A 72,089-nucleotide genomic window follows, 5' to 3' on the forward strand; every position below is an offset into this window, starting at 1 on the left:
GTACATGTAAAAAAACATGCGCAAAAGTGCATTTGCAACAACGTTCTTAAAGACACGAAATACAACACTAGGACTTTAATACGCATAACCAAACAACATCAAGAACACTAGATACAAAAGATACAGTGGAGTGTAGAAATAACACTCAACGTTTACGTTTACGTGGATTTTTTTATGGATTAATTTATATTTCTGTTTTAATTGGTAGATTTAGCATTCTATAGGTACAAATTGATAATGAGGTGTCCATGAAGCAAAAATGATCAAAGAGTAAGAAAAGAGTTGCAATTAGGAAAATAAAATCAAATTAGAAGAGAGGATCCCTCAACATCTTCGGTACAGTCCACGAAGTCGAGCATAACTTTCTCATCCGTACTCCAAATCAGCTAGTTCCGGCGGCATTAGAAAGCTATTTCAACTGGCTACAATTCCTGTCTAATGTCAAATTTCCAAATTCGGACTCGAACATGGCAAAATTGGATTCCAAAAGCGATCATGAAAATACCCGCGACAGTTTGAGGACACGAATGCGCATCAAGAAACGTGCACAAAAACACTCGCTACAAAAGACACGCACGTAAGTAAAAGTACAAAATCATGCACAAAAGTACTCACGCAAAAGTGCATTCGCAAAAATGTTCATGAAAACACAAACGACAATCCTAGGACATTAATACAAATCAACAAACATGCACAAACACACTCGCTCAAATGGACATGCACAAACGTACATGTAAAAAAACATGCGCAAAAGTGCATTCGCAACAACGTTCTTAAAAACACGAAATACAACACTAGGACTTTAATACGTATAACCAAACAACAGCAAGAACACTAGATACAAAAGATACAGTGGAGTGTGGAAATAACACTCAACGTTTACGTTTACGTGGATTTTTTTATGGATTAATTTATATTTCTGTTTTAATTGGTGGATTTAGTATTCTATAGGTACAAATTGATAATGAGGTGTCCATAAAGCAAAAATGATCAAAGAGTAAGAAAAGTGATACGATCCGCACAAGCTCCAAGACAAAGAATTGGAAGAAGAGAAAACGAGTGATATTAATGGAGCCGTTCGTGTTGGGATTGAAGAATAAAGGCTTTAATCAGGCCTTTGAAGAGTCCGTGGTTTGGAATTGGAAGAAAAGAAAGAGAAGAAGTCGTTGGATAAGTCAAATTCCATGCATCCGAGATTCTCGCCTATTCTGGCAGAGTTTACCATTCGATCTATAACTCTCACATCTGAAGTCCATTTAATCCGATTCAAAATGATTCGGAAAGCTAACTGAAAGATCTACAACTTTCAATTGATACGATCCGCACAAGCTCCAAGACAAAGAATTGGAAGAAGAGAAAACGAGTGATATTAATGGAGCCGTTCGTGTTGGGATTGAAGAATAAAGGCTTTAATCAGGCCTTTGAAGAGTCCGTGGTTTGGAATTGGAAGAAAAGAAAGAGAAGAAGTCGTTGGATAAGTCGAATTCCATGCATCCGAGATTCTCGCCTATTCTGGCAGAGTTTACCATTCGATCTATAACTCTCACATCTGAAGTCCATTTAATCCGATTCAAAATGATTCGGAAAGCTAACTGAAAGATCTACAACTTTCAATTGATACGATCCGCACAAGCTCCAAGACAAAGAATTGGAAGAAGAGAAAACGAGTGATATTAATGGAGCCGTTCGTGTTGGGATTGAAGAATAAAGGCTTTAATCAGGCCTTTGAAGAGTCCGTGGTTTGGAATTGGAAGAAAAGAAAGAGAAGAAGTCGTTGGATAAGTCGAATTCCATGCATCCGAGATTCTCGCCTATTCTGGCAGAGTTTACCATTCGATCTATAACTCTCACATCTGAAGTCCATTTAATCCGATTCAAAATGATTCGGAAAGCTAACTGAAAGATCTACAACTTTCAATTGATACGATCCGCACAAGCTCCAAGACAAAGAATTGGAAGAAGAGAAAACGAGTGATATTAATGGAGCCGTTCGTGTTGGGATTGAAGAATAAAGGCTTTAATCAGGCCTTTGAAGAGTCTGTGGTTTGGAATTGGAAGAAAAGAAAGAGAAGAAGTCGTTGGATAAGTCGAATTCCATGCATCCGAGATTCTCGCCTATTCTGGCAGAGTTTACCATTCGATCTATAACTCTCACATCTGAAGTCCATTTAATCCGATTCGAAATGATTCGGAAAGCTAACTGAAATATCTACAACTTTCATGTTTTGAGCGAAGAGAGATTCGAAGTGGAACAGTGTCGAAATTGAGCTTTAATTGCATGCACGTGCACAGCCCAATGTCGCGAGTTAAGAAGGGTGATCGAGAAGTCGACTTGAAGATCAAGTTATCTTAGTTAATTATGCACGTTTTTAATTTAGTATTTATTATGTTTTTATTAGTTTAGAGTCTTTTATGGTTAGGATTTGCTTATTTACAAGTTTCCTTATTATAGTTTAGGTAGGAGTCCTTTTCCTTGTGAAAGAGGAGTCTTTTTAGACCTTATAAATAGGTTGCCAATTTGGCTAATTTTATAAGACGAATTTTAATGCATATTTGAGTATTTTGAGAGTTAATTCTCCTTCGCTGTTCTACAGCAAATTTCGAGATTTTACAAGTGGATTCTTGTAACTTTCTTAGCGACATAATATTGGTTTCTGGTTCTTTATAACCACGGGGTCAATATTATATTTCACCTTGATAATAATGGTTTCTAGCTCTTTATAGCTATGGGGTCATTGTTCCTTGCTTCCGCCAAACTTGAATCTTTATTTTTTGGATGTTTTCGATCTTGCTTCCGCGTAAGGTATTAGGGTCTCGTAACAAGTTCTACGGGGTTCGTATCAAAAAGAGTTGCCATAAGGAAAATAAAATCAAATTAGAAGAGAGCATCCCTCAACATCTTCGGTAGTGTCCACGAAGTCGGGCATAACTTTCTCATCCGGACTCCAAATGAACTGGTTCCGGCGGCATTAGAAAGCTATTTCAGCTGGCTACAATTCCTGTCTCATGTCAAATTTCCAAATTCGGACTCAAACAAGGTCAAAATTGGATTCCAAAAGCGATCAGGAAAATACCCGCTACAGTTCGAGGACACGAATGCGCATCAAGAAACGTGCACAAAAACACTCGCTACAAAAGATACGCACATAAGTAAAAGTACAAAATCATGCACAAAAGTACTCACGCAAAAGTGCATTCGCAAAAAGGTTCATGAAAACACAAACTACAATCCTAGGACATTAATACAAATCAACAAACATGCACAAACACACTCGCTCTAATGGACATGCACAAACGTACATGTAAAAAAACATGCGCAAAAGTGCATTCGCAACAACGTTCTTAAAAACATGAAATACAACAATAGGACTTTAATACGCATAACCAAACAACAGCAAGAACACTAGATACAAAAGATACAGTGGAGTGTGGAAATAACACTCAACGTTTACGTTTACGTGGACTTTTTTATGGATTAATTTATATTTCTGTTTTAATTGGTGGATTTAGTATTCTATATGTACAAATTGATAATGAGGTGTCCATGAAGCAAAAATGATCAAAGAGTAAGAAAAGAGTTGCAATAAGGAAAATAAAATCAAATTAGAAGAGAGGATCCCTCAACATCTTCGGTAGTGTCCACGAAGTCGAGCATAACTTTCTCAACCGGACTCCAAATCAACTGGTTCCGGCGGCATTAGAAAGCTATTTCATTTGGCTACAATTCCTGTCTAATGTCATATTTCCAAATTCGGACTCGAACATGGTCAAAATTGGATTCCAAAAGCGATCATGAAAATACCCGCGACAGTTCGAGGACACGAATGCGAATCAAGAAACGTGCACAAAAACACTCGCTACAAAAGACACGCACATAAGTAAAAGTACAAAATCATGCACAAAAGTACTCACGCAAATGTGCATTCGCAAAATTGTTCATGAAAACACAAACTACAATCCTAGGACATTAATATAAATCAACAAACATGCACAAACACACTTGCTCAAATGGACATGCACAAACGTACATGTACAAAAACATGCGCAAAAGTGCATTCGCAACAACGTTCTTAAAAACACGAAATACAACACTAGGACTTTAATACGAATAACCAAACAACAGCAAGAACACTAGATAGAAAAGATACAGTGGAGTGTGGAAATAACACTCAACGTTTACGTTTACGTGGATTTTTTAATGGATTAATTTATATTTCTGTTTTAATTGGTGGATTTAGTATTCTATAGGTACAAATTGATAATGAGGTGTCCTTGAAGCAAAAATGATCAAAGAGTAAGAAAAGAGTTGCAATAAGGAAAATCAAATCAAAATAGAAGAGAGGATCCCTCAACATCTTCGGTAGTGTCCACGAAGTCGAGCATAACTTTCTCATCCGGACTCCAAATGAACTGGTTCCGGCGGCATTAGAAAGCTATTTCAGTTGGCTACAATTCCTGTCTCATGTCAAATTTCCAAATTCGGACTCGAACATGGTCAAAATTGGATTCCAAAAGCGATCATGAAAATACCCGCTACAGTTCGAGGACACGAATGGGCATCCAGAAACGTGCACAAAAACACTCGCTACAAAAGACACGCACATAAGTAAAAGTACAAAATCATGCACAAAAGTACTCACGCAAAAGTGCATTCGCAAAAAGGTTCATGAAAACACAAACTACAATCCTAGGACATTAATACAAATCAACAAACATGCACAAACACACTCACTCAAATGGACATGCACAAACGTACATGTAAAAAAACATGCGCAAAAGTGCATTCGCAACAACGTTCTTAAAAACACGAAATACAACACTAGGACTTTAATACGCATAACCAGTCAACAGCAAGAACACTAGATACAAAAGATACAGCGGAGTGTAGAAATAACACTCAACGTTTACGTTTACGTGGATTTTTTTTTTGATTAAATTTATATTTCTGTTTTAATTGGTGGATTTAGTATTCTATAGGTACAAATTGATAATGAGGTGTCCATGAAGCAAAAATGATCAAAGAGTAAGAAAAGAGTTGCAATTAGGAAAATAAAATCAAATTAGAAGAGAGGATCCCTCAACATCTTCGGTAGTGTCCACGAAGTCGAGCATAACTTTCTCATCCGGACTGCAAATCAACTGGTTCCGCCGGCATTAGAAACCTATTTCAGCTGGCTACAATTCCTGTCTAATGTCAAATTTCCAAATTCGGACTCGAACATGGTCAAAATTGGATTCCAAAAGCGATCATGAAAATACCCGCTACAGTTCGAGGACACGAATGCGCATCAAGAAACGTGCACAAAAACACTCGCTACAAAAGACACGCACATAAGTAAAAGTACAAAATCATGCACAAAAGTACTCACGCAAAAGTGCATTCGCAAAAATGTTCAAGAAAACACAAACTACAATCCTAGGACATTAATACAAATAAACAAACGTGCACAAACACACTCGCTCTAATGGACATGCACAAACGTACATGTAAAAAAACATGCGCAAAAGTGCATTCACAAAACCGTTCTTAAAAACACGAAATACAACAATAGGACTTTAATACGCATAACCAAACAACAGCAAGAACACTAGATACAAAAGATACAGTGGAGTGTGGAAATAACACTCAACGTTTACGTTTACGTGGACTTTTTGATGGATTAATTTATATTTCTGTTTTAATTGGTGGATTTAGTATTCTATAGGTACAAATTGATAATGAGGTGTCCATGAAGCAAAAATGATCAAAGAGTAAGAACAGAGTTGCAATAAGGAAAATAAAATCAAAATAGAAGAGAGGATCCCTCAACATCTTCGGTAGTGTCCACGAAGTCGAGCATAACCTTCTCATCCGGACTCCAAATCAACTGGTTCCGGCGGCATTAGAAAGCTATTTCAGCTGGCTACAATTCCTGTCTCATGTCAAATTTCCAAATTCGGACTCGAACATGGTCAAAATTGGATTCCAAAAGCGATCATGAAAATACCCGCGACAGTTCGAGGACACGAATGCGCATCAAGAAACGTGCACAAAAACACTCGCTACAAAAGACACGCACATAAGTAAAAGTACAAAATCATGCACAAAAGTACTCACGCAAAAGTGCATTCGCAAAAATGTTCATGAAAACACAAACTACAATCCTAGGACATTAATACAAATCAACAAACATGCACAAACACACTCGCTCAAATGGACATGCACAAACATACATGTAAAAAAACATGCGCAAAAGTGCATTCGCAACAACGTTCTTAAAAACACGAAATACAACAATAGGACTTTAATACGCATAACCAAACAACAGCAAGAACACTAGATACAAAAGATACAGTGGAGTGTGGAAATAACACTCAACGTTTACGTTTACGTGGACTTTTTTATGGATTAATTTATATTTCTGTTTTAATTGGTGGATTTAGTACTCTATAGATACAAATTGATAATGAGGTGTCCATGAAGCAAAAATGATCAAAGAGTAAGAAAAGAGTTGCAATAAGGAAAATAAAATCAAATTAGAAGAGAGGATCCCTCAACATCTTCGGTAGTGTCCACGAAGTCGAGCATAACTTTCTCAGCCGGACTCCAAATCAACTGGTTCCGGCGGCATTAGAAAGCTATTTCAGGTGGCTACAATTCCTTTCTAACGTCATATTTCCAAATTCGGACTCGAACATGGTCAAAATTGGATTCCAAAAGCGATCATGAAAATACCCGCGACAGTTCGAGGACACGAATGCGCATCAAGAAACGTGCACAAAAACACTCGCTACAAAAGACACGCACATAAGTAAAAGTACAAAATCATGCACAAAAGTACTCACGCAAAAGTGCATTCGCAAAAATGTTCATGAAAACACAAACTACAATCCTAGGACATTAATACAAATCAACAAACATGCACAAACACACTCGCTCTAATGGACATGCACAAACGTATATGTAAAAATACATGCGCAAAAGTGCATTCGCAACAACGTTCTTAAAAACACGAAATACAACAATAGGACTTTAATACGCATAACCAAACAACAGCAAGAACACTAGATACAAAAGATACAGTGGAGTGTGGAAATAACACTCAACGTTTACGTTTACGTGGACTTTTTGATGGATTAATTTATATTTCTTTTTTAATTGGTGGATTTAGTATTTTATAGGTACAAATTGATAATGAGGTGTCCATGAAGCAAAAATGATCAAAGAGTAAGAACAGAGTTGCAATAAGGAAAATAAAATCAAATTAGAAGAGAGGATCCCTCAACATCTTCGGTAGTGTCACGAAGTCGAGCATAACTTTCTCATCCGGACTCCAAATGAACTGGTTCCGGCGGCATTAGAAAGCTATTTCAGTTGGCTACAATTCGTGTCTCATGTCAAATTTCCAAATTCGGACTCGAACATGGTCAAAATTGGATTCCAAAAGCGATCATGAAAATACCCGCGACAGTTCGAGGACACGAATGCGCATCAAGAAACGTGCACAAAAACACTCGCTACAAAAGACACGCACATAAGTAAAAGTACAAAATCATGCACAAAAGTACTCACGCAAAAGTGCATTCGCAAAAATGTTCATGAAAACACAAACTACAATCCTAGGACATTAATACAAATCAACATACATGCACAAACACACTCGCTCTAATGGACATGCACAAACGTATATGTAAAAATACATGCGCAAAAGTGCATTCGCAACAACGTTCTTAAAAACACGAAATACAACAATAGGACTTTAATACGCATAACCAAACAACAGCAAGAACACTAGATACAAAAGATACAGTGGAGTGTGGAAATAACACTCAACGTTTACGTTTACGTGGACTTTTTTATGGCTTAATTTATATTTCTGTTTTAATTGGTGGATTTAGTATTCTATAGGTACAAATTGATAATGAGGTGTCCATGAAGCAAAAATTATCAAAGAGTAAGAAAAGAGTTGCAATAAGGAAAATAAAATCAAATTAGAAGAGAGGATCCCTCAACATCTTCGGTAGTGTCCACGAAGTCGAGCATAACTTTCTCATCCGGACTCCAAATGAACTGGTTCCGGCGGCATTAGAAAGCTATTTCAGCTGGCTACAATTCCTGTCTCATGTCAAATTTCCAAATTCGGACTCGAACATGGTCAAAATTGGATTCCAAAAGCGATCATGAAAATACCCGCTACAGTTCGAGGACACGAATGCGCATCAAGAAACGTGCACAAAAACACTCGCTACAAAAGATACGCACATAAGTAAAAGTACAAAATCATGCACAAAAGTACTCACGCAAAAGTGCATTCGCAAAAAGGTTCATGAAAACACAAACTACAATCCTAGGACATTAATACAAATCAACAAACATGCACAAACACACTCGCTCTAATGGACATGCACAAACGTACATGTAAAAAAACACGCGCAAAAGTGCATTCGCAACAACGTTCTTAAAAACACGACATACAACAATAGGACTTTAATACGCATAACCAAACAACAGAAAGAACACTAGATACAAAAGATACAGTGGAGTGTGGAAATAACACTCAACGTTTACGTTTACGTGGATTTTTTTATGGATTAATTTATATTTCTGTTTTAATTGGTGGATTTATTATTCTATAGGTACAAATTGATAATGAGGTGTCCATGAAGCAAAAATGATCAAAGAGTAAGAAAAGAGTTGCAATAAGGAAAATAAAATCAAAATAGAAGACAGGATCCCTCAACATCTTCGGTAGTGTCCACGAAGTCGAGCATAACCTTCTCATCCGGACTCCAAATCAACTGGTTCCGGCGGAATTAGAAAGCTATTTCAGCTGGCTACAATTCCTGTCTAATGTCAAATTTCCAAATTCGGACTCGAACATGGTCAAAATTGGATTCCAAAAGCGATCATGAAAATACCCGCGACAGTTCGAGGACACGAATGCGCATCAAGAAACGTGCACAAAAACAATCGCTACAAAAGACACGCACATAAGTAAAAGTATAAAATCATGCACAAAAGTACTCACGCAAAAGTGCATTCGCAAAAATGTTCATGAAAACACAAACTACAATCCTAGGACATTAATACAAATCAACAAACATGCACAAACACACTCGCTCAAATGGACATGCACAAACGTACATGTAAAAAAACACGCGCAAAAGTGCATTCACAACAACGTTCTTAAAAACACAAAATAAAACACTAGGACTTTAATACGCATAACCAAACAACAGCAAGAACACTAGATACAAAAGATACAGTGGAGTGTGGAAATAACACTCAACGTTTACGTTTACGTGGATTTTTTTTATGGATTAATTTATATTTATGTTTTAATTGGTGGATTCAGTATTCTATAGGTACAAATTGATAATGAGGTCTCCATGAAGCAAAAATTATCAAAGAGTAAGAAAAGAGTTGCAATAAGGAAAATAAAATCAAAATAGAAGAGAGGATCCCTCAACATCTTCGGTAGTGTCCACGAAGTCGAGCATAACCTTCTCATCCGGACTCCAAATCAACTGGTTCCGGCGGAATTAGAAAGCTATTTCAGCTGGCTACAATTCCTGCCTAATGTCAAATTTCCAAATTCGGACTCGAACATGGTCAAAATTGGATTCCAAAAGCGATCATTAAAATACCCGCGACAGTTCAAGGACACGAATGCGCATCAAGAAACGTGCACAAAAACACTCGCTACAAAAGATACGCACATAAGTAAGAGTACAAAATCATGCACAAAAGTACTCACGCAAATGTGCATTCGCAAAAAGGTTCATGAAAACACAAACTACAATCCTAGGACATTAATACAAATCAACAAACATGCACAAACACACTCGCTCTAATGGACATGCACAAACGTACATGTAAAAAAAATGCGCAAAAGTGCATTCGCAACAACGTTCTTAAAAACACGAAATACAACACTAGGACTTTAATACGCATAACCAAACAACAGCAAGAACACTAGATACAAAAGATACAGTGGAGTGTAGAAATAACACTCAACGTTTACGTTTACGTGGATTTTTTTATGGATTAATTTATATTTCTGTTTTAATTGGTGGATTTAGTATTCTATAGGTACAAATAGATAATGAGGTGTCCATGAAGCAAAAATGATCAAAGAGTAATAAAAGAGTTGGAATTAGGAATATAAAATCAAATTAGAAGAGAGGATCCCTCAACATCTTCGGTAGTGTCCACGAAGTCGAGCATAACTTTCTCATCCGGACTCCAAATCAACTGGTTCCGGCGGCATTAAAAAGCTATTTCGACTGGCTACAATTCCAGTCTAATGTCAAATTTCCAAATTCGGACTCGAACATGGTCAAAATTGGATTCCAAAAGCGATCATGAAAATACCCGCTACAGTTAGGACACGAATGCGCATCAAGAAACGTGCACAAAAACACTCGCTACAAAAGATACGCACATAAGTAAGAGTACAAAATCAAGCACAAAAGTACTCACGCAAAAGTGCATTCGCAAAAAGGTTCATGAAAACACAAACTACAATCCTAGGACATTAATACAAATCAACAAACATGCACAAACACACTCGCTCTAATGGACATGCACAAACGTACATGTAAAAAAACATGCGCAGAAGTGCATTCTCAACAACGTTCTTAAAAACACGAAATACAACACTAGGACTTTAATACGCATAACCAAACAACAGCAAGAACACTAGATACAAAAGTATCAGTGGAGTGTAGAAATAACACTCAACGTTTACGTTTACGTGGATTTTTTTATGGATTAATTTATATTTCTGTATTAATTGGTGGATTTAGTATTCTATAGGTACAAATTGATAATGAGGTGTCCATGAAGCAAAAATGATCAAAGAGTAAGAAAAGAGTTGCAATTAGGAAAATAAAATCAAATTAGAAGAGAGGATCCCTCAACATCTTCGGTAGTGTCCACGAAGTCGAGCATAACTTTCTCATCCGGACTCCAAATCAACTGGTTCCGGCGGCATTAGAAAGCTATTTCACCTGGCTACAATTCCAGTCTAATGTCAAATTTCCAAATTCGGACTCGAACATGGTCAAAATTGGATTCCAATAGCGATCATGAAAATACCCGCTACAGTTCGAGGACACGAATGCGCATCAAGAAACGTGATATGATCCTAACTAAATCCAACACGAAGAATTGGAAGACAAGGAAGAGAGAAATTCGTTGGACAAGTCGAATTCCATGCATCCAAGACTCTCGCCTATCTCTGGCAGTTTTACCGTTCGAGTTGTAACTCTCTCATCGGAAGTCCAATTAAGGTGATTCGAATTGCTACGGAAAGCCAACTTAAAGATCTAAAACTTTGCTGTTTTGATCCCAGAGAGATTCAGAGTGGACGAGGTTAGAAATCGAGCTTGAAGTGAAGACACGTGCACAGCCAAATGTCTACTCGAGTTATGAAGAATGTTCGTGTCGTCGACTTGATATTTGGAGTTTAGATTTTATTAAATTACGTTTTTATATTAGGTTTAATATATTTATATTATTTTAGAGTTAGCTATGGCTAGGATTTTCTTATTTATTAGTTTCCTTATTATAGATTAGGTAAGAGTCTTTTTCCTTGTGAAAAAGGAGTCTTTTTAGATCTTATAAATATGTAGCCAATTTGGCTGATTTTGATGGACGAATTTTGATGATTTAATGGAGTTTATTCTCTTTGGTTCTTTAAGAACTGTTCGAACATTTCGGTGGATTCCGTTTGTTCACCCCGACTTATCAATCGATCTTTCGCAATCGATTGTGGCGTCTTCACATACCAAGGTTCTTGCCTCTTTATAGGCAACGGGTCGCGGTTCCACCTTTGATTCCTTCTTTAGGACGGTCCGGGATTTGATATCCGAAGTATTGATATCGGGTCTCGTCACATGGTTGGCGTGGTTCATATCAGATTGGTGGAATACTTATGGAGATGGTGTTCCCGAACTTCAAAAGTTCGCTATAAAGATAGTTAGTCTGACTTGTAGTTTTTCGGGATGTGAGCGTAATTGGAGTGCATTCGAGATGGTATTTTTTTTTAATGTTATTATAATTTATAATATTTTTATTAAACATCCTTAATTTGTATATTTACTTTATGACTTATTTATAGGTCCATACGAAGAAAAGAAACAAATTGCTTCAAAAGAAAATGAATGATTTAGTGTACATCATGTACAATTCAAAGTTGAAAGATAAAAAGTTCCGAAATATTGAGATTGATGTCGAAGAAGTACATTCAGATGATGAATGGATTACGGAAAGAGGCGGAGGTGTTGATCCTGATGGAGATGATGTTGTTGAGATGGATGGAGATGTGGGAAGGGAAGATGAGACTCATGGCTTTTTTGATGATGGTGATCCTCTTGATGAGAGTGATGCTAGTGAGCAAGATGTAGATGAAGATGAAAATGAAGAAAGGGAAAGAAGTATGGAGATGGTTGAGGAAGATGAAAGTGATGTTAGTGAGAGTGAGAGTGACGATGGACCTAATGTCAACCTTGAAGATTTAAGCTAGTTCATTAGATTTAATTATGTTCAATTTATGTTAGACTATGTTTAATTTATGTTAAAACATATTTTGTTAATGTTTGGATGTTTTATATTTGTTTGGACTTATTTTATTTGTGTTATGAGATAAGTATTAAGTACTAACAGTTTATATATATATATATATATATATATATATATATATATATATATATATATATATATATATATATATATATATATATATATATATATATATATATGTGGTTGCAATTAATTTTACAAGCCGCGTAAAACGTAAAATCTTACGATTTTACGATCGGATTTTACGTTTCCGATTTTACTACCCCTCTCCGATTTCAATTAAAATCCCGATTTTAACTACCTTGATACAACATGCAGCCATTTTTTCATCTATTTAACTAATTTTGGATTGCTATTCAATTTATATATGCAGATGTTTTTCAAGATAAAAGACCATTAGATTGGTCGAAGAGACTGAAGGTAACTTGCGGTCACAGGCTTCAGTTTTTACACGACAGGGCAAATTCACCAATCATAAACCAAGTCCAGAATTCACCAAATACTTTTGTGGGTGAAAACAAAGTTCCAAATAGGGGCTAGTGAGGCTGCCACAGAGTGTTTATATAAATTTGCGTATGTGAGGAGGAATTCAAATATACTCTGTCTAAATATTTATCTCATTACCTTAATTCTTCAATCTGTTTTCACTGGTGCTTAGCCCCTTAGAAAACTTAACTGACCAGCTCATATTTCCTGTTATATAGTTCTTGTTATTGTAATTGAACGTCAGTGTTTTATGTGCGACGCTTCCTACCTAATTTTTTTTTCCTATTCGATGTTATTATTATAATATTTCTTGACTATTTTTTAACCAATTTCTTGTACTGTTTTTTTTCCTATTCGAAGTTATTATTATAATATTTTTTAACCAATTTCTTGTGCACCGTAATGGAAGAGTCTTCTAGCTTGAGGTTCTTCCCGACTTCATTCAGTAAAAGGTACGTATGGTTTTTGTACTTTGATTCTATTTTTCTTTAATATTCATATTTCAGTGAAAACTCACTTTATTTGAAAACTCTCTCGCATCATCTTTGATAAAATTGTAGATGGGCGGATGGAGATCTTCTTGAATCAATTTGAAGCGCAGGTGCACTACTTATAGTTGTATGGATTGGCTTTCATATATACCTTTCTTTCATTTGCATCTTAAAATCTTGCTCGGAAATTTATTTCATCCTGACAATTTCCAAATGGATATTTATAATAAATCCTCCATTAGTGTATTAGTATCCCCAATTGTGTTAGTTAATATTTATTTCATTTAATTAAAGATGGAAATTGTGTTAGTTTTTCGGTATGGGGATTGCTTGCAATTAATTAAAGACTATATTGTGTTATTAGGGAATTGTGTATGGGAATTGTATGAATATGTATAAATTCATTTTATATATGGGGTTTCGACGAATCCCAATTCCCGAAGGAAAATGGTTTGTAAAATATACTAACAGTCTTTAATATTTATTGATTTGGTATGTTTAGGATGAGGAGTTGATTCAGTTGAAGCGCGAAGTAAGATTAAATGGTGGCTTTAATGTTAGACCGGAGGCTAAGCTTTTGTTCATAGTCCGCAATCCTGGTAACAAATTTATCGATAAATAAGTATATTCTCAAATTTACAGTTTATTGTGTCGATTTATCGATTCGATGTATACTTTTTAAGTATCAATGCTATGCATCCCAGTACCAGAAAATCTTGTAGCTTTTGCGGTTGCGTCAGGTACTGAAATATCTTTTAATGTTTAATATTTTTTTTCGGGTTTGTGTATGTATCTCGTGTATATGCTTTGTTGGTTTTTGTTGAACATGATTTAGTTCTCCATAAAATATTCAGGAAAACTTTGAAATAATTCAATCTTGATTTATGTATCTGGTTAGCTTCCTGATTTAAATCTTATATTCTATTTGATTGCTTCGTTTGACATTTTTGTAGATCTTTACCAGTGTCTTTCTGAAAGTAAACAAAGCCAGCATGAACATGCCGCACAACTTATGTTACTTACGGGTACGCTTGAGGCTTAGAGCAACATTCATTACATTGTTATTGTTCATAAATCAATGCGATCTAACTGGTGCAGACATAGAAGTATCGGATGCATGTATGGTACTGATAAGACTATTTTTCCTTCAACATCATGGGACCCACAGGGTCGGATTCTTGTCTGCATCAGTGCCATTGGCATATACAATATTTTCCACTGGAACCCTCGTGTATATCAAGCTCTTTGTCCTTATTACATGTACAAATTCCTCAAAAAAACCCAATGTGGCGGTTGGATGTCCTTGAGCGGTATCCTTCTCTGCAACACAGGTAGTTATAACCCTCCTAATACATCTGTATATATGTGTACGTAGGAGTTTATTAAACTTACTGGTTAGTTCAATATTTCCAGGTTCGTAAGCAATGTTTGCTGATCTTGGACATTTTTCCCAGCTTTCGCTTTCGATACAGGTATAGGAACTGGTTATAAATAAATAAATAATTAACGTTCTTTTTTTTTTTTTTGGCGATGGACTTTATTAATTTATATTTGGTGGCATGAAAATTGCTGATAGCATTCACATAAGTCGTATTTCCGTTTGTAATATACTTATATCTTCGCTCCATAACAGCTTTTTGCTCGGTGTTATAATAATTCAGAACAGTTAAAAGCTCTTTCATAGGTTTATTAGTTTAAAATGCACAAAAATGCTGCAAATATTGGACATGAGACATTAGATTGCGCCGCAGCCAACCAGGTTATCAAGCCCTGGAATGTTTCCGTTGCTATGTATTGTGTTAGTTCTCTAAAATTGTTAGTTCTCTAAAATTTCCTGCATTCTTGACATTTCTTAGCTCCCCAATTTCATGCCTCTATTTCTTTGCTGTAATTTTTCGTTTCTAATTTGGTGGAACAGTTGGAGCTGCTGTAAATTTCAGTGCAAAAAGATGGAGGCTTGAGGACTCATGTTGCAGTCGATGGCGACCGCCGAACGGTGAAGATAATCGGTGCGTATTTCAGTTTACAGACTTACAAATTGGGTATTACTTTCCCAGCCATTTCGTACCCATCGACTTCACATGGTTGTTTCTATGATTTTATTTGTTACTTCTCCCCCCTTAAATATCAATAGTCTAATTTCTCTCTAGATTAATTAATATGGTTCTTTGAAAATTTCACGTTGTACAGACGCCGCCACCTTGCTTAATCTTCATTTTAGAAGATATAGAGGAGGGTGTTCAACATACCCTTCTAATCCATTTATGATTGTGTTATTGCGTAAACTTCAATTTTTCTTTTGTGATAATGATTAACTTCGGCTAATTAATTTTGTAGTTTGTATTATATGGAAGTGAGAGGAGCTCCACCACAGGAGTTTAATCTACAAATTTTGTTTGGGAGCGGCATCTTGGCTGCCAGGTGACATATTTCGATAAAAAAAAATTTGCCTCTCTATTTTCCGTTTAAATGAAACTATGCATTTGTGAATTATTATTGCTATGTATGTTCACGCTCAAATATCTCTGGAAAAGGCGCACAAAAATTTTGCTGATAGATATAGTGTTAAGTGTAACAGACAATAGTTTGGGATGCTATCTTTTTCGAAGTGTATAAATGGACTGACGAACCAAAATTATCAATTATGTGATGTTGGTGTGGCGGTGATTTTTTTTTACGTATTCCAACACTTACTGGTTAGAGTTTGTCAATTTATATACACGGAACATTGTAAGTATCGCCATCACATTAGTGAGGATGTCATCTTGATATTTCTGTGCAAACTGAAACATAACCTGCATTTTGCACTTGATCGATCATAATTAAGACCAAAGGTGAGTTACTTCCATCACATCAGCTATTGGCATAAACTGGGCGTCGACCTGGATTCGAGGTTCCGAACAGGTACAACAAATATAGCTCATTCTCTTTAATCTATATTATATTTGTTGCATGCTTCGTATATATTAAGGACGTTATACTTATATATATGGGGATAGGGATATATATATATATTTTGTCGGCTAGGGACAACCTCCCTTATCATTCAGTCCATGCTTTGATGTGTGTTTCCTCTACCATTTGTTCTTTTTTTATGGAAATGATACCAAAGGCCATGTCTTTAATAACACTTTCCTTGCAGGTATGTGCTTTCATATTCAGAACTTCAATTCATTCATACCTATGTCGATTGAAATGTTAAAATAAATCTTAAATATCAACTAATCGATCAAATTTTACGATTTTTGGTCCCTAAATTATTATACTTTTTTTTAATTTTGTTCCTTCAACAAAAAATGCACCCCATTGGGGGTCAATTTGTAATTTCTGGAAATCCACCTCGTTGACTGAAATAGTTTTGAAAATTGTAGAATCACCCATATACTTACTCCATCTTCCCAGCCGCTCCACCCAAATTGCAAATTTAACCCCAAAGTGGATCTCTCTTGCAATATCCGAAATATCAGCCACCAACGCAGTATGTTTTGACTCCTCCTCATCTATAATCGCGTGTGACTCATTTACGAAGATTCCCAATCCCCAGTTTAAAATCTTATGATTTTCGATTCAATTCTTACGAGTCAATTCGTTCATACCTAAGTCGATAATTACATTTTTTGTCCTTATATTATATACAATTTTTTATTTTGGTCCTTAAAACAGAAAATGCCCCCCAAGTGGCGGTCAATTTGTAATTTCTAAAAATCCACCTCCCTGGCTGAAATAACTCTGAAAATTGCAGAATGACCCCTATACTTACTCCATCTTCCTTGCCGCTCCACCCAAATTGCAAATTTGACCCCAAAGTGGATCTCTCTTTCAATATCCAAAATTTCCGCCACATTTATGAAAATTCGCAATTCCGAGGATAAAATTTTATGATTTACGATTCAAATCTTACGATTCAATTCATTCATATCTATGTCGATTCAAATGTTAAAATAAATCTTAAATATCAACAAATCGATCAATTTTACGAATTTTGGTCCCTATATAATATACTTTTTTTTTTTGGTCCTTAAACCAGAATTTTACCACAAGTGGAGGTCAATTTGCAATTTCTGAAATCCACTTCCCTGGCTGAAACAGTTTTGAAAATTGCAGAATCACCCCTATACTTACTCCATCTTCCCAGCCGCTCCACCCAAATTGCAGATTTAACCCCAAAGTGGATCTCTCTTGCAATATTCGAAATATCCGCCACCAACGCAGTATGCTTCTACTCCTCCTCAACTATAATCGCGTGTGACTCATTTACGAAAATTCGCAATACCGAGTTAAAATCTTATGATTTACGATTCAAATCTTACAATTCAATTCGTTCATACCTAAGTCGATTTAAAAGTAAAAATAAATCTCAAATATCAACAAAACGATTAAATTTTACGATTTAAGATTTAAGAAAACTTTAATTTATTATATTATTTTTAATAAACTTATGATAATTACAAATTTGGTCCCTGTATTATATACCATTTTTAATATCGGTTCTTAAACCGGAAATGCCCCCAAGTGGAGGTCAATTTGTACCGAGCACAAAATCTCTCCCAGTATGCTTCTACTCCTCCTCAGCTATAATCGCATGTGACTCATTTACGAAAATTCGCAATACCGAGTTTAAAATCTTATGATGTACGATTCGAATCTTACGATTCAATTCGTTCACCCGACCCGACCCGAATGCCCATCCCTATACGCAACTTAGTATGGCCAAGTTGGATAAAGTCGCGTTGCTACTCCATGTTCTTTTTCAGCTATGGAAAATCGCGTTAAATTTGATTTCTGATTTTGCTACCAGATTTCTGGAAGTATGCAGGTTTCCCAAAGTACAAATATGTGCGTCTTTTATTAGCAAATTAGTAGACAACAACATCTTCTTTCCCATCTTCTATATTATAGTTGATTTTTATAAGAAAGTTATTTCATCTTGCACATTAGAACTACGAGTGTAAAAGAAATATTATTGCCATTTTTTTTGTATATTATCCTGCTTATCTTGGTTTTGAATATCTCTGTCTCCGTCTATTGTAAATGATATGTCCTCCGCTCATATAAGGCTGGAAGGTAACCAGTTTGCATTTATTTTTATGCTATATGTTACCATATACATATTTTTCTCCCCTCATAATGAGGATATATTTTAATATATTGGTGTTCAATATCCTTATTCATATACTTATAATTGTAAGTGCAGTTGGTTGAATTTGATACAGTTATGAATGTGGACGGGAAAACTTTAACAGCGTTAAGAAACAACTTCGAATTTTTGCTCTAATTTGTTCTTCGTCGTCTTTTTTTCCTCAAGAACCTTTTGAATCTCTATTTTTCTTCAGTCCTTTTCTTTCAGGCGGTGCCATTGGACATGGAGGCAACGTCTTTCTATGTTCTCATCACCGGAAAAAAAGCTCTTCCACTTGGAATTCGAACAAAGACCATGTCTCTTATTACACGAATGGAAATTTTTGCCCTTGTACAATTGCTATTGTGGTACGTTATCAGATCGAAGCCAATACTAATTCCACTTTCATCCTTTATAGAACTATTGTGGGTCTCGTGTTGGAACCATTCAAATTTTACTCATTCAATCAAAGTTATTCTCTAACAATATCCTATACTTTTCGGTGTATGGATGCCAAATGATTAACTGGACCATTAAGTCTTGATTCTGCAGTAAAATATTACGGCCCGGAGTAGTTGGAATGACAATTTTCAATCTTAAATATCGGTTGCATGCTCTTCTCATATTGTCCTAATTACTTATCACTTCGTGATTCTCGAAGTTAACAAATACTCATTTATCTTTCGATTTTCCATGTTCTTTGGTTTTTAATTTTTTTTTTTTGTATTTTTTCTTATGACATTAAAGGTTCGAGGTTTGCAGGGGTTTTGCATGATCAAGTTGTTGATTTTTGATTTCTTACAAGATCGGATGTTACCTGTTGAATTACATTAGACCTTTTTTTTTATCGACGTACCTTTGTGTTCATCGTTTTTGCAAATGCCTCTGTGCACGTAAAGGTACATCATAGATTGAAGAATTGTAGGTATGTTGTTGAGCAAGTCCACATCACACCAGAATGTGTAATTTTTGTTCATCAAACTTGTAAATGATATTATACCCTGTATAGGCATCTTAGGTTAGTATATGCACTCCCATATACATGAGAAACTTCCCTTATCTTTTGTTTAAATAACTATTTATTTCAGAAGAAAATTTATGTCGGTCTTCTTTAATTTCTGCAAATTTTGTTTAGAGCGCATTGAGAATTGTCCACATTATTCCTTCTGCCAAACAATCTTTAACTATCGGACATAAAACGATCTTTTAATCGAACACAAATAGTCGGGAATCGGCATGGGGCTGGGCACCGCGCATTGCGCGGTACTCATTACTAGTAATATATATATATATATATATATATATATATATATATATATATATATATATATATATATATATATATATATATATATATATATATATATATATATATATATATATATATATATATATATATATTCATTAGTTATAAACTAAGTTTTGATAACTACGTGTCACCACCTACTTGTAGCCTATCTTTGGAACCACCTACTTGTAGCCTATCTTTGGAAGCATGACACATCTTGTTATTACATATTAGTTTGTATATATAGCAGTGTTCTAAAAATCGACCAAGGCGGCCGATTAATCGGTCTCCGAGGCGGAGGCGGTCCAAAACCTTTACGATTTTAGTGTAAAGGTTTGAAAAATCGGTTTTTTGCCTGTGAGGTGGTTTTAGGCGGTCTGAGGCGGTCAAACCTTTTGGCAAAAATCGGTTAAAAATCAGTTAAAATCGGTTTTTTTTTTTTTTTTTTTTTTTTTATAATTCAAAATAAAAGTTGGATTTTAATAAAAGAAAATATGAGTTTATGCCTTATTTTGTTTATGTTAATTTTTATTGTTAAAGAACTAATGATGTATGCCAGGAATGTTCAAGAATAAATGTAAATTCAAAAAAAATGTTTTATTTATTTATATTTTATAAGGATATTTATGTATTATGATCTTATGATTATTAAACTTTTATTATCTTATTAGGATATATACATGATGGAGATATAACTATGTTTAAATATCTTTTTATATATGTTTGGAGTGTTTATAAATAATATTTAGAAATATATTATATTAAATTTTAAAAACCGATTTATTTCCGATTTATCAACGATTAATCACCGCCGCACCGATTAATCGTGAGTCGGTGCCTGACCGACTCGGACCCGATTACCGCTTTTTACAACCTTGATATATAGTGATGCTGGGCAATAGAAAAAAACACACGAATTCCTCCAGCAAATTATCTTCCTTCCATTTTTGTCTGGTTTCATAATTATCTCAAGTGCAATTCTCATGCACTTGACTTTCTCGAGATTTATTTTCGTACCAGCAAAGTTCATATATTTAATTATATATGTTAATATGTATATATATATTCAAAACTCACAAGTGTGGCACGAGGCTATGCAGTATTTGCATGCATCAGTACTAATTATATTACGCTTCACTGCCCATCATATGCATTATCCAATGCAATTAGTCTTGGGTTTTGAGCATCAGAGGACTAAAATGGGTCCCCAACGCCGACTGGGGATATACCGCTTAATTCACCGTCAAGACTGTACTTTGCTGAGACATTATTTATACTGATTGGTAAGGATATTAAAAATATCCTGATAATAATAATAAAAATAAACTCAATGGAGAATCTTACATGGTGTGAGAAACATTTAACCCATCTAGACTACCTATCTCTGAATGTGAAAATGAGATCTAAAGAATCATTCATTTACAAAATATTGCCAAATGCCAATAGACTTCCTGATGCATTTAATGATGCAAGTAAAGTCACGAAGTCTTATATTCTAGTTGTGAATGTTTCAGTTAGGATCGTTTTTCCTGAAGAACATGAGAAAATGAATAATGAGCACCCTCAACAAAAACAGGGTAGACCTATCGTAACATTTTGATATTCAGGGGGTATTTTATACGTTGGTTATCGTTCAAGTAGATATTTTGAACTTTACCCTATTTTTTTTGATCAATTACCACTAGGGCAATATACGATCAATAGTTAAGAGAAACATATATATTGCATAGATACAGAAAGCTATATATAATATTGAGGGTATATAAGCAGAAACTTGATTTGGGTGCATGCCATGGAAATTTCTAAACGGTACTCTAATTAATACGAAATAGCTTTACAGAAACCCCAGGAGAAAATTCCCATGGGAAACTAATTGAGACATTGTAGAATACAGCGAAAAAGAATAAAAAAATAAATAAAAAAGACTGATTTGCTACATTCATTATCATAGTGGTATATCCTTAACACACTTCACTGGACCAGACATAATAAGCTTTTGGCTGACCGGCAGCAACCCTTTTCCGGACCATCGTTTAACAAGGGCCACTTCAAACATCCTCACCTGCAAATATCTTTTTTTTCATCAAAATACGCCCAGAAAAAAAAAAGGAAAAGGTTCTGTAGAGGAATTACGGTTGTAATATAATAGTATTCAGATGAACAAGATACAGTAGATGCCCATTTTTTCTTTTTCTTCAATTTCACATTTTCTTTCCATCAATTGAGACAGCCGAAAGTAGAGAACAATTTGCACGTTTCACTTGAAATTGGAAAATGTACCAAGAGAATAATACAAGATCTAAACTTATGACATAAAATTATATTTTTGCAACATTATCTGCCCTCAGAAATTGCATTTGACTTGAGCAAGAGAATAATAGTTTAGGCAGAGAGCAGCTTTTGAATGTGTAGAACGATAACGGCAGAATAACTTTCATGTGTTTTCATATTCTTTAAATGATTCATAACAAATACATGGGCAATGTCTGGTTACGTTTTCATCTCACTTTAATTATTTCCCCGGAAAGAATTCGTGTTTGTTAAGGTTTCCGGAAAAAAATTCCCAAAACAACTTTTATATGAATTTTATTCTTGCTCAAATAAGAACATATGAGATGATGAGAACAGAAAACAAAAGTTTTCAATGTGTCTTCTTTTCCAATTAGTTGTGCCAAAAAAGCCGTAGACAACACAAACAAAAAGAGGCCATCAGGAGTTGGCTGGCGGCAGGTTTTTACAAAATGATATAAATTTTTCGATATTAGTTGTGTCACCTATAATGTTTCACAAATGATGTTAGTTCTTTAAGCAATTGCAATAGTAACCAATAATTATATTCGTAATAATAGAAAGTTGAATGAAGAGCAACTTAGGAAGAGATGTGTACACTAACCTGCCTCACAATCAAAGGCTCCTCTGCAAGACTCAATGCTTCAGTCAGTATAGTGAAAAAACCATTCCTGTTTCCGTAAACAATATCTGTGAAGGGCCGGTCACCCACCTACCATTTGCATAGCCATTATAGTATGTGACAAAACAATACAATTCACAGTACAAAAATAAAATAGTTACCAAGAAAACGTAACAAAACATATCACTTGACAGAATCTTACCATGATAAGTTTAGATGATTCACAACCAAAGTGCTTCTCGATTTCTTCAGCTGTTCCACCTGGCTTCTTCACCTCTATATTTATTTTTAATAAATAAATAAAATCAGACAACACTCGAGAGAACCATTTCATGATATAAACATTACCTAAATACCAAATTCACAGTTCCAATTGAACACATAACACTAAAAGCTAATTCGCATCCTCATTATGTACATAAAAATTGTAAGAAAACGTTTAAAGTATAGAAATAAAGCTTACTGTGCCGTATCACTTTGATTCCAATTGCATCCTCAACAGCTGCAGCTTTTTTCCCGTCGGGATCATACTCAAACAACCCTGATAATATGGAGAAAAAAAAAATTATATTCAGGAAATCAGGCACATTTAATTTAGCTTAAGAAGACGCCTAAACCCTGATCCCAAATGGATATCACAAATTACCAGCAGAATTACTGAAAATGGCAATGTTATCGCCAAACAAAGATTTGCAGTGTTGGAGAGATGATTGGAGAGGTGGCCACAAGTCCAAAGAGTAAGGAACAGTGATAGTATTATCCTTGTCGAACACCACACCTTCAAACCCTCTATTTTTTAGGTGGGCCCAGTCAATAAACCTAATATCTGGCACACTAACATGCGGTATTACCAATTGCTTGTCTTTGGAGAATATCCCGACGGAGCAAGCTATGCCTTCAAGGTTAATCCTCTGCCCCAATGCCGCCTTCAGATCAGCCCACCTCATGTTCGACGAAATGCCCCGCGAATTATCTTCCTCAAACCCTCTCTCTTCGAATTGGGGTTCGGGATTCTCGACAGAAGATCGAAATTCTCGGAACAGTTCCCGATTTTCCTGACCCGGGTACGGATTGGTGTCCCGATAATGATTGTTGTTGTTAGGCTTCTTTTCTTGTTCTTTACTGCAACTGTGAGCCGCGGCGCTGAGTGTGAGACGGCTACGATGGTTATTGGAATGTAAATTAGAGGGTTTGGAATTGGAGGTGAGACGATGGAAATGGAGATGGTGAGAGAAGAGACGATTAGGATTAGGAGGAACAGGATAATAATAATAGTAGCAAGTGTGCCATGGAGCAATCGAAGTGGATGATGATTGCATATTCAATTCAACATATAGAGAGGGGTTTTGTGTCTGCTTCGCATTAATTTTTATTTATCAAAAAAGAAAAGAAAAAAAAAAACTAAACTAATCGAAAAACAAAAAGTATGAAGAAGGTTGAGATTTGATTAAAGTGGGGGTGAGGGTTTGGATATTCTTGGATTTGGGAAATGGAACATGCGGCCAAAATCCAAACCACTACCGAACAGTCGATATCAGCAAAGCATCCGAATTCCCGTCGCAGCCTGCTTTTTCGAGCCCATTGGGCCTTTTACTTGCAACTTTTGAGGCTTTCATTCATTCATTACCCACATTATGAAACACATCCATATTTTTCTACCATAGTTTGAAGCTTTTTTAGCATGTTGTTGGTACCTACATTTGCTACAATAAATATCAAAGGGTATTGAAAATGCAAAAATCAAATCACCATTTGTATCATCATGATACGATATATTATTATTTAATATATCGTTAATTATTAGTTAGTCATTATTTAATTATTAATTAACTAGAATAGTTGTTTAGGGTTATAGATGGCCGTGAGTTAGTAGTGGTTAGGAGATTATTAGGTATTTAATTAGTTTAGGTAATTATCTTTCCTAGTTAGATTAGGATTCTAGGGTTTTATTCTCTTTAAATAGTCGTTTTGTGCTAGGGTTTTGATAAAGAAGGGAAATAATAAACAAGAGTTTTCTTACGTTCAGTAAAGAAATCTTATGATACTCGAGAGATCGCATCAATTGGTATCAGAGCGAAGTTGCGATTAACACCAACGCTTCGTTAGCAAGGCAGCGATTATATCAAAGCTACGCTGGAGCAAAGTTGAGATCACATCAAAACTTTGTGAAATCATGATGTCAGAAACAAGACGGTTGGAGCGATTGGAAAAATCCATAGAGAAATTACGGATTAATTTTCAGAAATTGCTTGAACAAAGTCAAGGACGACGTCAAAGCCATCATAAAAGCCGAAGGGACCGCCGCGCATCACCGCCAACGCCACCGCTACCATCACCACCGCCGCTGCCGAGCCTATCGCCGGAGGAAGAGGAAGAGGACGACGATGAATTTTTCGAAGAACCCCAATTGTTTGTGAGTTCGCCGAAAGAAGAAGAATCGGATTTAAGTGATATAAAGTGGGACGAAGAGCCGAAAGAAGAAGAATCGGAGTTAACGGAGATAATTTGGGACGAAGATGAGGAATTAACCACAGATGAGAATGAAGAACTACAATGGATATTGGGAGATTTCCATGTTGTTGAAAGGAAAAAAGACGAACAAGAATTGGTGATTGTGAATGAACCGGAATCTGAAAAGGTAATTGAAGAGGCTTTTTTATCGGGAAAAATATTGAGAATTTTTCCAAAAGCCTTGAGGAGTTCGTTCGATCAACCTAAACAATGTGGTAAAAATCTTGATCGTTCGTCATGTTTTTCGGATTCACTCGGGACGCAATTCGATGTAGTCAAACACAGGTGGAAGCGCAAAAGAGAGAGCTGCAATTATTGGAACCTTGAGGACAAGGTTCATTTCAAGAGGGGTGGTTTGATACGATATATTATTATTTAATATATCGTTAATTATTAGTTAGTCATTATTTAATTATTAATTAACTAGAATAGTTGTTTAGGGTTATAGATGGCCGTGAGTTAGTAGTGGTTAGGAGATTATTAGGTATTTAATTAGTTTAGGTAATTATCTTTCCTAGTTAGATTAGGATTCTAGGGTTTTATTCTCTTTAAATAGTCGTTTTGTGCTAGGGTTTTGATAAAGAAGGGAAATAATAAACAAGAGTTTTCTTACGTTCAGTAAAGAAATCTTATGATACTCGAGAGATCGCATCACATCAATTGCTCAACAACTATCTTTTTGTTGTACCCTGTAGACATCGAAATTTTGAGATAAATTACTAATTAATAACCAAAATAAATCGGTTATTAATTTAGGTCTCAAATTAAAGTCCATAATATATTTGGGCTTTAAAATGTCCGGCCCATCCTACAAGTCAAGAAACCCTAGCTCGCGGCTATAAAAAGAGGGCTTTCGGTGCATGTAAAAATCAGACTCACACAGACACATATCGAGCTCTCAAGCTCACGTCTCGAGCCTCCGCCTCGAATTCATAACATATTTGAATTCGAGGTGTTCGTGATAGGAAATCATATATTCGATTCCTCGAATTCATAACATATTTAGATTCGAGATGTTCGTGATAGGAAATCATATGTTCGATTCAAGAACAAGCCTTTAAGCCCTTGAATCAAAATTAGAATAGGAGAGAAGAATCAGGGGAATTACGGAGATTGTAATCCGCTTTCGTTTGATAATATATTTATTTGTTTTCCTATATTTTTCTTGTCTTGTATTTATGTTTTACAGATTCGAAAAATTTGCGGTTAACAAATTGGCACGCCCGGTGGGACCATCTTCGCCCCTCATCTCTTCCTCCGATGTCAAAATTAAGTCCATTCAACTGTCCAATGGCGGCTAAGAAACCATTGCTACTCGTGAATATGGATGGGAATAAAAAAAAAAAAAAAAGGGGTAAAACTCTTTATTTATTCGCTTGGGGGCAGAGAAGCAGAGTAATTGGATAAGGAAATTTCCCTCTTTACATAATAGAGAGTGTTACAATTTCTTCTCCAATCTACTATGCTTCGACCGATTGAGTTGCCAAAAGATTTGGAGTATTGACGAAGGAAGAAAATCTCCAGCAAATCCCCTCTTTGGCAGCAAAAAAAAAAATACAGATCCACAATCTTTGTCCCTAAATGAATTTTAAAAAAAATAAAAAAGGGGCCAGCCATGGCGATCATTTGCCTTGGCCAACAATTCTCCCCGCTATGTCAAATCCGGGAGGCCGCCGGAATAATGCCCGCCGATCGTCGCCTGAAGAATCCCGTTTCAATTTTTGCCGCCGGAAGCCCTCGACGGTGTTATATCCTCTTTCGCCGCCGCAAACCGCTGGCCGCTCAAATCCACCAGTCAAACTCACCGTAGACTGAAGAGCCGCGCCACCTATTCCTCCGATGACAACAAAGATGCTGCCTATAGTCCAAGCTCGCCATCGTCTAGGTGTTGCGCGGAACTCTTCCGGCGAATCCAAAGATGCTACTGCGCCGCTCTTCATTACCACCGCCCATGGTGTGGTCGTGAATATGTGAAACATATGCATATGGAGAAATTTTCAAAGTTACAAAGAGAGATGTTGAGACCAAGGTGTGAGCCGCCGTCGGAGTAATTGTGAGGTGCTGCGGATGGATTAGTTGATCCCCAAATCAAGATGCAATAAATTGCGTTTGAGCCCTTATCGAAGAATAGGACTTATCATTTAAGTCCCTCAAGGTGAAGGATTTATCAAATTAAACCCCAAAGTTGAGGAAAGAGGTTTGGAAGCCAACAAATGAAAGAAAATTCGATTACTTCAAGTCTCGTCTTACAAATATTCAACATGTTCTTCGCCGAGACTAGAAGTGGGGGCATTTGTAGACATCGAAATTTTGAGATAAATTACTAATTAATAACCAAAATAAATCGGTTATTAATTTAGGTCTCAAATTAAAGTCCATAATATATTTGGGCTTTAAAATGTCCGGCCCATCCTACAAGTCAAGAAACCCTAGCTCGCGGCTATAAAAAGAGGGCTTTCGGTGCATGTAAAAATCAGACTCACACAGACACATATCGAGCTCTCAAGCTCACGTCTCGAGCCTCCGCCTCGAATTCATAACATATTTGAATTCGAGGTGTTCGTGATAGGAAATCATATATTCGATTCCTCGAATTCATAACATATTTAGATTCGAGATGTTCGTGATAGGAAATCATATGTTCGATTCAAGAACAAGCCTTTAAGCCCTTGAATCAAAATTAGAATAGGAGAGAAGAATCAGGGGAATTACGGAGATTGTAATCCGCTTTCGTTTGATAATATATTTATTTGTTTTCCTATATTTTTCTTGTCTTGTATTTATGTTTTACAGATTCGAAAAATTTGCGGTTAACATACCCTATATTTATTTCTCTTTATAAGATAAATTGTATAAATGTTTTATGGATAAAATGACAGCGTCAATGTTTTCTATAAAATTTAAGAGGTGAATATAAAAATATTCTTTTACTTACACTTTGAAATTATAAGAGTTTTAAAACCTTGTTCCGATGTTTTGGCTTGTAGATGGTTTGGTAACACATCATAAATCGATTTTTCTTGTTCGATTTAACATTACTAATACTTGGAATACTTTCGAGAGAAGACAAGTTTAATGGGAAAATAATATATTATAAGAGTAAAATTGGTATCCCAAAAATAACTTTAAAAAAATTTCCATTGTCGGTTGCAAATAATAATAATAATAACTACCATAACTCAAAAACATTGTATGGTAGTACATTCCATAATAACGTTATAAAGTTTTAAAAGTAAACTATACAAATAAAACCATGATAATAGTATTAAAGCTACTAAAATCTACCGGCTCTATTTGAGCCAACCCTTCGGCTCTTCGACTTGGCTCCAATGTTATTCGTCTTCACCGGTGCTTGAATAACTTACATCGAGCAAAGCCTATATGAGCCTTTAAAAGTCACAATAAAAACATTGGAGCATAGCAAGCGTTAAGATATTTAATTATATAGATTTATACTCATAAATATACATAAATGTCACATACTTCTTCCACCTACTATTTTGCCTTTTTTCTTAATTACCTTTTCGTTCAATTTCCATTTTCCTTTCTTTTCGGTTCGATAACACTTTCTAGTTCTCGTTCTAACATTCTCATAACCATTTATCTTTTTCCATATCATTACATTATGTAAAAATGCAACACATAACGCGATTGTATGCATGAAAAATCATTTTGGAGCCCGTTTGAAAAACTGTTTCAAGGTTTCGACGATAAATCGTGTAACTCGTTTAGTGCGAACCATACCTTTTGTGATAGTCACAACTATCCCTTTCTCAATCGTATTCTATAGTAATCAGTTTTTAAAGTGAGTTATATCTTTTGTTATAGTCGCCCCTGCCCTTTCTCGATAAGAAATTCTTCCAGTTTACTATGGATGTAGATGTTTCCATATTCCGTGCTTGTTCATCAGAACCTTCGAAAAACGTTTCATGTGTATAAAACTGTGCTTTTATTCAATATATGTATGCTTAATTCTATGCTTCCAAACCACATAAGTGAAAATGATCACATAGCACAGCTATTTTCAAGTGATCATATTATGTTTACGTAAGAGCACATAACCCAAATAATTATACACATAACGAATACATAACTTTCACATTACTTCATAAACCAAGTAATCACAAGTTCAATTTCACTCATAGTCACAGTTTCACAATAATTAATTTCACACATTAGATTTTTATTTTTCTTATCCTCTGTCTAATCTCTTATTTTATTATAATATTAACATAGATCGTAAACTATGAATCGTGAGCTTTCTTGACCCGAAGAGAGTACACTTACGATTGTGTAAGTGTGTGTGTGTGTGTCTATATATATATATATATATATATATATATATATATATATATATATATATATATATATATATATATATATATATATATATATATATATATATATGGAATTATTTCACAAATCCCCCTCATATGCATTGTCCAATTAAGAGAGGTCCAATTTTTTTTTCATTTTTTAAGATAAATCCAAAATATCTTTTAATTAATCATAAATAATTTAATTCACTTTTATACCCTTCACCTAACCCTATACAATTCACGTTCTCAATATTTTCTTTTTCTACAGATTTCTCCTCTCTCTCTCTCTTCTTTCAACGGTGTCGTCCCCTCTCTTATCCACATTATCGATCTCTTCCCCCAAATCTCGGTTCCTTCGCTGAGGGTGAGACCTCCCACTCCATCGCCTCCCCCATCTTCACCGCTCTGATGGACCGCCTTCGTCTGCCTCCTCGTCATTCACCACGACAGCACCGCGGCTCCTTCATCCTTTAGGGCGGCGATCTCAATCTTCCCAGTCGGTGGAGGAAGAGGCGGCGATGTTTTGCGGTGGGTCGACGAGATGTATGGGTAATACGAAAAAATAGAAAATTTTGATTTTTTCTTATTTATTTTTATTAATTGTTTTTTTGGAGCCTCTCAACTTTTAATTGGGTAATTTGTTTTCTTTGATAATTGGGAATGTTGGTACGAAACTTAGAATTATGTTCTTTAATTCTGAGTATAATTATTTTTTTCCAATTCGGACAGAAGGTACATTTTTATGTAAAAAAAAAAATTAACCATTTTTTGTACAAAATGATTATTGGATGAATTTGATATTTCAAACCAAAATGGTAAAAAAGTTGTGTTCCTCTATATATTTTTTGACATCAGAAGCAAAACCTCGGAATTCAGCAACCAATACAATGTTTAGAAAACAATATAATAAAATAAAAATAAATTTGTGTATGAATTCATCGACAACTTTTCGTTGGATTTGTGATTAGTTTTGAAAAATTAAAACATAAATCTTATATGTTTGTTATTGTTCTTTGGTTGTATCGTATAGTGGACTTCGTTAATTTTATAGTGAATTTCGATAAATTCCGATGGAGTTGCAAATCAACGTTGAGGTTGTTTTTTTAACCACTTTTTTGTTGTCCTTTTTTATTTATTGGGAATTTTTTCTTATTCGAATAGTTTAATAGTGGATTTAGATAGTTACATACTTGATTATGTTAATTTGGTTGTGGAGTAAGTTAATTTTCAATTGAATTTTGATAAATTTGTAGTGAATTTCGATAATTGGATTTCGATAACTTTATAGTGGATTTCGATAAGATTTGAGTGGATTTTAAGTTGCTTGGAAAGGGAGATGTTTTGAATGAATTGAATTGACATGTCTTTAATTTCTTTTTCCTTGTTACAGTTTCTTGACAGATCAAGCAATGGCGGCAGGGGGGATGTTAGATAATGCAACGAGGTTAAGGATGCTTTGTGTGAATGGGGAAAGAAGGGTGCAGAGGCCACCAAGAAGGCGGGAGACTTAGTTGGAAACATGTGGCACCACAGTGAGTTCCACGAGAGAGGGTTTGTCGTTGAACGTGTGTTTTGGGCATTCGCAGATAACACTTAAGTAATGGTGTTGCCGTAGTACAATACCCGGAATGACGCATCGTGATCCTTTTTGGTGGTGGTGGTGGTGCACTTTTCCTGGACCAAATAGTGGATTTACGTTTTGAATTAGTGGATTTATGAATAGTGGATTTGCGGGTTTTTTCGTTGTTTTTCGAGTTGTGTTAGTAGTGGATTACGTTCATTCATAGTGGATTTCATATGTTTTTAGTGGATTTCGATGCGTTTGTTGTGGATTATGCTAATATTAAAGTGGATTACGTTAATATTACCGTGAATTTTAGGGTAACTTATAGTGGTTTTCGATAATATATAGTGGTTTTCGAAGATATATAGTAGTTTTCGATGAGTATATAGTGAATTTTAATTTTTGTAATCCTGGTGAAAAAAATTAAAAATAAAAAAAATAAATAAAAAAATTGGGAATTAAAATCATATTTTTTAAACCAACTGTTGGAAAAATAAAAACTAAATAGAAAAATTAAATAAAATAAAAGTATTTTAAATAAAATTAAAATAAAAAAAAACCATATTTTTTTGAAATAAATCAACAAGAGAAAAGGAATGAAAAAATAAAAAAACTGAGATGCCGTGAAATTTATGGGGAAATTATTTTGAAGAGAGAGTATAATAAGGACATTTTAGATAATTTAAGTCAAATGGTTTATATCAAATTTTTAATTAAAAATTGGATTTATCATAACATAAAATTTCATTGAGGGGGGTTTTGTCATATAGCCCATATATATATATGGGGAAATGAGGAATAACCCCCTAGTTTTGAAAATATATAGGGATAGGTCCTATGGATTTTTCTTTTCTAGTCAAAAACTCAAATTATAATCTTAATTTGATAGACCCCCTAAACAAATTGAAATATCAATTTTGCCCTTTTAGTTACAATTTAAAACCCTAACCCTCTCATCAACTCTCGTTAATTTCTCTCTCCCTTCTCCCAGTCGTTTTCTTTTCTCTCTCCCTCCTCCCACGTTTTCTCCTCTCTCTCTCTCTCTCTCTCTCTCTCTCTCTCTCTCTCTCTCTCACCTCCCACCGTCGCTTCCCCGCCTTCTCCGCTGCTCCGCTTCCGCTGCTCCGCCTTCTCCGCTACTCCGCCGCTCCGCCGCATCGGCTGTTCCGCTGCCCCCCCCACCCCTTTGTGCCGCTGCTCCGCCAAAGCCTTGCGCCGCTGCTCCTCCACGGCCTTGTGCCGGCCGTCGTTGCTCCTCCCACCGCCTTGAACTCGGCATTCACTTCACTTTTTTAAGTTATTTTTTTAATTTATGAATGCCAATCCATTTTTAATTTATTTTTTTAAGATCTGAATTCTTATCACTATTTCACCTTATTTTATTGTTTTTTTTATGAAAACCAACTGAATTCGAAAATTTTAAATTGTGATCCGACGATGTGTAGTCAGATCTAATGTTGAATTTCAGATATGAAATTGGTAGTGTTCGATTTGTATATATTTATTGCATTTATTAAAAAAAAAAAAACAGATCTACTATGTTTTCGAAGATCTGTGAACAATTAATATTAAAATATTTTTATTTGGATTAAGTTGATTTTTTATTATAAATCATATGTAATTTATTTTTTGTATTTATTTGAAGATGATTCGAAATGCCTAAAGTGTCAGAGCTTTGTTTGTCTGTAATGGAAATTTAACCAGTAGTGGTTACTTACATGGGTGATTTGAGTCAGGTGAATATACAGTTATATTTAGTCATATACAGTCATATATAGTCAGTCACATGTAGTCATGTATAGTCATGGCTACATATAACTATACATGACTATAGGACTTGTAGTATACTATAGTCATTTGTAGTTGATTTCAGTTCAGTAAATTTATCAACAAAAAAAAATCATGTTTTTTTGTTTTTTCATGTAATTTGATTTTTTATTATAAATCTTATGTAATTTATTTTTTGTATTTATTTGAAGATGATTCGAAATGCCTAAAGTGTGAGAGTTTTGTTTGTCTGTAATAGAAATTTAACCAGTAGTGGTTACTTACATGGGTGATTTGAGTCAGGTGAATATACAGTTATATTTAGTCATATACAGTCATATATAGTTAGTCATATGTAATTATGTATAGTCATGGCTACATATAACTATACATGACTATAGGACTTGTAGTATACTATAGTCATTTGTAGTCGATTTCAGTTTAGTAAATTTATCAACAAAAAAAAAATCATGTTTTTTTTTTATATTTTTCATGTAATCTAACTCGCATGTTCCATTTTGCTATTTAACTCGTATTTTTTTTGTCGCAGGTTTTGCTTTTATTATAATTTTATGACATGCAGAGAATAAAATTCGATGAAGTGCCATTGTGAAGTTGGATTCATGCTACAGTAGTCTATACTTTATGCCACTATATATAACTATAGATAATTGTAAATAACTATAGTCACTTGTAGTGACATACAGTTATATCTATGCTATAGGTTTTTAATGTACAGTAATACTTGTTCATGTTTGAAGAATATATGCATGTGATTGTATTTTTTTATTTTTTGTTTGTTAGTTGATTTATAATATCAAGATAAATTGTGAATTTTTTTTGTTTGTGTATATGAATTTTGGGGTAAAAAGACAGTACATGACTACATGTAACTATACATGACTACTGAACTTGTAGTACACTATAGTCATGTATAGTATACTTTCAGTTGAGTAATTTTACCAAAATTTCAAGTAATAAAAAAAAAATTAAAAAAAAAATTAAAAAATAAAAAAAACATTAAAAAATAAAATAAAAATAAAAAAAATTAATAAAAATCAAAATATTAAAAAAATATATTTTATAAAAAAATAAAATAATAATAAAAACAGGTACAATATATATACAAAAATAAAAAAAAATTATTAATTAAAAATTATGATATATGCAGTACAAAAATACTAAATGCAGGTCCTAAATGATAAGTGCAGTAATGTTGAATGCAGTTGGGCGAAAATTGCAAATAAGGGCATAATAGTAGTTTTACCTCTTCAGGGGGTATTTATTATAGTAATATTTTGATTGATACCTCTTGGAATAGAATATAATTCGAAATTAGTTATTAAATAATAGTAAAATAGATAAAAAGAAAAAACAAATTCATACGATTTTGCCTATGTATATTCATAACCATATAATTTTTTTATCTTTTCGTAATTATTGTATTTTTTACTATAGTCGTCGTTATCAAAATTTTGAATGATATTTACTTGCTTCTTAGTTTTTTTTGGCATTTGTTTTATTGAAGCTCACTATATTTCATACTTTCTTCTTTATAGACGAGTGAATTGCATTTTGCATCTCAAAATTGACACTAATTGACGTTTTGAACTCGAACATTTTAATTTGAAAAGTTCACCCATAAATTATATATCTCAGGACAAAATGCACCCTATATAAATTCTTGTGAGACTTTAACCAAAAATCAATATAGCACGATATTTTAACATTAAAAGAAAATATCATTCTTGTTTATATTTTATTTGCTACTTCATATCTTTTAATCATTTTATCTGAATTAAGAATTTAAAAATAATTGATGAGTTATTTTATGTGTTTCATAGTACAGTTCAAAAATATATAATTTCAAAAACTTCCTATGTATTTTGATTGAGTTGTAATGTAAAAAATAATTCAAAAAATTATCATTCTCCACAAAATTACATAATTTATTATTAAATATTAAACCAAAGAGATTAAATTCTGAGCTGATCAGCCGATATTTAATATAAATCAGATTCAACTAATTTTTTAACATGTGGCACTCTTAATAAATCACGCTATTATAATTAGGGTTAGAGGGGTTACGGGTTATGCTGGGGTTTTCTTTTTTCTTTTTCTTTTTCTTTTTTTCCAATTATTAGAATCCTTATTATATTTTTATTTAAACTATCCACGTATCAATCATCCTATGGCCTCCGATTTTCCTATTAAAAGAGGACATCCGGTCTAAATTTGCACCCTAAACCAAAACACGAGGAACATTTTTATTTTGAAAAAAAAGGCATAGCTGGTAAAAAATAAATAGATTAAAATAGAATAAGGCTTCAAACAAAATTATTTTTTAGAGGTGAAAATGACCTAAATATCCATTCTAATTGAAAAGGTTTTAAATCCGTATGTAGATTTCTCACAAAATATTTCACCTTTTTATAGATAATTCTTTTCAAGATGTTTCAATTTCTTTTTTAAATACCGCAGTAAATATATTTAAAATAATATAGAACCTTACGTTTAAAATCAAATTAAATTTTTAATCAACAATTGAAAAAAAAAGTAGAATAAAGTAAGTAGATGCATACTACAAAAAGTGTATAAATAAATAATAATGTAATTTTGTTTTTAATGTATGATATTTTCTTTGAATTATTTTTGAAAATTAAATAGATAAAAAACATGAAATTGTAATTTAACTTTTAATTAAAAAAAATTAGTTATTTTTTTGTATTATATGTATAACAATAATAATATAAAATTACGAAATAAATACTATAATATACGATCAAACATTAAAATTCCTTCAAAAGTGAAACTATCCTGATATACTAAATTTTTGATTAATATCTCACAAGAATTTAATGTAGGTTGTAGTTTGCCGTGAGAAATATCATTTGAGGGTGGACATTGCAATTTTTGAAATATTAGGATGCATGTTGCTAGTTAAAGTCAATTTTGGGTGCGAGACGCAATTCTTCATTCACAATCCCATTGAAATAGTTATTGATGTTGTTTTTTTATTTCTTTGTCCCTGGCCAATTTTCATTAGTCGTTAATTTGTTTATCTTAAAGAATAAATATAATTTGTTGGAATAATTTGTTGGATGTTTGTAGACTTAGATTTATACAACACTTTGACGTATCAGTCTAACCATTCATCATCTGTGTAAAAGACGAATAATGAAGATATTTTTTCCCCAAGTGCATTATTATTTCTTTTATTGAGTTTTGAGTGCATTATTTTTCGAATTTTTTTTTTCACTTAGCTTGTAGCAAATGACATGTGGATTTCCTACGAGCTCACTGTAATTTAATCTTTTCGAGCAATATTCCATATGAATGTGTTACTCAAATATATCTTCAAATGAAAAAAAAAGTGTTACTCAAAGATATCTATATTCCATAATATAAGTTTAATAAATTTAAATGTAACACCCCACATTTTCATAAGCATATTATAGGGATTTATTGAATAAATTATCAATATGTTCATTCCCATACGTACATTACCTTTCATGAATTAATTAGTAAATGCTATGCACCTTAATTGTATATATGAATTAAATGAGATTGTTTTGAATAAATGATGAATATGCACTCATGGATTATTTAGTAATTTCAATGCATTCTAAGTGTTTAAGTGATTTTTATAAATTATGATATTTATGAATTAGGTGTACTTGTTTGATTAAATGATTTAGTAACTTCGATTTCGTGATTAAGTGATTCTGCGAGTCTACTCCTACGAATTTTGTGAATTAGAATTTATTATGCAATTTAATTGAATTAGTTAACTCATGAATTTTCATAGTGTAATTAATGGATTTATGATTAGTAATTAGTTAATCCCATGTATCTAAGTGTTTATATGAATTATAATAGATTTTATAATTTGGTTAATAGTTCCACTCAATTTTTCTTTTATTCTGTAATTAAATATTTATATGTTCTTATGTGTGTGCATGATCCGTGTAATTTATTATGCATATGTGTGAATTATATGAATGTGCCATGTGTATGTATGACATATTATATGAATGTATATATATACTATGATATATTATATGTGCTTGATTATATATGTGAGGATTTAATTATGTGTGTATGTATGTTTTATGTGCGTGTTTATTTTATGTACATGTATGAGACATATGCCCATAACTCTCTTTCGGTAAGTACATGGAGAATTTCTTCCCAAAATCTTCTTTCTATTATTTTAATATTATATATAGATACATATATATATATATATATATATATATATATATATATATATATATATATATATATATAGGCTTTGTGTGTGTGTGTAGGATTTGTGGTGTGTTTTCAAGTGTCGTAGTCATCATAATTGCTATCTACACCCTCTTGTCTTCTTTATTGCAAGTAAGTCCCTCTACTCTCCTATAAATAGACTCTTTCTCTTCAGATTTTCAGCACACAAAATCAGCCCTTCTCTCCTCTTTTCTCGTCCAAATACAGCCCCAAAAAGGAAGAATTCATCTTCCACTTCAAAGCCTTCAATATTCTTCATAAAAGTCCCTTTTTTTTCTCTTCTAAAATCCTCTCAAAATGCCTCTCTCTCCCTAAATTCGAGATTCCCCAAATACACTCAAAGAAATAACCATATAATCTCTCAAAACTCAGTCCTAAAGCTCTCCAATACCACCAATGTCAAGCCCAAAGACTTCCAAGCCAAAACTCCATGGATCCTTGGTTTCTTCTCTTCCTTAGCCTTTGGTTTTCATGGGTAAGGACCTCTTGGTCTTTACTGAAATAATAACCTAATTAATATAAATTATATGTGTAATGCCCAATCATCCATACATGGCCAATAATAAGCATATTGCATCAATGCATATAGTTATAATTCATTATTCATGATGCATGATCACGACTACTTGCTACACATGTGCCTTAATTGTGTTTTAATACGTGATCGAATACTTTTCTTTAAAATGTGCTAATACATGAACATGTTATTGAACTTCTACTTTATGATTTAACATGAACTTAAGTGATTTATTGTAGTGAGAAGCTCAGTTTCTCGGTTAATGAGGGATCAATGTGCTAAACGGTGATATATTTGTCTTAGATGCATTTCTGCATTTTAATTACATTTTAATATGATTAATTACATATATAATTACTTGAAGTAGCTCATATTAGACTAAAACCAAAAGTATGCAAAAGGGTGCAATTTGATTGGTTGGTTGACTAGGTTGCACAAGACCATTCTGATTTTGTTTACACTTGATTATGATGAGTAAACATCAGCCAACTATCTCATCTCAAGCTGTAAAAACGTGGAATAACCACAAGAATCCAGCAAATATAAGCCTTCCAATCATCATCCTCCATTTGACCTTGTTGGGAATGGGTAGATAAGTGAAGACTTTGTGTTTTGGTCTTCATTTTCATTTTTATTCTTCAAAAAACGACCAGACCTGTTCCCTTAAGCTTCTCTTCTTATTTATTCACTTCCATATAAACATAAGAGAACATCGAACCATAAGAACTCATAGAAGTATAGCTAGAACAAGTTCTGCACCTTTTCTAGCTGAAAATCCTATGTTTTGAAGTTTGAATTCATCTCTAATCAAGGCTTCTAGCACACCCTATATGAGACTGATCTTTTCACTTCATACACCACATTGAACTTGAGGTAAGTTGAAGCTTTCATTTGCTCATCATAAGAACCTAATTATGTGTGCTTTAATGTGACTTTTGCTACGTGTTCTCCATGATGTTTGAATGATTGATGAGTCATAGTGATATGAAAGAATATGTTTTGAAAATGGGAGTATGGTACTTGATTGATGGTCGAGTAGGCAAGGGACGCGGGAGGGACCGGCGGACCCAACACATAGTGGCAAATACCTGAGGTCGAAAGACCAGTATGGAAAACCCACAATTAAAGAAATGAAATACGGCTAATACCTGAGGTCGAAAGGCAAAGGCCGGTATGGAAACCCCGTATTATCTATTGGCCAAATATGATAAACAGGTTCCGAAAACCACAGCCTATTGCTATCAGTCAAGTACCACACTTCAAGGGTACCCGAAAAAGAGAAGGATTTCAAAGGAAAGGATGATGAATGAAGTTATATGTGATATTGTATATATTGAATGAATAACGTGTTATGTGATATATTGCTATTACATCAGTTTCGACTTGCTGAGCCATTAGCTCATTAGGTTCTTATGATGCAGGTAATGATGTACATGTGTAGAAGTTGACCTAGCCAAGAGCGGCCAGACAGAGATTTGTTCATATGCCATGCTTCGAGCCATTTTTTGTAGCCGAGCTAGAAACTCTGATTTCATTTTGTTAGCCTTTGTAAACCATGAATATATATATATATATATATATATATATATATATATATATATATATATATATATATATATATATATATATATATATATATATATATATATATATATATATACAGATTTTCAGAAAGTACAAAGTTTGATTTCTTTTCAAAGCATATTATGTATTTTTGTATTAAAACCATAATGTTCAAGTATGTGTAAAAAGGTTAGCATCCCTAACTTAATGGTGGGGATCCGATTGGATTCTGCTGTTAGGTTGTGGGGCGTTACATTTTGTGGTATCAGAGCGGAGGTTTAAAATCTTTTCTGAAGACAGAAGAAGGCATATGAACATAATTTGGCTGGGAAGCTTGGTTAACTCTCTTCTTATTTACCTATGTGTTTGATTTATTAACATATATATGCCATTGTCATGATTGTGCATTAGTATTGGCTAATGAATGGGATGAGATTCTGCAATGTATAGGAAGTAATGGCACCAAAAATGAAGATAGGGAATGTTGACCACGAGGGTGACTACAACTTAGTTGATAATTTAGCTGGTTTGATTCAGCAACAGACTAGAATGCATGGCGAACAGATACAAAAATTGTTCGATATGCAGCAGCGAACCCATGAACAAAACCAACAACCTCCTGTACAAGCTAGACACCATAATTCGCTTATCGTGTATGAGAAGTTTCGTAAAATGGAACCTGTTGATTTCTATGATGGGTCTGATCCTATGGTTGCAGAATAATGGGTTAAATCTCTAGAAGTCATCTTTGACTACATGCGTATCGAAGATTCCGAGAAAGTACTTTGTGCCATTTTCCTATTGAAGAAAGAAGCTAGAACTTGGTGGGAGGGTACAAAACTTGTAGTGGACATGGAGAAGTTGACATGGGAGGCATTCAAAACAATATTTTATGACAAGTATTTCACGAGGGATGTCTGGTCACTCAAAGTTAAAGAGTTCTTAGAATTGAAGCATAATGAAATGTCCGTATGTGACTACGTGCGAAAATTCGAGGAGGGTTGCAAGTATGTACCTTACATAGCCAAAGATAACAAAGAAAAGATGGATCACTTCATGAGAGGCCTCAACCCATTTATTAGAAAAGATGTAAGGATCTCTTCTCCAAACGAGTTTCGACAAGTGGTGGACAACGCATTGATGGCTGACTTTGATGAGAAGCAAATTCAGAAATTTCATCAACAGAAGAGGCAAACTTTCACTCAAAGAAATTATTCTATTGAAGAAGTCACGTGGGAAAGAGAGGAAGAAACGCATAGCAAATATATTGTCCGGTACGTCAAATTTCGAGGGCAAATTTTATAAGGATGAAAGGATTGTAATGCCCAATCATCCATACATGGCCAATAATAAGCATATTGCATCAATGCATATAGTTATAATTCATTATTCATGATGCATGATCACGACTACTTGCTACACATGTGCCTTAATTGTGTTTTAATACGTGATCGAATACTTTTCTTTAAAATGTGCTAATACATGATACATGTTATTGAACTTCTACTTTATGATTTAACATGAACTTAAGTGATTTATTGTAGTGAGAAGCTCAGTTTCTCGGTTAATGAGGGATCAATGTGCTAAACGGTGATATATTTGTCTTAGATCCATTTCTGCATTTTAATTACATTTTAATATGATTAATTACATATATAATTACTTGAAGTAGCTCATATTAGACTAAAACCAAAAGTATGCAAAAGGGTGCAATTTGATTGGTTGGTTGACTAGGTTGCACAAGACCATTCTGATTTTGTTTACACTTGATTATAATGAGTGAACATCAGCCCACTATCTCATCTCAAGCTGTAAAAACGTGGAATAACCACAAGAATCCAGCAAATATAAGCCTTCCAATCATCATCCTCCATTTGGCCTTGTCGGGAATGGATAGATAAGTGAAGACTTTGTGTTTTGGTCTTCATTTTCATTTTTCTTCTTCCAAAAACGACCAGACCTGTTCCCTTAAGCTTCTCTTCTTATTTCTTCACTTCCATATTCACATAAGAGAACATCGAACCATAAGAACTCATAGAAGTATAGCTAGAACAAGTTCTGCACCTTTTCTAGCTGAAAATCCTATGTTTTGAAGTTTGAATTCATCTCTAATCAAGGCTTCTAGCACATCCTATATGAGACTGATCTTTTCACTTCATACACCACATTGAACTTGAGGTAAGTTGAAGCTTTCATTTGCTCATCATAAGAACCAAATTATGTGTGCTTTAATGTGACTTTTGCTACGTGTTCTCCATGATGTTTGAATCATTGATGAGTCATAGTGATATGAAAGAATATGTTTTGAAAATGGGAGTATGGTACTTGATTGATGGTCGAGTAGGCAAGGGACGCGGGAGGGACCGGCGGACCCAACACATGGTGGCAAATACCTGAGGTCGAAAGACCAGTGTGGAAAACCCACAATTAAAGAAATGAAATACGGCTAATACCTGAGGTCGAAAGGCAAAGGCCGGTATGGAAACCCCGTATTATCTATTGGCCAAATATGATAAACAGGTTCCGAAAGCCACAGCCTATTGCTATCAGTCAAGTACCACACTTCAAGGGTACCCGAAAAAGAGAAGGATTTCAAAGGAAAGGATGATGAATGAAGTTATATGTGATATTGTACATATTGAATGAATAACGTGTTATGTGATATATTGCTATTACATCAGTTTTGACTTGCTGAGCCATTAGCTCATTAGGTTCTTATGATGCAGGTAATGATGTACATGTGTAGAAGTTGACCTAGCCAAGAGCGGCCAGACAGAGATTTGTTCATATGCCATGCTTCGAGCCATTTTTTGTAGCCGAGCTAGAAACTCTGATTTCATTTTGTTAGCCGCTCTATAAGAATTAAAATTATATTGAGCTAATAAGGTAAGTTGAATTTAACTAGAATTAACTATAGTTATGGTCATGAATGATTCATTTAAGTCATTATGTGTTGCTATATTTCGATTGATTTGGTATATTGGTTTGAGATTCATTACGTGAGTGCCGTACGTGTGTAAGTATTGAAGATTGTTGAGATTACTTTTGGACTTATTGGTTAATTACACTCGTTAATGCTATATAGTATATCCTATATTTCGTACTTTATATATATATGTTAAATAAACGAATATATATTTATATATCCTAGCGTGCGTGGTTGTAGGAATAATTCCCGATCCATGGCTTATATATGTGTGCTATGCTATATTATATCTCTATAGCAACCTACGTGGTCATCGAGTGAAAACTCTGACCCATGGTTTATGTAAATATAAAATATACTATCATAAATATATGTGGGGGTGTGTACAGCTATATGTGTATGTGTGTGGATGAACAATAATCTTTACGTGATTTGTGTTTATTGTGCTACGCTTGATTGGATATCATTTCCGTGTGTGTGTGTACAGCCGTGTATGTATTTGTGTCATATGTGTGATTTAATTAGTCTATGTGACAATATGTGGTTAGCAAATCTTTGTGTTATTTTATTGTGACATATTTGTGTGTTATTTGTAGTGTTTAAACTTTAAACGGTAATAGGATTATGGTCTAAGTGTTCATGTCCATGCATAACACGTGTTTTGAAAATTGGAAGATATAATGGAATACTCGGTAATAAACAACTCGGATATAGAGGGCCGGTATCAAACTAGGATGAAATGTGTGGGTAGCTCCCATTAGTGAAAACGGGCTCGTAACAGGTTTATTATTTGAGTACAGGAATTAATCTTTCACGGATCCGATAAAATGAAAAATGGATTTTTAACACGCATTGCATTCACGTGCATTTTGGTCATTGTGCATATTAAAGTGATTTATGTAGAAATGATGTGTTTTTGTGACTGTTGTGTTGTTGTCGCATATTACCTGATGGTTAGATGTCACGTTGGGGTTCTAATAAGGATCCGGTTGCATTGCATTTATATGCTTAAATTGATACTAAAGGGGCTTTATGTCCGTGAGCAGGATAAGGATTTTATATCCGTATAATACGAAAGAGGACTGTGTGTCCAATATACCAAGATTGAGGTAAACAATATTATATGTTTATATGTAGAGCTATATGTTCGACTATGTGTTATGATAATGTTCATGCTTCGTGATTCTTTGTAATCGTATGTGATGTTATGTGCTTTCACGTATGTGATTGAATGTCTTGGTCTAAACAAATAAATTGAATATAGAGGACATAGTAGAAACTTTAGGCTTATCCCTTCACGCAAGAACATAGAGACGAAGACTTTAGGACTCTTATAGGACGTGAGTGGCACGTTGAGAGAGGCGTGAGTATCGCCAGGCCAAAGTTCTTACTGAGCCAGTGGTTGGGCTCACGCTTTATGCGAATTTCCCCCTTTCAGGTTCTCGAAGTAATCAGAGTGCGCAGCGGAGCGGAGTTCGAGGAATCACGAACCTTGATGCTTTGCACGTCTTACCCGAATTTCGTAAAAGATAATGTTTTCACTTTCGCCTGTAAAAAGGTCTTATGAAAAAATGGAGATTTTCGTGATTATATTTTACTCTGATTTAGGAATCTAGTCTGTTAAACGGGGTAAATTAAGTTTATTTTCCTTCCGCTGTCTTACAAGTGTTTTCTAAAACCCCGATGATGTTTAGGTAGCACTCTTTATGAAAATCGTAACTTTGATTTGTGGGTTATATTTAAAGTAAAGGGAAATACTTTTATAAATTCTAAATTGGTTTTCTCAAAGTTCAAATTGAATCCGAATTTTTAATAAAGTCCACTAAAATATCTTTAACTAAAATTCATGGAGGGTTGTTACAAGGTGGTATCAGAGCAGTATTTAATACACTGGATTCCTATTTATGGTTCAAGGCACTCGTGGTTTCTCCTCCAGCTCCCGGCATTAGTAATGTGGTAAGATCTATTTTTACTTCAAAATTTATTATCTAAGATTCGAATTAGAGAAATTAGAATTTTATCTAGGCTTGCCACTATACTCATTGCTAGTATCTTGAGTTGATCTTATTAAGATTTATAATTTTCATATGTTTATAGTATTTTTTTCTTTATTGTACTATAAATATATTGCAATTATCGAGAAAGTAAATTAGTTTTATCTAAACGATAAAAACACCAACATATGACATTATTATTATAAATAATGGTTTTCATTACTAGGCCCAAAGTATAAGAAATAAATAAAAATGAAATTAACTGAATCTTGATTATATTTTGAATCAATATATCAAAAAGAAAATGAAATTACATTATATCTTGTAATAAATTATTTTATTAAAAAAATGGTAAGTGAAATTACATTCTATTTTGTAATAAAATATTTTTATTCTTCATTTGGCTAGAAAGTAAAATATGAAATAGCTCTTAATGTTGATTATATTTTTAAATAATATATTAAAAAAATGATAAATAAAATTACATTCTATCTTTTACTAAAGTATTTGTTTTATTTTTTATTTATACTCCTTTTGATATTTGTTTGGATTCGAGGACGAATCCTTTTAAAAAGGGAGAGTATGATATAATTCTGACAAGCTCAAAGATGAAGAATTGGAAGAAGAGAAAGCGAGTAGAATCAATGGAGCCGTTCGTGTTGAAATTGACAATAATCAGTACAAGTGAGTTGTTTGAAAAGTTCTTGGCTGAAGGATTGGAAGAAAATAAAGAGGGAATTCGTTGGACTAGTGGAATTCCATGCATCCGAAATTCTCGCCTATCTACGGCAGTTTTTCCATTCTGATCATAAAGCTCTCACCGAATGTCCGATCACTTTGAAAATTCTATGGAAAACCAACTTAAAGTTTTATAACTTTTTTGTTTTAACCGGAGAGAGATTCGGAGTGGAAGAGGTCAGAAATCGAGCTTAAAGTCAACACACGTGCACAACCAAGTGTCTACTCGAGTTATGAAGAGTGTTCGTGTCGTCGAATTGATATTTGGGCTTTATATTTTACTTAATTACATTTTTAATTTAGAATTTATTATGTTTTATTATTTTAGAGTTCTTTTATGGTTAGAATTAGCTTAATTACAAGTTTTCGTATTATAGTTTACGTAGGAGTCATTTTCCTTGTGAAAAAATGAGTCATTTTAGATCTTATAAATAGGTTGCCAATTTAGCTTATTTTCATGAACAAATTTTAATGTTTGAGAGATCAATTCTAATTGGTTGTTCTACAGCATTTTCGGAATTATACAAGTGGATTCTTTTAATAATTCTTTGCGCCATAATATTGTTTTATGGTTCTTTATACCCACAGGGTAAATATTATATTTCACCTAGATAATAATGGTTTCTAACTCTTCATAACTATGGGGTTATTATTTCTTGCTTCCGCCAATTTGATTCCTTGTTTTTTTGGATGTTTCGATCTTGCTTCGGCGTAAGGTATTGGTTCTCGTAACAAGTTCTACGGGGTACGTATCAGTTGGGTATAATTTTATCATACACATTAAATTTGTCTTTTTTGTAATACATGTTAAAGGGATGAGTTTATTGTTAAAAGAGTTATACCACCTAAATGTAGAATAATAAAAAGGGCGAGTTTGAAATAGACATAGAAATCCAATACCCCTACAAATAGACCCACCATTTAACTTTCATTTCAAATATACCCACAAAAACATAAATTTCCAAATGGCCCTACATATTTCTGTTTCAGATAAGCCCAACCCACCCCTTTCCCATTCCACCCGCCTACCAGGCCACTCAGACCAGTTCCGGTTCCATATATATATATATATATATATATATATATATATATATATATATATATATATGAGACTATTTTGGGGTCCCCTCATATTAAAAATATATATAACTAACCACCATGTTGTTTACACCCTAGTGCAAACCCCCTCTATTTGGATAATAATTTGACATACCCCCCTCGGCAGATTTGAAGTACCCATAATACTCTTTTAAATTTGTTTTAAACTCTAGCCAATATATATCGGTTTCTATCTTCCTCTCTCAACTCTCATATCGAAATCCCGCCCCTCAAGGTCTCTAACAGGTGATGTTGCTTCCCGGAGTCATAACTCTCTCTCCGGTAGTCGAAATTCGATGGTTTAACTACCGTTGGATTCCTGTCGTCGAACTCCTTATTTTGGTGGTGATTTCATTCAATTTGGAGTTCTTGATCTGTTTCTGCAATTATTTTTTAGTCGGGACATATTTCGACAACGGTGGGTCTTTTCGGATGAGTAATTTGTGTTTCGGCAGTCGGAATTTGACGGATTACCCACCGTTGGATTCCTCTTATCGAGATCTATATTTTTGGAAAAAAAAATTCATTTTTTTATTGTAAATTTTGTTTCTATAATTTTTTTCATTTTTGAGCGCGGAACCTTGGGTGGTTAGTGGCGGCTACTGTTTTGGTAGAAGGCGCTTGGGGTGAGGAGTCATTGGCGGTTTGGTCTAAAATTCGTAGAATTTAGCAGATATGGCCTCTCTCTCTATCTCTCGATCATATAGTGTTTGTTGATTGTTGGGTGTTTTGATGTTTCTTCAACTTTATTTTGTTTTACATTAAAATAACTTTTTTTGTTTTGATTTTACAATTGCAGTTTAATGAAAGTTATTGACCTTCTCCTTGAAGGGGTCAATTTTTTTGGTTGAAATCGCATACACTAAATACTAGTTTTGATAGGGAAAGACCATTATTCTAATTATTGGCATAAATCATCGACTAAAATTTAATATAACAATTACAGTATTTTAATGATTTATCTCACAATTCTCCTAAATCAATTCATAGCAATTAAAGCAACTAGAAAACAATCTCCCGATGATTTAAATTGAATCTATGGATGGAACCCAATCGAAATTAAAGTAGGCAAAAACAAAACGAAAGCACGTCGTCTATAACAACAAATGAGAAACTAACTTGTAGCAAGGACGTTTGACGTGCCATGATCTAATAATTATTTGATTCCTTCCAATACAGAAAATAAACAAAAACAAAATGTAAGAAGCATGTCAGACATGATGACATTCACCAATAAATTATTAAATTAGTATTCGATATACTAAATATATCGAGGAAATAAGAAAGAAGAAAAAATGAAGTAAAGAAAATAAAATAAAAATGTGTTATATTAATTGAAGTAGATTGTTTTATCGTACCATCTTGGACATTAAATTAAAGCATACTAGTCCAGGCTTGTGCAAATGCAATATATATTTAGGTCTTACGTATAGATGTATGACTTGTCTTCTTTGATAATGTTTATTTATAATATTTTCTTGTTGTTTTTTTTTTTAAATTTATTGGTCTCACAAAATTCTGTTGAAAGTTCGCCAAATTGAAAAATATTATAATGGAACCTATTCCAATTGGCAAAATTTAGATACAAAATCATTCAACTGAAAACGTGGTTTTCCTCTCCACCAATATTATCAACATGATCACCGCCCCCTACAATCTATATACACATACACATACATATATTAATTATATAATAGAATTGATCTAGACAGGCCTCCAGCTGTTTGCAGTTGTATGTATCGCCCTCCCTCCCTCACACATTTCTAATAATTATTTCTTTCGAGAATATAATGTCAACTATGACCCACACCCATGGTTCAGTTTCTCTCTCTAAACTCTATATATACCTTTTCTAATAACCAATATTCTTCAAACATTCTATTTTACCTTGTAATTCCTCTAATTACCTAAAGGAAGAATTCTGATCATGGATTCTTCTGTGATTAGGGTTAATGGAGAAATGCTCAAGGTATTTGTAATGATGGCCTACCTATTGGCTGCATCTTCAGCAGGCAATTTCTATCAAGATGTGACTATAACTTGGGGCGGGCCCCGGGGTCAGATTTTAAATGGGGGCCAAACTCTAACATTGTCCCTCGACAATACTTCCGGCGCAGGTTTCGAATCCAACTATCAGTTCTTGTATGGAAGGTTTGATGTTCAGCTCAAGCTTATCCCTGGAGACTCTGCCGGCACCGTCACCACATTTTTCGTAAGATCATATTTTCTTTCTATATGTATATGCATATGCATGCACTTTTAATGATCATACTTTCTATATACATTGATGTGTGTGATTATGTGCATCTATCAGTTGTCATCACAAGGAACAGCGCATGACGAGATTGATTTCGAGTTCTTGGGGAATTCTTCGGGGCAGCCGTACACTGTGCACACAAATGTATTTGCACAAGGACTAGGCAACCGAGAACAACAATTCAAACTCTGGTTCGATCCCACCATTGATTTCCACACTTACACCATTATTTGGAACTCCCAACGCATCATGTAAGCCGCGCATTGCGGGCAATATCAATTTTTAATTTACGGCAAAACACACACACACACATATATATATATATTATAATATTAACTCCTTTTGATGCATGCACGCACGCAGCTACATGGTGGACAACATTCCAATTAGGGTTTTCACAAACTACATAGCAAACGGAGTTTCATACCCGACAAGCCAGCCAATGAAGGTGTACGCCAGTTTGTGGAATGCCGATGATTGGGCAACACAAGGGGGTCGGGTGAAGACAAACTGGGCATTGGCCCCTTTCACCGCCACTTACCGGTATTACAACGCAGACGCGTGTATGATTAATGGAATGACCAATTCATGCAATGACGGAATTAGCCGGCCATGGCAAACACAGGGGTTAGATGCCAATGGAACCAACGCTATACGATGGGTTCAACAAAATTATATGATCTACGATTACTGCACTGATTTTAAGAGGTTTCCTATGGGGCTTCCTACGGAATGCAATCTCCCGAGGTTTTGATGATCAAGCTTCAACTCTCTTTTTTCTGATTCGATTCATATATATATGTTGAATATTATTTCCTTAATACTTTTTTTCCTTTTTTGCTACCAATGAATGAAATGTGATGTTGCATTTATTTTTAATACATATTTGCTGTTTGTTTCTGACTTTCTTTCTTCACGATTAGTACCCTTGTTTGAATTTATGCGTGCTATTATATCATTATTACTTGTTCAGGTAGTTGAATATTTCTTGTGTAGGGTTAGTTAATTTTCCATTAGGCCTACATCTTTAGTCTGTACCAATTACATCTAATAAAGATCAATTACTTCTAATAAAGATTACTAATTTCATATTGATTACTATTTACATCTAGAAATTAGAGGGTTTTTTGCAAAAAACTATGTAATCTCGAATTGCTGAAAAAACAATTGTGTTAAAAAAATTAGCACAAAACTCCCTGTGGAAATTAGTCAAAGCCAAAAAGGACCCTGCGTGCTGTATTTGCAATACACTCGCCGTTTACGCGACTGGGAGTTTGATTTTTGACCTAAAAAGACCCAAATACCCCTAACTCAACATTATCGAAAATTACAAATTTATCCAGGATTTTTCACATGCCCAAAATGAAGTTTGTAGAATTTTCGATTCAATCCCTAACAATTTCAGGAAAGGCCTCTCTCCAAATTGCATAGGACCAAATTGCAATTTTCATAATTCCTTAAAACCTAATCATCTTCCTTCTCCATCTACTTGAGATCTGCTCCTTTGCAAAATATAAAAAAGGACAAAAATTCCAGCTCGCCCCTCTCTTCATAATTCCAGCCCGTTTGCAAAAGAAGGAAAAACAAAATAATTGTTTTTTCCATCGAAACCTGCCGGAAGATGAAGGCACTTCACATTGAAGAATTGGCAGATGGGAATTGGAAGAATTGCCCGTCCCTTCTCTGTCTCTCTAATGGTGGATTTGAAATTAAAAACATTTTGAAGTAGTTGTTTGAGGTGGGGCGGCAGGTGTGTTGGCAGTGGTGGTGCGGCGGTGGAGGGCTAGGTGGAAGAATTGGGTTGGGGGAGGAAGATGATGCGATGAGATGACGGCCCTGTGGGTGATAAATTTTTTGTTCATTTTTCTTTTTTTTCGGTTTTTTTAATTATATTATTTTATGCATTTTATTTATTTAAAATTGAAATATTATTAAAAATTTTGCAGGGATAGTTTAGTAATTTCTAAGTGATCAGCGGTCAATCTATACTACTTATAAAAGGATGAATGTAGTTAGTGGTTTCTTCCCTTTTTTGTTTGGACAAAAATATCCTTTTAATAGGTAAGATTAAAGGGACAACAAAGTAATATTAATTATCCTTAATTTTATCATTTTTATTCATTGAACATCAACGTGTGTGTCACATTGTAATGTTGATTAATGAGTAATATTTAATAATTAATATTCAATAATAGCTGAGTTGGAAGACCAACAATCCAAAACTGCTGCTATTCTTCTTGCTTCAGTCCATAAATATGAAAATGTTTATTTGAGGAGTTTGTTAACATCCCCAAAACCTCGCTCTAGGATTAGAGAGAACAAGGTCTGAAGGCTTATGTTTTCGAATGCTTTACCTTGCAACTATATAATCGCATTTATCTGATTGAATTCTCTTGGATATATTGATAGGAATTTATTTCTTGTTGTGATGCAATTTTTTTAATAAGCATGGATATATGTAACTTCTAATTGTATGGAGTTTTGCAGGAACTCAAATATTGAGAACTACGTACTGTGAAATTGTATATTTGATCGATGTCCAAGATGTGTTTGTCAAAGTAGAAGATCAAGAATACTAATGCAAAGGTAAATATAAATTTATTTACTAATATCAAAGTGTCTTTTAAGCAAATATACTTGACTATGATATCACTGTCTTTCTGAAAAAGTTCTTCACAAAATCATCTTATTATTTATTAAATGTTTTTACATTGATTTGATTCAGAAAGTCTATATTTTTTAGCTAAATTATATATATATATATATATATATATATATATTAAGTTTAATGAATTCTTATATATTTTATATTTTAAAATTTATGGCATTTTTTTTATTTAATTAAAAATGAGATTGCATATTTTCTACAATGCCATAAGTTAGTACCAGTGAGTGTTTTTATCTGTAGTTTGAATAAAATCAAACTATTAATACTATATTTGTTCTATACTATTTTTGTTGAACTTCAACGAGTTATATAATATTATTCATTTATAGATCCATACACGTTTTACACACATTTATATATACATGTATAGGTCCACACATGTTTAACACCCACGCTTAGGGGTGGAAATTGGAACGGAATTTCCGAATTCCGTCAATTCCGATCCGAAATCCGAATTTGGAACCCATTTTTTCATTTCGATTTTCGATATTTCGATTTCCGATTTTTCCGATTGTTTTTTGAACGGAATTGGAATTACTTATAAAATTATTGAAAATTCCGATTTCCGATCCGATTTTATTTCCGAAATATATAATGTATGATATATTATATACAAAAATATAAATATTATGAAATATATATATATATATATATATATATATATATATATACATACATATATATATATATATATATATATATATATATATATATATATATATATATATATATATATATATATATATATATATATATATATATATATATATATATATATATATATATATATATATATATATATATATATGTATGTTTTGTTCTTAAGTCGTGATTTAATGCATTTCCATTGATGATGAATATTTTCAAGAATCATGATACTGTTAAAAATAGTATGACCCAGGAATATGATGTTCCTGAAAATCTTGATTTATTAAATAGATGGACTATCCCAATTATTAAACCTAATATGGTTTATAAACTTGGTACTTTTGAAAAATTAGGTTTCAAACAAATTGTTAAAACCACTGAATCTTCTATACCTCTTCATGATTCTGAAATGGTTATTAAATTACCTAGTAAAAATGATATTTTACCTTTTAAAAGAACTCATAAATTCTTACATATTGGTTGTGTTCAAGTTGCCTTTAGGCCACTTACTTTGAACGGATTACCAGAAAGTTTCCTCGCTACTCTTAGAGATGGTAGAAATCTTAACTGGAAACAATCCCTTATGGGAATTATTGAGTCTAGCTTAGCTGTAGGACCGGTCTATTTTGATGCCTATCCTAATTTATCCCTATCCTTATCAGATAGTAATATTCTTGAATCATTAACATTAAATGTTAAAACTCATGGTTATAATTACATACCTGGTACTGAAATTATGTGTATTTGCTATCGTATATATTATAAACCTTTATTTACACTTAATCCTATGTGTAAAAGAATTGAGAAAGATAATAATGAAACTATCTTAATTGAAACAAATTTTAGTAAATCGAACGTTACTACAAGGAGATCTATTAAATGGGAAGAAATTATTTTTCCTGAAAATTGGATTTTAGAACAATCTACTCCAAAGATCCCTGTTATTAATAGCAACTTTCAACACATCACTCAAAGTAATGATGGAATCATTAATATTGGTTTTAATAATTTACGAAGACATTCGACTTCTTATTACGGATCTAAATCCAGCCACTCCTTCATCTCTCCTTTAGATTATGAGGTAGATCTACCTTGTACCTCTAGAGCTTCTACTTCTGCTTATAGAGAAGATACATTTAAAAATATCAATTATGAAAGAATCATTATTATTGAAAATAACATCATTCATAAAGATGAGATTGATCCCGAAACAATTTCGGATTGTAATTTTAAGATTTAAATGGATTTTAAAACCTTTCTTGATTTCTCTAAGGGTTCTTCGGTAAGAGCTCAGATTAATGATGAATTTTATAATCCCAAATGGGATGATTTTAGAATTTGGTATTTTAAATCCTTTTCAAAAACCAGTTTAAATTACTTTGTTAACAGTTTTTATTAATTATGCACTCATCATAATGAAGTTACCTATTATGTTCCTTGGTTCATAAAAACCTTTTACATTAATCATGTTTTGGTTATTGAAAGAGATTTTAAAATCATCTCTGGTGAAATACAGAAATCTGTCCACCCTCCTCATGTTCCTTTTCAAATTGAAAAAAATGGTAGAGTTTTTAATTTTCTTCCATTTTCTAAAATTATTGAAAATGATGTTCTACAAGTTACGGTTAAACATATCAATTTAATGATTGAGCAAAATAATTTTTGCTATCTTTATCTTTCGATTATAGGTGAGGAAATTATATCTTTACATGATAAAATTGACAAAATTTTATCCCAAACTAAGACTCAGACTAAGTCTGATTTACTTGATAAAAGTACCATAGTTAAGACTGCCTCTTCTATACAGTCTCCTGTTGAATTAGACAATTTCAAAATTGAACCTTCTGTTTCTGATTTTGAAAAAATCATTTCTAGTAAATTCAGTAAATTAAATATTTCTACTTTAAATAGTGATTTTGAAGAAAGTCCTGAAACCAGCTCTACAAAATATGACAATACAGATAGTATTAACAAAATGAGATGGGCTGATAAGCCCAATCTTTCTAAATTCTATTATAATAGACCAACTCCTATGGATGTTCTTCATGAAGAACAAGAAAACTTCTTCAATACTTCCTATTCGGGAAAAAGCATCTATGAATGGAATATTGATGGCGGTAGTGATAAACATATTTTTACTCAATGCCATCGTATGCTTATGTATAGTTCTGCTTGCAGAATTAGTGGTAACAATGATTTACGAACAGCTCAAGCTATTACTGTTGGTTTTACTGGCCAGCTTAAAGGTTGGTGGGATAATTACTTAAATAATTTAAATAAACAAGAAATTTTCTCTTCTATTAAAATTGAAGATGGTGAAACTAAACCTAATGCGGTTTACTCTCTTGTTCTTACCATTCTCGAACATTTTACTGGTAGATTTACTAATAAATCTGAAAACACCAAAACTCTTCTTTTAAATATGAAGTGTAAAACTCTTATCGATTTTAGATGGTACAAAGATACTTTTCTATCACGTATTTTTGATATTCCTGACTGTAATCAGGATATTTGGAAAAACAAGTTTGTTGATGGTCTTCCTTACTTGTTTGCTGAAAGGATCAAAAAAGTCCTTAGAAAAGACTCAGATCATATTGCATATGAGGCTTATACTTTTGGCCAAATCGTTAGTACTTGTATTCAAGAAGGATTAAGTCTTTGTAATGAAATCAAATTAAGAAATCAGATCCGTAAGGATAATCTGTTAGAAAGAAAACAGTTAGGTCATTTCTGTGACCAGTTTGGCCTAGACAATCCTGGCAAAACACATTCTCATAAGACTAAAAGAGAATTTAATCATAAACCTAATTATAGGAAAAGAAGAAGACATTATGATAATAATAAACATATTAACCATTCTAAAGATAAGCAAGATAACGACAAGGGAAGAGATCGCTATCACAGAAAGAAGTCCTATAAAAGGGATAGTAATTTTCTTAGCAAAATTGTTTGCAGAAAATGTGGTAGAACAGGTCATTATGCTAATCAATGTTATGCTAAAGATAAGATTAAAAGTCTTGATATTGATGACGATTTAAAGGAAACCCTTTATAAAATTGTCATGAATTCTGGGGATGATACATATTCTAATAAATCTGATTCCTCTAAAGAATCGGATTTTTCCGATGATATTTCTAATAAGATTGATGATTGTAAGAATTGTGCTCTTGGTAAACCCTGTCTTAATTGCATCAAAGATACAGATAATCCTGTTGAAGATGAATATTATAAACTCATGAGTCAGTTCCAAGACCTGAATATTAATGTGTTAACTAATAATAATATTCTTGACTTTCTTAAACAGATTAAGGATCCTAGTTTAAGAGATAAGGTCATTGACCAGTTACAAGACTCTAGTCCCTCACCTAGTAATACTAGCACCAGTCTCTCTAGTAAAATTGATAATAATTTTTACAATATGGGAGAATTAGATAACCTTCTTAGACTCAGGAATATCAAGAATAGTCCTATCACTATCAATGATTTGAGTCAAGAGATTTATAATCTTAAAAATGATATTAAGATTCTTCAAAAGAATAATTCTGAATTGTCGACGCGTCTTTCTATTGTTGAGAAAGGCAAAGAGAAGGAAACTTTTATAGCTCAGTCTCAGTTTATTAACCCCGATGAGTTTGACAATTTAGATAAAAATCATTTATCTACCATTAATATTATTATTTCTCAAAAATGGTATACGAAGATTTCTCTCCTTATTAATAATTCTTACAAGGAAGACTTCATTGCTATGATTGATAGTGGAGCTGACCTAAGTGTTATTCAAATGGGAAAAATTCCCACCAAGTTTTTTGAAAAAACTACACATTCTCTTTCTCACGCAGGAGGTGATCATTAAAAATTAACTATAAGCTTAAGAATGCTTATGTTTGTATCGAAGGTTGTTGTATTGCTAATGACTTTCTTATTGCTGAGGATATTACTAGTCAAATGATTATTGGCCTTCCATTTCTTTATAAGATTTATCCTCTTACATTTATTGACGAAAGAGGAATTACAGGTACTTATAATGGTAAGCCTATTTCTTTTAAGTTTATCACTAAACCTATTCATAAGGTTCTTAACTCTATCCCAGATCAAATTGATTTTAAAAATTGTCAGGTCAATTTTCTCAAAGAAGAATTTAACTCATTAACTATTGAAGATAGATTGAAAAATTCAAAACTTCAAGATAAAATTAAGCTTTTATATAATAAATTCTCTATTGACATTTGCAATGAATTCCCTAATGCTTTTTGGGATAGAAATAAACATATTGTTTCTCTTCCCTATGAAGAAGGATTTAAAGATAGTCAAATTCCTACTAAGTCTAGGCCTTGCCAGATGAACTCAGAATATTTAGAGTTATGTAAAAAGGAGATTTCGTCCTTGTTACAAAAGAAACTTATTTCCCCTTCCAAGTCCCCCTGGTCTTGTACTGCCTTCTATGTTAATAAACATTCGGAGCAAGAACGAGGAGTTCCAAGATTGGTTATTAACTACAAACCTCTTAATAAAATTCTTAAATGGATTAGACACCCTATCCCTAATAAAAAGGATCTTCTTGACAGACTAGTAAATGCTCTTATATTTTCAAAAATTGATTTAAAATCAGGATTCTGTCAAATACAAATTGATCAGACTGACAGGTATAAAACTGCCTTCAATGTCCCTTTCGGTCATTACGAATGGAATGTCATGCCTTTTGGCCTTAAGAATGCTCCTTCTGAGTTTCAAAAAATTATGAATGATATCGTCTATCAGTATAGCGATTTTATCATTGTTTATATTGATGATATTCTGGTTTTCTCTAAAGACATTGAGATGCATTTTAAGCATCTTGATATGTTCAAAAACTTAATCATAAAAAATGGTTTAGTTATTTCAAAACCTAAAATGGTTCTTTTTCAGACTAGGATAAAATTCTTAGGTCATACTATTGAAAAAGGAAACATCATTCCCATTCAAAGAAGTATTGAGTTTGGAAATAAATTTCCTGATATTATTACAGATAAAACTCAGTTACAAAGATTTTTAGGAAGTCTTAATTATGTTTCTTCTTATATTAAAAATCTTGCTAACGATTCTGCTATTTTATATGATAGGCTTAAGAAGAATACTTCTCCTTGGAATGATAATCACACTAAGGCTGTTATTAAGAATCCTTCTCCTTCGATGAAGCATAGTTGATTAAGAATCTGCTACTAAACATAACAAATCACAATTGCGAAAAAATGCAAAATCAACTATATTTTACAAAAAACAAAAAAATATACAAACATTATAATTGATTTATACACTTGGAATCAATAAACAAAAAATCCAAAATAAAAATAAAAAAATGGAGTCGATTAACCTTAATCGACTGCCAGAACATAGTCGATTAGCTTAATCGACTATTGAACATGTACATAGTCGATTAAGGTTTCAGCCTGCGCGAAATTCTCTACACGCGCCGTCCTCCGTCCGATCCACAAAAAAACTCAAAATCAGCCTCTCCCATCGTCACCACACCACCGGACTTGGTGGGAGTTTTCTTTTCCCCTTGGCTGAAAATATAAATGCGATAATTAAAGTAAAGAAGAGAGAAAGGAGAGCATATATCCAGATTTGTTTATGAATTACTTCACACCCAAGTTCTGGTCAAACTCAAACCCCTTCTTCTCCACCACCTTCAGAAACCGCAAGCCCTGCTACTTCAACACCTGAGTAATGGTGATCGACCTCGCCAAGTGGAGGAGCCACCGCTTCACGCGGAAGCTCGAGTACTGGATGAGCATCCAGAAGAGATACAGGATCTACGAGCTGGGATCTCTGCCGTCGTTTCTGCTGGTCTTCGCCGGAAATGTGGAAGCGGTGGAACGACGAGGGGACAGTGGTGGTCGGTGAGGATCTGGCGGCGGTAGCGGTGGACGGCGGGGGAGAGGCAGTGACGGTGGTGAAAGGCAGGTGACATTGGGAAAGAGAAATTAGGGTTTCAAAATAGTATATTGACAATTAAGGGTAGATTTGGAATTATAAAAATAATATTTGGTGGAATACTAACCAAGGGGATTTTCTCAAATTATTTTTGGAATGAGGAGTTTTCTTAACTAGATTTACTAGATGAGGGGGTCTTGCTAATAATCCCTTCATTCTAATAGTCAATAGTTTGGTTTGAAACAGATAATGACACAAGTCCCAGCTTATATTTTTTATATGTCATGTAATATACATCCCATTAGTTTACCTAAAAATAACCACCAAATGATTTTTTTTAGAAAAGATACAAAACACTCCGAAGACTTAGGCAGTGTTTGCTGAAGCTAAAAAAAAATAGAACTCAGTAATTGTAAGGTGGTGTTTGCAAGAGGTTTAAAAAAAATGAAATTGTGAGTTAGTGTTAAGTGTTTATTTTTAAGAGAAGTTTCTTCAAAGATGCTTTGCACATTTCCATTTTAAGCAAGATAAGTAGAATCAAAATTTGATATTGTTAAACACTTCAAAAGTGATTTTGAACCAAAAAGCTCCAAAACCACTTTTTAAAAGTTTTTACAAACACCACCTACTTAAGTTTGTATTAAGTACTTATTTCTAAAAAGTTTTAAGTTTACAAATACGATGGAAAATTACAAAAATATCATCTAATTAATTACAAAAGTGTCATTATATAGAAAAAACACGTCCATGAATGTTTTTCAAATTATAGTTTAAATCATCTTATTTTAAAACAAACAAAAATAAAATCTCATACTACAAACACCCCAAAAACAATATGAGCCAAAAAAGAATCCCTGAATCTGTTACTAAAACCTTTTGCGGACACCAACTTAATGATAACACTCCTTATCCGATGTTGCACAGTTATATCGTAGCGATTAAATCCAAATTATGACAGTGATTGAATAATCATAAATTTCATAAACTTTGAATATCTTCAAGGTAAGAAATTCATCAATAATATTCATTCATTTTATTCCTATATGTATTTTAGAATTTATATATTTCAAAATTACATAATGGTGTAGGCCAGTAACACGCATTCTATAGCATTATTTAAGTATTGGTGAATCCCCAGTACTAAAGCGATTTTATATTTTTATGATAAAATAAAATTAGATTATATTACTCCAATATTTCAATGCATAGAGAAATTAAAATCGTGACGTGCAACGCACGTCCACCTTGCTAGTATAAAAAAAATTGTAATCAAATTAATATCAACTGATATGTATTTGTTTTTCTATACTCTATCTATATCTATACTACTTATAAAAGTGTGAATAGGCAGGATGTTTCTTCTATTTTCCGTAATTCCAAAACTGCCCCATTAATAGGCAAGAAATGAAAGGTCAAATAGGTAAATTGATTAACATCTTTTACTAATTTATAAATTGTTAATACATTATATAAGTTATTATAGTCTAATATTAATTAAAATGATAAGTTAAAATTGATTGAATAATAACCTTAAATAAATCATATTGATACGTATTTAGCATTTGATACAAAAAGCAAGGTATACAAACCACTTCACATTAAATTACAAATTAGCCCAATTGTTAGCCGCTGGACTCAAATTACAAATTTGGAGGCCAGTTCTCGAAATTTCAGTACTTACAATTTTAATCATAAAATTTGATGAGTTTCTGTTATATTGTTTCTTCAATTATTGAGGATTTTTTTTTTATTAATTTCGGAAGGTTTCATTCCAGTTTTCACCCTCGAGATGTATCATTTTCGCCCTTTGCATCACCAAAAAAAAAATTAATATCACGTTCACCCCAACATATGTTTTAAGGTGAGTGAAGATAATTTCATCTTTAAGTAAAATTTATAAATGAAAATTTTCTTTTATATGATAAATTTAATTCATATAATAGAATTCTGATAAATTTAAATTGATGATTTTTTTTTTTTTGATATGAAACGATATTTTTTATGTAATTTTGAGAAAAAATAATTGAAGGACGGTAAAGTTAAGATTTTAATATTTTGAACGAAGAAAATAAATATTTTTGTATGGGTGTTTCACGGATGACAGTTAAACCTCAATAAATTAATACAGTTGTGACCATTAGAATCCTATTAATTTAGCAAAATATTAGCATATCGATAAATTAATAATTACTAATTTATACATAAATTAATAAATTATGAAATTATTTTGATTATTATTTTCAACATATACATTTTTTAATTCTTTTTTACGTGTATATTATTCAATAGTTTAATGTACTATATAGTCCGTTTCTTGAACGAAAGATTTTAAGGCAACAATGATATTGAATAATTTTTTGTTGAATTATGAGAAACTATACGAGAAATTCTAACCATGTTAAAAAATGAGGAAACAGATTGGTGGTGATGTGAATTTCAACAAGAAACAAGCGATAATTAAATCATATTTTATTAAGCCTTCGTTGATCAATAAAATATGTATTGTACTATTTAATTTAAAAATTATTTTAATGCAATATTAATTTATATATTATGTGGGACTTCTTAAAATTTTCGAATGTATATTATCTTATAAATTTAGCGAATTATTAATTTAGTACGTTGGTCCCGAGTCGGGAACGGGAAAAAATATTATTTAAGCGAGGTTATTAATTTACCGGGTATTAATTTATCGAGATTTTACTGTATATTCATCTTTAGTGTCATGTTACATTCTTTAGTTCTCCCCACCATTCAGCCATTTTCTCACTATTTTACGCAAATTATACTCTTTTTTAGCCAAAGATCTACCAAAGAAATAATTACTCAGAGAATTTTGCTAAAATATCAATTGGGGTGCAATGTGAATGATTAGTTACCTTTTGAGAGTGCAAAGTGCTATTATTTTTTCTGGGGGTACAAAGTGCCAAATGCTATATTTTGAGAGTGCAGAGAAAAAATAAAATGGAGTTGTAAAATGTTCTTAAAATTTCAATAATTTTGGCTGATATATTTATGATTTAGGGTTAACATTTACCTCTATGCAAATATTGTAAATTTGCTCATTTTTCATGATTTACAATTTCATTTTTGTCCTTTTGGGTTATGAATATGATCACAAGTGGGTGATAATATTTGTTTACTTTTGTTAAATAATATTACAACAAAAATGAAGAAAGTTTGTATAAAAATTAATCATGCATGCCAGTGAAAGCATTACTATAATGATATTTAACCAAAAAAATGTTATTTTTTACTCGAATTTAATTGATCGAAATTTACCAACAAAAAAAATGAAAAAGAAAAGAAGGGTCAAGGAGGTGGATCAATGAAATCCATGTTCTTGCAAACTTTGGATAAGTTTTCTTGCTTACTATGTGAATGAGAAGTCTTCTTCACCTATAAATTAGGAAAATCACTGTATTTGACTATATTTTTATTCCAAGTCCACATTATTTCAGTGGAGCAGTTGAACAACCAACTTTGTTTCATACGTTTTAAAAAAATTCAACTTATTCCCCAAACTATACGGTTATTATTAAAATAAGGAGATGTATTTATAACTTACACTTTCACCCCTCAATTGAGATTTTCTTCATAGTTTCACCATTTTGTAATTTAAAGATTTTTTAGGTATTATTGCAACATTATTGTGATATAATTTTTGGATTTCACTTCAAGATTTGAAAATAAAATAAAATGGTTAATGGAATCATGATTGCAAATATAAGTAGAAATTATATGAGTCGAAACATGTTATATTGTAATATTAGACAAAGTTAGACTATAAATACCTTAGCTTGTAATGTTCAATGAATTCTATTTTCAAAAAGAAAAATAATGACAATAATAATCTTTCTTTTGAGGAAATGACAATAATAATCTATCTATCCAAGAATATATGATAATGTTCCAAGAAGAAGTTGCAAACAAAAACTAATACATATAAGAAGGAATGGGTAAATAACATTTTCCAATGATGATCAATGTGAAGAAAAAAAATCAAGATGAAAGAAAATAAAAAATAATTAAACGGAATCATGAATACAAATATAAGTAAATCATGAATCTAAATAATATATTCCAAATAACTTTGATATTTTAATATATATTATTATTTCGATTGAATAATATGCCAAAGCAAACCAAAACAAACAGAGTAAATTGAGACAAGACGTGCAACGCACGTCCACCTTCCTAGTTTCAGAAAAAGGGGCAATGTTCTTTGTCAATTAAAACATAGGGGGTATTTACTAATTTTTGTAACACGCGGACTTTTTTGACTATTCGAGATTACACAGGAGGTTCTGTGCAATTAGCTCAGAAATTAGATGGTTCAACTATTTAAAAAAGCACCAAGCAGTAATTGTTCATAAATATATACAGATGGAAATTTATCTAAGAATCTGGGTTATATGATTGGGGCTATTTGATAAAAATCCTTAAAACTTTCATTAATAGAGACCGATCCAACCCATATTTTTATAAATCTATGCTCCTTTCCATTCCTAAATAATCCCAAAATTACATTTCACTATTTTTCCCCACTACACCCATCCCTATTTTTGTTTTTTCCAACAAAAACAACTACAAAGAAAAAATGAAAATCAACTATTTTTCTCAAAACAACAAATATAGAAATTTTTTATTGATTTATACAAATCGGATGATGGATGGACAATGACAGAACAAAAACACACTACCGCTATGCCCCAAGACCGACTACACGTGGCAAAATAGAGAATCAATAACAAAAAATTCAAAATGAATAAAAAAACGTAACAATTAATCTTAGTCGACTACTAAACATAGTCGATTATGGGTCCAGTTTGCGCAAATTTTCTCCGTCTGCACCGTCATCCGCCTCACCTTCTCAAAAAATCCTAGATCTGCCTCCCCATCGTCACCACACCGTCGCTACGCTACACCATCACCATCCCCACCACCGTCACCACAAAACACCGTCTATTTTTCACCCCCATGGAGATTGATCACCTTCACCGACGACAATAATAGATCGACTCTCATGGCGAGAAGGGGTTGCTTTTGCTCCGAGCATACAGCCGCGTCACGGTGGTTCTGGGCTCGCTGGAGCACTGTCGTGAGGGCATAGAAACATAGGGGGGCGCCGACAATATTTTTTCCGACCACTTGCTCCGGATTGAGAGAGAAGAAGGATTTGGACGAAAAATTGAAGAAGAGAAAAAAAAAGGAGGGGGGGGGGGGGGAAGAGAGAAAAAGAATAATAGAATTATGGTTGGAAGGTATATTGAGAAATTTAAATGTGTGAGAAATACTATATCTAAAGCAAAGGGTTTTCTTAAGTTATTATTTGGAGGGGATCTACCTCACATGATTTTCTCAAATGCGAAATGCTACTAATTTTCCCTTAATTTTTATGTTACTTGGAAGGCACAAAAGAATGATCTTTTAATATAAAATTTTACTTGCCAATTAAACATAATTAAATGTTAGTGTTACTATAATGTCATGCGAGTGAAGAAAAAGCAAAATTGAGTATTACTATTACAAGTGTCTTCCTCGATTTTATGATAAGTATACATTAATTTGAATTTTCTTTAATAATTTCAATAGAAAATATTATTAATTTCTTATTCAGTAGAATATCCTAAGTTCGTCTATAATTCATTTCTAGTTAGTAATTTATTTTTTCTTAATATTATTGATGAAATATTTCACCTTTTTATTTGAATTTTAACTGTAAGGATTCTAGTACATAATGATTAGAATAAATGATTTTCTGCATTCGGTTTTCTCGACATCCAGTTTTTATAAGTTCAGTTTGATGTTAGAGGGGAGGTAAATTGAAGGTTTTGATACTAAAAGGCCTGATATAGTGAAGATTTGATACTGAAATTTGTTAATAAACTAATAACTAAACAACAAAACAAAGAGAAATTGAGAGAGGAATATGGAGAGAATTTAGAATGTATTTCTCTTCTTAGTATGTAAAACTACTAATATGATGCTCTATATTACCTTCAAAGGTTATTAATTACAAGGAATATAATGGGTTTAAAACCCTTTGCCTTAGATATAGTATTTCTCACACATTAATATTATTTCGGTTGACGTAATATTACTGTCAACCGGAATAATATATGTTGTTGACCACCGGTCAGCAGTGGAAAAAGAATTTAAAAAAAAAATCAATGTCGGAGACCAGTACTGACCGTAGGTCCGCAGCGGCAAAAAATAAATTATAAAAAAGAAAAAACGATAAAAAAAAAAAGTCAATGCCTATCGGTGACTGTAAAAAAGAAATTAGACAAAACAAAGTAAAAAAAGAAAAGGTCAAAATTGATGAAATTTGACTTAAATTAGATTTTATACTTAGGAATTGGATTTAAAGGATTATAAGTAATTTTGTCATAAGTATTAAATTTGCCTAATTTGTTCCAATATATGTTGAAGGAGAGGATTTATTGGTGAAAAGAAAGAAACGGGATAATTATACTTTTGGCTGCCCGAGTATGCCCGTTTTTCACTTTTGGCCCCCCATTTACCACCGTCAACAAAATACACACTAATGTTGTCACATTTTAACATATTGAGTCCCTCCGTCTGTTTGACCGTCATGATGTAAAGGTCAACGGTTGAATTAGGGTTGAATTTGGGGTATTTCTTTGAGAAAATTCAGTAAGACCCCTATATTCTTTCAAAATATTCTAAAAACCCCTAAAAAGTTATCCAACCATAATTTTATCCTGATTTCATCAATGACCAATTTTAACCAATGACCCCGATTTTTCAAAATCGGTTAATCCGACTTTGACTTTCTTTTTAACTCGGTTGACTCCTTTTTGGATTGATTTTTTTTTTGCCGCGGTTGACCGATGTTGAATGTCGGGTTAATGCGTTGACTTTTTTTTGTTGATTTTTATTTATTTTTATTTAAATTGTTGAGTAGTGGGAAACGTATAATTAAAAAAAAGTCAAAGCTGATAACGGCAACAAAAATAATATCATAAAAAAATCAAAATAAAAGAAAAAAAGGAAAAAGTCAACGCATATCTCAACGACGGAAAATTTTTAAGATAAAAATTAACGGCTGGTGTTAGCCTCAAAAACCGTTGTACTAGAGTAGTTATCTCATTTCCAAATTACTATGCAGATGCTTAATTCATCTTATTCATATTTTCTTGGGAAGACATTTAGGATGCAATGGCGGTTCCAGGAAGAAAAATTTGAAAGGAAGAAATTATGGATTTTTAGAATTTTTTAAATTGTATTTTGGGCCCAAAATTTTAGATAAAAACTTTATTAGAAGTTTGTAATTTTAATATTACGATCCAATATATTAATATAGTATTATTATTGTGTTATACATCAATAATACTGCGTTGATCGGAAAAAAAAGTCACATCAAAAAGTTAAAAAAAAATCAAGAAAAAAAAGTCAACATTGTTAACCGACAGTCCAATTTCGTTGAACGGCGTCAAATAAAATATTTAAAAAATTCAATGCCGAAAAAAAAAAGTTAAAAAAAATGGGCGGTCAGCGGTAATGGTGGTAAAATCGGGGTCGTTTGTCAAGATTGATTAAATGATGAAATTGGGGTTAAATTAGGGTTGAATAAAATTTTAGGGGTTTTTAGAATATTTTAAAAGAAAGAAGGGGTTTGAGTGTAATTTTCTCAATGAAAAATCTCAAATTCAGCCATAATTCAACGGTTGATTGTTACTTCTTGAGGGTCAAACGGGCAGAGGGACTCAATGTATTAATATGTGACAATATTAGTATGTATTTTGTAGACGACGGTAAATGAGAAACCAAAAGAGAAAAATGTGCAAACTTGGAGGACCAAAACTGTAATTATTCCAAAAAAAACACATGAACTTAGATTAGTAAAGTTTGATGTTCAGACATATAAGTCCTTAAATTATTAGGAAAATAAACTTCAAGTGATAATGTTTAGACGAAACAAACTGGAAACAGCATTATATTCCGTTGCCAATATATTTTATACTCTTATATTCCATCTAGCCTTACGACTTGGAAGTTAAATAATAAATACCTTCCTCGCCAGCATTTTTTGTTTTGCTTTATTTTTATTTTTTTCATTATTTCATGAATATTTTTGGGTGAACCAGCTTTTAATTCTTGCATGCAAACTTAATTACGCGTCAAATTATTCAGCTCTCTGTTACAAAATAATAACTCATAGTCCACGCCATACAGTTCATGCTTACGCGGCAAATCCTACCTGGGATGTTTCCTTTGGTCAACCCCCCAACACACACACACACCAATTACCCAATTATAAATAGAGAGAGAGAAGAGGAAGAATGTAATTGGAAAGGCATATTTCAGCTTTCTTAGTTTACCTTTATTTTGAATATCTCTGATCCCTCTTCTTGAAGCTCCAAAAATTAAATAATGAAAAGAATGCCCCATTTTTCTGAATCCATACCAAACTTTGTGCTAATAGTATTATTGTGTTCGATGATCGAACCTTCATTTGGAAATTTCACGAAATACGCGGAGATTAACTGGGGTGATGGTCGTGGCAAGATCATCGAAGCAGGACGAGGATTAACATTGTCCCTCGATAATTCTTCTGGTTCTGGTTTCCAATCAAATAATGATTTCTTATTCGGCAGATTTGACATCCAACTCAAACTTATCCCAAACAACTCAGCTGGCACTGTCACCACATTCTTCGTAAGTAATTAATATTGGCATATTTTATAAGCATTTTCAATTATGTATATATATTGCATCTCATGACATGCATCTATTGAACTTTTACTGTTTACATGACATGACATGTGTTATGATTATTATTATTATTATTCATGCATATTAATTATTTTCTTGTTTAATTAAAAACGTACAGCTAGCCTCTCAAGGATCGGCACACGATGAAATTGATTTCGAGTTCTTGGGGAACTCTTCAGGAGAGCCGTACACAGTTCATACTAACGTCTACGCTCAAGGCAAAGGAGACAGAGAACAACAGTTTAAACTTTGGTTCGATCCCGTTGCAACATTCCATACCTACTCAATCGTCTGGAACTCTCAGCGCATCATGTACGATTAATTTTATGATCATATTAATAGTTTTACTAATTAATTATATATTAAACATGGAAACTCTGTTAAACTAAAAAAGGAAATTAATTATTATCACTATTTACAGATTCTTGGTGGACAATATACCGATTAGGGTTTTCAACAACAACGGAGCATTCGGAGTCCCGTTCCCGACGAACCAGCCAATGAGAGTGTACGGTAGCTTGTGGAATGCAGATGATTGGGCAACACAAGGCGGGCAGGTCAAAACCAATTGGACCCAAGGTCCATTTGTGGCCAATTACAGAAACTTCAAAATCAATGCATGTGCGTCGTCGTCATCTTCAAACGGGACATGCGTATCGGGATCGGGGGATCCTTTTAGTAACCAGAGTTGGCAAACTCAAGAGCTTGATGCCAATGGCAGAAACAGGTTAAGATGGGTCCACCAGAAATATATGATCTATAATTACTGCACTGATTTCGTCAGGTTTCCTCTGGGTATTCCAGCTGAATGCAAGCGCTCCAGATTCTGATCGATCTAATTGGATCCACCCATTTTCATTTTCTTTTTCTTTTTATTTAATAAATTTTTAATTCTTTTTTCACGTGCTTGTGATTGTGAAAAAATGGCGTTGTTCATGGGGATTCTTTCATTGTTTCATTCTTTTATTCGGTTCTTAATTGTTAGTACCATGTGGGTAGTAAGTAGTACTATACTGTCAGAAATAAATTTATGACTTCATTTGAAGTCGCATTCAAATTTATATTATTAAATCATAATTATTAATTTCGATCTCGTCAGATTATTAATTAAGTGTAAGATCAACTATATATAATTATATATATTCTTTATAGGGGTAATGGCAAATAGGCCCATGACAAGGGCACTTAATTAAAAAAGGGACATCCAACTTTTTTGTTTCTCAAATAAACCCACCCCATTCAAACTTATTTGCAAATAAGGAAAATCCCTTTATATATACCAAAATTACCCCCAATTCATTGAAACCCAATTCAACTCCAATTTCATGATTTACACCCCAATTTTGCCCAATTTCATCAATTAACCAATTTTAACCCTAATTTCAATTTTGACCCCAATTTTAACCCTAATTCTTATCAATTCCACCCATTATGCTCTAACTTCTTAAATATTACACATTGACCCCGGATTTAAACAAATATATCACATTAACCCCCAAAACTTTTTTTTTTTAGAAAATAAATTTTTTTTCTGAAATATTTTTTTCCGGCCAGATTCCGGCGTTGACCGCCGGAGACCTTTTTTTTTTTTTTTTTTTTTTTTTTTTTTTTGAATTTTCGTTTTCCCGAATTTTTTTCCGGCCGGTCAACGGCCGTTGACCGCCGGGTCTCCGGCGTTGACTTTTTTTTTTTTTTTTTTTTTTTTTTTTTAATAATTTTGTTTTTTCTTAAAAAAAATATTTTAATTAATTTTACTGTCTTGGCTGCTAAATTACTGTCTCCGGCAGCTATTTAACTGTCGGAGACTGAAATTTAACTGTTAATTGACTGTTTTTTTTTTCTTCAAAAATATTTTTAATTAATATTACTGTATTCGTTGCTAAATTACTGTCTCCAGCAGTTATTTAACTGTCGGAGACACTTATTTAACTGTTAATTGACTTTTTTATTCTTAAAAAAAATATTTTTAATTAATATTACTGTATTCGTTGCTAAATTACTGTCTCCAGCAGTTATTTAACTGTCGGAGACAGTAATTTAACTGTTAATTGACTTTTTTATTCTTAAAAAAAATATTTTTAATTAATATTACTGTATTCGTTGCTAAATTACTGTCTCCAGCAGTTATTTAACTGTCGGAGACAGTAATTTAACTGTTAATTGACTTTTTTATTCTTAAAAAAAATATTTTTAATTAATATTACTGTATTCGTTGCTAAATTACTGTCTCCAACAGTTATTTAACTGTCGGAGACAGTAATTTAACTGTTAATTGACTTTTCTTTTTTTTTTTTTAATTTTTTTCCTTACAAAAAAATTTGTTTTAATTAATATTACTGTCTTGGATGTTAAATTACTGTCTTCAACAGTAATTTAATTGTCTTAGACAATAATATTAATAATATTACTGTTCGAAAAAATAATATTCATAATATTACTGTCCCAAACAGTAATATTACTGTCTGAGACAGTAATTTAGTAGTCAAGACAGTAATATTAATTAAAATATTTTTTTTCTAAGAAAAAACAATTCAAAAAAAAAAAAAAAAAAAAAAAAAAAAAAGGCAACGCCGGAGACCAGCGGTCAACGGTGGTTGACCGACCGGAAAAAAAATTCAGGAAAAAAAAAAATTTCAAAAAAAAAAAAAAAAAAAAAAAAAAAAAAGGTCAACGCCGGAGACCGGCGGTCTCCGGCGGTCAACGCCGGAATCTGGCCGGAAAAAAATATTTCAGAAAAAAAATTATTTTCTGAAAAAAAAAAAGTTTTGGGGGTAAATGTGATATATTTGTTTAAATCCGGGGTCAATGTGTAATATTAAGGAAGTTAGAGCATAATGGGTGGAATTGTTAAGAATTATATTATTGAGGGTATTTTAGACTAAAGACATGAGGATGGGCTTAATTGAGAGACTGTTTTTTTTGTGGACTAAAATGCATTTAAGTCCCATGTGATGGGCCTTTTTGCCATTTGCCCTTCTTTATATTGTCATAAGTCAACAATATCCCTTTGGGTTTAGTGAATAACTCCAACGAAAGTATGAAATCGATAATCAAATACATAAGCCACCTTTGTAATTAGTCAAAATTACAAAAATATTCTACAACCGGAGTATTATAATGGGGGAGTATTTTGATATTTCACCACTATATATACGTAAAATTACTTTATAGAAATTAATTATTAAAAAAAAAACCATTTAAAGATTCAGTCACAAATTAACATGTGGAGATCACAAACAAAATGTAACCATAAACTTCAGATTAATTTGATAATTATGATTGGAGATGATGAATTAAACAGTATTAAAATACTATTTAATTCAAATATCAAATGAGCATTTGATAAGTCAATTTATATGTTTACGTACGGTTAGAGTTGCTCTGGATATCTAATTTCAAAAAGCTTTAAGATCTTAAATTTTGATTGGAAAATATATTTATTTGTTTTTAGATCACAAACAAAATATATATATATATATATATATATATATATATATATATATGAAAATAGGTTATCCCACATATGACTTCAACGAAAATTTTCTGTTCTATTTGGGTCCATTAGCTACATTCCCAGAGGCGAACCTAGGGAATTTTCGGTTGGGGCCTAGAATATTTTGTTGGACGAAAATAGTATAATATTTTAACTTTAGCGGACGCGGATATTTTTTTGGACAAAAATAATATAAAATTTTAACTTTAGGGGCTAAAGTATATAAATTAATAGATAAATAACACAAAATATTAAAAAAATAATAAAAAAACAAGTAAATTTTTTTTTCCTGTAGTGGCGGCCCCCCAAGACTACCTTGAGTCCACCCCTGGACATAGGGGTGAAAGTCGGATGGATCGGATCGGAATTAGTCTTTTCGGAAAATTTCCAAAAAGTTTCGGAAGTACAAAATCAATTCCAATTCCAATTCCAAAATCTTCGGAATCTAAAAATTCATTCCAATTCCAAAAGGCCTGGAAATTTCGGAATTTCGGAAAAAAATCGAAAATCACATAAGCTTTAAAATTTCAAAACTTAGCCGAAATTTTCTACAATGTTAATAATTTTTCGAAAATAAGAGCATCCACGTCGATAAAAGTAAAACTAATAACTACTAAATTTCAGTTCAAAAAAGTAAATAAAAATGAACACAACATAATATCCAATAAAACTTCTAATTAACAACAGTTCATTATGTCAAAATCCTAAAACAAAACTTATAGGTGTATTTTTCGGAAAATAAGTATTATATAATATATACTATTTATAGGTGTATTTAAAAAAAAAAAATCGGAATTTTTCGGAATTAATTTCGGAATCAAATCGGATCGGAAATCAGAAATTCCAAATTTATTTTATATAATTCCAATTCCAATCCAAAAAAATCGGAAAATTTCGGAAGTCAGAATGAAAAAAGTTGTTCCAAAATCGGAACTTTTCGGATTGGAACCGGCAGAAATTGGAAAATCCGTTCCAACTTGCACCCCTACCTGGACATCCCCTCATCATTTTTTTAAATATAACTAGCTTAGACTCACTTTGTTATTTGCATTTAAAATTAAAAGACTCCCCTATTTTCTCATAATCCTATTTTACCCTTATATTATTTCAATTCTCCTCCCTTCTTAATCACTATCTATGTATCATTCTATTTTCTACCTTTTTTTCTTTTGAATAATTTTTCCTTTTATAAAATTCATTTTTTTTAATAAATTCGTCTTTTTCTCCTGGCAGATTTTTACCACTCGTAAACAACTACAAATTACAATAATCATAAATTACAGTAATCGATCAAGTGCAAATGTTATTAGATAATCAACTATATTTTATTATATAACAACGACTATAAAAAACGACTATCAAAACAACCAAAGTTAACTATCAATAAAAACTTGTGTAGTGTATTGCATAATCAACTACAAATTATTTTCATCAACTACAAATTATTTTCACCGCCAAACTCTAATGCAACAAAACCTAGATCGCGACCCAAAACCAAACCCTAGAGCCATACGCCCCATAAGCAAGCGCGGCCATAAGTTTATGGTCGCACTCGCCGTCCATCGCAGCAGTCGTGCGAGCCCTAGCCACCAACCCACCACATTATTTAAGCTAGTGAGGGTGGTACCTCAAATAAACCAAATATATAATTTTCATCAATTATTCAATTTTGACTCTAATTTTGACCTCACTGTTGTTGATTGCCGGTCTCCGGGGTTGACTTTTTTTTTTTTCCTGATTTTCTTCCACCGCCTCTGACCGATGGCCAACGCCGGCCTCTGGCGTCGTTGACTTATTCTTTTAATCAAATTTTATCAATTAGTGCTTATGAATATTGTCCGAAATAACAAGTCGAGCATATTGGAGAGATAAATTATAATACTTAGCCGATCATGCATAGGCTAAGCTTATTGTAGAAATTCTTTGATCATCTTGTATTAGTTGTAATTATATTTTCCATTCAGTAGACTACGATGCATTTGATAAATACTTCAAGTATTTGTTACCATGCAGTGTTTAACTTGAGAGTTGTGCCATGATGTCAATTAATTATTTGATTGTCCAAATACTTTCCATATTTTAGTATTTGTAATCAATTATTGCTTATACGGTCGTCTTACATTCTATACTGAAATTGACATACAGAATATCACGAAGATAATTTTTTCTGCCATATTATAATAGAGTTTATGTCGACTTATTTTCACCTATAGCTAGAAGGAATTATTCAGGTGAACAT

At 32.9% G+C, this 72,089-nt stretch overlaps 4 protein-coding genes across 4 annotated transcripts; 3 read left to right on the forward strand and 1 right to left on the reverse strand.

Annotated features, from left to right (window-relative positions):
* Positions 1-13,461: 13,461 nt before the first annotated feature.
* Positions 13,462-15,803, forward strand: LOC105958342 (uncharacterized). The gene is made up of 7 exons (XM_088812105.1): positions 13,462-13,518; positions 13,612-14,282; positions 14,496-14,567; positions 14,641-14,666; positions 14,734-14,873; positions 14,956-15,014; positions 15,461-15,803. Exons 2-6 carry the CDS (start codon positions 14,231-14,233, stop codon positions 14,975-14,977), a joined length of 312 nt encoding a protein of 103 aa, XP_088668231.1. The 5' UTR covers positions 13,462-13,518; positions 13,612-14,230; the 3' UTR covers positions 14,978-15,014; positions 15,461-15,803.
* A 5,945-nt stretch (positions 15,804-21,748) lies between these two features.
* Positions 21,749-24,318, reverse strand: LOC105966707 (haloacid dehalogenase (HAD) superfamily protein). Its single transcript, XM_012991290.2, has 5 exons — positions 23,507-24,318; positions 23,324-23,401; positions 23,063-23,136; positions 22,843-22,950; positions 21,749-22,011 (listed from the first exon to the last, which is right to left on the reverse strand). Exons 1-5 carry the CDS (start codon positions 24,177-24,179, stop codon positions 21,895-21,897), a joined length of 1,050 nt encoding a protein of 349 aa, XP_012846744.2. The 5' UTR covers positions 24,180-24,318; the 3' UTR covers positions 21,749-21,894.
* Positions 24,319-47,986: 23,668 nt separating this feature from the next.
* Positions 47,987-49,289, forward strand: LOC105966683 (xyloglucan endotransglucosylase protein 7). The gene is made up of 3 exons (XM_012991273.2): positions 47,987-48,341; positions 48,444-48,637; positions 48,750-49,289. The coding sequence occupies exons 1-3, from the start codon at positions 48,057-48,059 to the stop codon at positions 49,138-49,140; spliced, it is 870 nt and encodes a 289-aa protein (XP_012846727.2). The 5' UTR covers positions 47,987-48,056; the 3' UTR covers positions 49,141-49,289.
* Positions 49,290-65,918: 16,629 nt separating this feature from the next.
* LOC105966720 (xyloglucan endotransglucosylase/hydrolase protein 24) lies at positions 65,919-67,447 on the forward strand. Its single transcript, XM_012991306.2, has 3 exons — positions 65,919-66,300; positions 66,476-66,669; positions 66,779-67,447. Exons 1-3 carry the CDS (start codon positions 66,016-66,018, stop codon positions 67,185-67,187), a joined length of 888 nt encoding a protein of 295 aa, XP_012846760.2. The 5' UTR covers positions 65,919-66,015; the 3' UTR covers positions 67,188-67,447.
* Positions 67,448-72,089: the final 4,642 nt, after the last annotated feature.

This window comes from Erythranthe guttata, chromosome 13 (genome assembly GCF_056151865.1).
Source record: "Erythranthe guttata isolate IM_541 chromosome 13, IM_541, whole genome shotgun sequence".
Taxonomy (NCBI): Eukaryota; Viridiplantae; Streptophyta; class Magnoliopsida; order Lamiales; family Phrymaceae; genus Erythranthe; species Erythranthe guttata.

Bases quoted from the DNA above. Each gene is read 5' to 3' on its own strand.
- LOC105958342 (XM_088812105.1), top strand. From the start codon at position 14,231: ATGCTATGCATCCCAGTACCAGAAAATCTTGTAGCTTTTGCGGTTGCG. The intron at 14,283-14,495 runs GTACTGAAATAT...ACATTTTTGTAG, and splicing joins AGCTTTTGCGGTTGCGTCAG to ATCTTTACCAGTGTCTTTCT. The intron at 14,568-14,640 runs GTACGCTTGAGG...TAACTGGTGCAG, and splicing joins ACAACTTATGTTACTTACGG to ACATAGAAGTATCGGATGCA.
- LOC105966707 (XM_012991290.2), bottom strand. From the start codon at position 24,179: ATGCAATCATCATCCACTTCGATTGCTCCATGGCACACTTGCTACTAT. The intron at 23,402-23,506 runs GTAATTTGTGAT...CCATATTATCAG, and splicing joins CATTTTCAGTAATTCTGCTG to GGTTGTTTGAGTATGATCCC. The intron at 22,012-22,842 runs GTTAGTGTACAC...AGATATTTGCAG, and splicing joins AGCCTTTGATTGTGAGGCAG to GTGAGGATGTTTGAAGTGGC.
- LOC105966683 (XM_012991273.2), top strand. From the start codon at position 48,057: ATGGATTCTTCTGTGATTAGGGTTAATGGAGAAATGCTCAAGGTATTT. The intron at 48,342-48,443 runs GTAAGATCATAT...TGCATCTATCAG, and splicing joins GCACCGTCACCACATTTTTC to TTGTCATCACAAGGAACAGC. The intron at 48,638-48,749 runs GTAAGCCGCGCA...GCACGCACGCAG, and splicing joins TGGAACTCCCAACGCATCAT to CTACATGGTGGACAACATTC.
- LOC105966720 (XM_012991306.2), top strand. From the start codon at position 66,016: ATGAAAAGAATGCCCCATTTTTCTGAATCCATACCAAACTTTGTGCTA. The intron at 66,301-66,475 runs GTAAGTAATTAA...AAAAACGTACAG, and splicing joins GCACTGTCACCACATTCTTC to CTAGCCTCTCAAGGATCGGC. The intron at 66,670-66,778 runs GTACGATTAATT...CACTATTTACAG, and splicing joins TGGAACTCTCAGCGCATCAT to ATTCTTGGTGGACAATATAC.